Genomic DNA, 71,573 nt, shown 5'->3' with positions numbered 1-71,573 from the left:
CTCCCAAACTGGGGTTCACCACAAAAATTAGGACTAGAATTAGCTGGGTAACTCTATGACCCTACAGTAGCACACACAGATAATAACAACTAAAATGCACATCAAAGACAGTTTTAATCAGATTTCAAAGAATAAAGGAATAAAGGAAACATATTTGTTCCCAAGACAGGTTAGCTGAATATTGAGTTGTCTTCTTTTTCACTCCTGCTGCTGTCAAATCCACCTGCTATGGTCTCTCCCTTTTTTTGTAAACTGTACAACTATCAGTGGTTGCTGATAAGTTATCACACCTTGTACTATTTAAACACCATATAATCAAATTTTCGTTTCAGTTAACAGAAACTGTCTTCCTTTCTTTGTGAGTACCTGCTCCTGTGCTAATTGAATCAGTTCAAGCAGTTACAGAAAATTAATACATTAACTAAAATTTACTGGTGTGCCAAACTGACTTTATGCTGGCAGTCCTAACCTGTGACACCTTTAAATGCAGAAGATATGCAGGGGGGAGGGAAGAGCAGTTGCAGGTGAAGCCCAGCTGGGCAATGAGCACTGAACAGCTCTGTGTATGATGCAGTTGTTAGCAGAAGAGCTGAATGAACCAGGCAAGAGGGAGCCTGAGAAGGAACAGGAGGCACAGCATGAGCTGGGCCTGCCCTCTGCAGTGCTCCTCACTTTAGTGGCAGCGTGTGCCTCAGGGGAACAACTTTCTGCCCATTTATACACTGTTAAAGCTGAACAAGAGTTGGGAAAAAAGCCTAAAGAACCTCAAGATCCAAGGTAACAACTGGATGATAATTTTGGCTAAGTTCTTTAGGAGTCAATGTCTCCTAGGCTTTTTTGAAGGAAGGAATCTTTTTCTATCTTGAAGATTGAAATAAAATTAATAAAAGGTCCCAATATTTCTCTGGTAATTTCACTTGAAATCTAACTCCTACTGCTTATGCCTCGTAGGAGAAATTTCCCTATGGGAATTGCATGTAGAGAACCGGTCTTTGAACACAAAAAGAATCCATACCCTAAATCACTGGATCAATCCTGTAAATAAAACATGCTTGCCTTTCCCACTTCCCAACTTAATTTGTTGGTTTATTTTTGTTTAATTTTTTTACTTCTCTATCTGGGTGGGGGAGAGGGGGAGCAGAGCAAAGAATGTTATGACTACCTGAGAAAGTCTCCTGGAAATAATCTAACAGCAGGGAACAGCAAGTCCTTTTCAAAACCAATGAAGCAAGAAAATGCTGTTGACCAAGCTATTGTGAGAGATTTGAGGAAGGGGAGGGGGGAAAAATTACGGAGAAGAAGGAAGAGCTTAAATCTGTGCCTTGGACTCATACTTACTATTTCCTTTAAAAGAAGCCCACGTATTTCCAAGGCCATCACTTATATGGGATCTCTGTTGTAACTAGCCCTTGTTCCAAAAAGATACTGGTTTTAGCAGCAGTCAGATGTCACTTAGGTTTATGAGTGCAGGAGTTCTGCACACATTGTGCAGTGCTCCACAGCCTTGGATTTTCCTTGATCTGTCTCCCCTCACAATGCCCTGTGGTAGCTTGGGAAAACAAGACAGGATTTCTGTAGAGTAAATATCTGTCTATGTCCATCTTCAGGGGAGCTTCATGGTTTCTCACTGCCTGAGACATGAGAATTCTGAAATCTTCACATGTTTACTTAAATTTATTTTAATTTGGCATAGCTGACAGGAACAAGCAAGCAAGCAAACAAACCATATTCCGAGTCCTAATGAGATCAGCAGCATTGCCAGGACCATGTTCCCTGTGAAATTATGGCCTTGGACAGGCCCTGAGGGTGAGGAGGATCTTGCTCAGATGTAACAAAACATATTTTGTTACTTCAAGATGCTACTTCCAGTCCCAGCTGGATCAAGCACTGCAGCAAAGTTGGTCCTAGGAGCACAGGTAGTACAGATATTAACAATTTGCTTTCTACAGATGCTTTTTTTCTCTACAGAAACCCCTTTTGTTTTAGAACTACAGACAATACTGATATATTGCTGAATCTGCACCTAACATAACGAAGTACCTATATAAGCTCTCAAATAAAAAACATTCATAATCTTAAAGAACTTAAGATAGACTATAAATGATGGTTGTGTGAGAGAAACTTCCCACTCAGGATTGGGGTTTTGTTTGTGTTTGATGATCTCTGGTTTTTTTTGCTGATCCTTCAAATTCTTTTTGTGCATAGTTTTGTGAATAGTTTCTCACTCAAATACAAAACCCTTGATGTTAATTCATCTTTTGAGTTAATACATTTCCACTGAAAGCCAAGAGACTGAAATTATTATTGTTGGGGCTGACAGCTGGGACCTCCATCAGAAACCCGTAGCAGTGGGTTTGACTTTCCTGATTCCTCATCATTTTCCCCATATCAGGCCCACTAATCTAAACTGTACATAAAACAAAGGGAGGTTGTTGTTTGTGAGCATTAGAACATCCAACACTGAAGTTGTGTATGAAGTCTGGCTTTTATTTATGGTATTTGTTGGTGACACAGACCCTATTTTCCCACCACGTCACAAAGGAGAGTGGAGTCCTGCCCGAAACTGTCAGAAATCACTATTCTTTTTACTCAGATATGTGCAGCCACTATTCACACAGAGAAACTTTGTGAATAAGTTAGCACATATTTACATTTTTAACTGTGGTATCACACTTCAGGATTCTTTTTCTAAGGACAAATTCCATGCTTATTTCAAAAAGTAAAATCCAAAACAGAGGAGGTAGGTTTTAAGAACTTCATACAGTTATCTATAGAAGAAATTTCCTCTACTGTATCAGAGGCAGATGTTCTGCAGAAACACCAGCACCAATGTGTAGGGAAAAGAAACCTGAACTATTGAAGAAATAGTCAGGATATTTTTCCCTGTGTTTAAGTCTCAAATAAATAGCCAAGAAAATGTAATGAAAAAAAAAAAAAAAAAAAAAAAAAAAAAAAACAACAAACCATAAACCACCTTTTGGGATGAAAGCAAGCATGTGTAATGGAAGCCCAAAGGGTAATATATTCAGAAGCTGTAAGTGCTGAAAATGAAGGCTTAGAATGAAAGCAGCTCTTCAGCCATAACTCTACTGTCACTAACATAAAGCTATAATCTTTTTTTCCTATGTTCTTATTACTATCCAAGCACTAAGTGTCAGTTAAGAAGATGTAAGAGAGCAGGAATTTTCAGTGGGGTGGAAATCTTTGGTCGCCTGTTTTCTTATGTATAGGAATGTTACAATTTTGTCCTGGCTTTTAACTAGTCTTGGGTTTACTGCTGCTGTGACAACCTTTTAAGGAGGTAAAATGTGAAATGAAATGATACTGTTACACTCTAATAGACTGAAAGGGCTTTTTTTTTAAACCCAAAATAGCAGCTTCAATATTCACACTGGCAGGGTTGAAGCCCGTATCTGTGATGAAATTGTGAAAGAATCAGAAGCAAATTTGCTAGCAACCAGGAAGAGATGCCACATCAAGCTTCTGATACCTTTTTTTTTTTTTTTTTTTTTTTTCCTGGTGTTTTTGAGGGATGGTAGTTAAAATGCAACTGCCTGGAGTCAAAGAATTCCTTGTTTACAGATTTTCTCATTAGTACCAGAAAGATATATATTGTTTTACCTAACTACTTTACAGAAGATAAAATAGTAGCATTGCAAAGGGAAATGATTTATGAAAAAGGTTCTCCTCATCCACCATCTGTCATTCTTTCATTATGTAGCTCCTGTAACATAGTCTCAGAGGTGTTCAAAATACTGTTAAGGATATAAAATATAATCAGACAAGAAGGAAAACAAAATATATCCACGAGGCTAGCAGTCAGTTTCAACCTACTGTTAGTTTTACTTCATAACCAGATGTTTTACAATGGTCTTCAGTTAAAGCAGATCATGGATTTTAGTAGGATATCTGGATTTTTGAACTGACCAGAGAAGAAATCTGGATTCATGTATTAATTTACTTCCTCTTAGAGTGAAAAGACTGTTTGGCTGCACTCCTAGGATGTGTACAACACTTAGTCTTATTCAAAGGCTGCATGAAAGGATGCATGGAAAATTAATATGTACATTGAGGTATTTTATTTTAAATAGCATTTGTTACTCTTTCCATGAGAAAGGAATCCTGACATGGCACCTGATCAGAAAGGAAATAAAATAGCTCTCATGTCCTAGAAGGACACAAAGTGAGTTCACACAAAAATTTGTAGCTCAAAATAAACCATATGCTGCTTGTTCAACAGGCAAAAATAGCAATTGTCTTTGAGGGTAACTTCTTACCAAGTAGCTGTATTCAGGGTCTTATACCCTTGTTAGTTAGACCTAAAACAGAACAACTTTATATTTTACTGTACATACTAGATTTTTCCATCCATAATTTAGGGACCCTTAGAGCACAAGAACTAATACCTCATTGACAAGAACTCTGTTTACTGAGCAAACCTTATTTCGTGCTCTTTTATGTAGCTCTTAAAGGATAAGGGCTCTTCTTCCTCATCCTCTCCCTACAGCTGGAGAAATCATTTTAATACAGCAGAAAATCTTCAGCAAGAAGTTCTTCTGTGTGGGGAGAGCTCTTTGCATAGCATACCTGGAGGACAAAACAACCCAAGTACCTTATTAGCCACAAACATTTTCTTAAGAAATAGCCACAGATCGTCGTGTTCAAGTTTTCAATCCATGTACAGCACCACTCACACAAGAAAAGTTACATTACACCCTGGCTTTGAGAAAAAGTGATTTAAAAATATCAGCAGTAGAGTCTCAAACTATGTTAACAGCAAGACTTAACTGCTTATTATACATTAATCAGTCTTACACAGGGCTTTGCTTGGCTTTTTTTTCAGTGAACAGTAAAATGAAAAAGTAAAGTTTAGGATCCCAAAGTATTCTCATGGCCTAATAGTTTCTGTGCTCTCTACTGTGCAGGTGACCAAGCAATAAAATCCTTCGGTCACCCACAAGGAAAGCACTCAAAGCTGCAGTCATGCATCCATGCTTTGGGTATTGTCTTCCAGTTCCTCAATTTCACACTTTGCTAGAAGCACGCGGTGACAGCAAGTTTCAATTACTCGCATCTGAATCAATATTGATGAGCCTGAGCTGCAGCATTTGAATCTGCACTTCTGATATGGAGACAGTATCCTTTTGAATTTTCTAATGCTGTCTGGTTATCCTGATTTTGAACACAGCTTTCTGCATCCTAAAGAGACATATTAAAGCAGGAACACGGCAACAGACACATTACTTACTACAAATCCTGTAAGTGTGGTAAGCTTTTCTTAGCAAAGGAAAAGCATTTCTTTCCTGAACCTTAGGAGAAATGAAATACATCCCCTGCTGCCATAAGTAATGACAGAAAGCAGTGTTTGAAGATACTAAGTAGCAGCTCTATTTATTCATGCCCATGGAAATTACACATTAGCTTGCCATGTGCACAAATGGATTCACATCCATAAATCGCAAGTAATTCAGCAAAGTTTACTGCAGTACAGTAAACTCATTTGGGGGGCTTGTCAGCTCTGCTAGCATCACCCTCTTTGCCTCAGAAGAAGATGGGAATCAGTCCAAAGGATCATCCAAGGAAGCACAGTCGTGTGGGGTATTACTACAGCAGTTTTCAGTTGATATAGCAGCAGCTAACTAGCATAGACTTTCAGCCTGGAGCCATTTCTACATGAAGACGGGTCTGAGTTCATACAGCCTGAGCTAAGCTCACTCTTATTTCACCCAGAAATAGCTTAGTGGCCAGGAAGTCCTAGGTCCAGGACAAGCTTTTCTGTTAATTTATGACCAGGAAAAATAACAGCCATAGTCAATATCTAGTGGTCATCTATTCTCTCCTATATTCCCCTTGCTCCCAGAAAACAAAGAAACATTGAAACATGTCTGCTGCTGGAGTTCACTCAACATTTCTATAATATCCCTGCTAAGAAACTCATTTTAGAGAGGGTTGGATTTTTTTCCACAGAGAAGGGAAAACAGATTAATTCCTTGGCAACAAAATTCTAATTAATCAAAAATGTGGCTCTATTCATACTTAGCTTCTTCATTACAATATCAGATGTTTACTGCTGAAATTATAGTCTTGATTCAATGCAGAATCAGGTGGCTCTTAGGATTTAATTATAAAAATAAAAATTAGGTTTATTGACTCCGTAGGAGTGTTTATCTTGATCTGTGATTCACTGATTACTGGGAGAAATGATTCAACATGAGGCAGATCATGCAGATCATCTGCAAACAACTGGAGAAGCATGCTTATCTCCAACCCAACAGCCTGTCAGTCACCATGCCAAACCATCTCCATGAACTGGCTGTGGACCCGCTCAGCCTCATTCCAGCAATTAGGTGAAGGAAAACAAAATTTGCAAGAGCAATCTGGCCTGAGTGTAAAGGCCACTTAAGGCACCACTAGCACTGCCACCAAGGTCATTTGTTTTGGTACACAAAGCTTCCATCGTGCCTTTTCCAACAAAGAAGTAGCTTTCCATGGCCACACCTATCCACAGTCAGACTGCATTTCCTTTGGGAGCACATCTCTGCTCTCTGAAGCTCACAGCATAAGGAGCTTTTGTCTTTTCATAGCTGGATGAACCTGACCCTGCTTCCACCCAAATCTACTGCTGAAATCAGGACATCAATTCACGTATTTAATTGCTTGAAACTTGAAAACACGAATTTGTGCATTCTGTAAATTCTAAAGGAAAAATCTTGGGCTTTGCTTACCTGATAGTGTCTCCCTTTGATCATGTGTTCAGATGAAATCCAGCTGTTGAGATGTGAACTGAAAGCCAGCAGCGGTGCTAGCTTCCACAGATTTGTTGAATCTGTTGAATCTGTTTTTCCACAGATTTGTTGAATGTGGGGAAATGGAGGATAGATGTGTCTGAACCTTGCTTTTCTCCCCGCCCCACAAGATAAAAAACACTCCAGAATTTACCTTTTCTTAATGTAAAGATAGTAATTTAAACAGATTAAGAAAGCAATGGGTATCTAGGCTAAATGAATAAAGAGGATATATTCTTACTACTACAAGCTCAAGAGATGGTAAAAAGCTGAGCTCTTAAGGTACTCAGCAAGCTGAACCCTCACCCTCCCAGGCTGATGTAATTTTGATCAGCAGCACCTTCTGTCCTTCAGAATCTTCTAGTCTACACCATCTTCTAAAATAATGTACCTCTGCTCCATCCCACAAAATTCATCCAGGGAAATCCTCCCTAGTAAGACAAGTTTTCCTCTACACAAGAACATATGAACTTCTCTGTCCTGTTTCCTTATGATGGCCTTAAGCACAAGAGAACATTCTTCTGTTGAAGCTCTGTCACTTGTAGAGCATAACTGACTTTTTTGTTAGGACAGAGAAAGAAAGACATTCCAATGGAAAAGTGAGGGCATCCACCCGCCACCCTTGCTGTATGCTGAAGAGCACACAGGTATTTTGTGTGAAGTAATCACTGAAGGCACACAGGTATTTTGTGTGAAGTAATCACAGATGAAGGTGTTGTGACACATTCTAATTCTTTTTCACTCTTTGGCCCAATAAATGTTTGCTTATCTATAATGCAGAAAGTTTAAAATAATCCCAGGCATAGCCAGAGGCAGCTGTTTGAGTAGGCTGGAATGGGAAGCTGGAATGGACTTGGCTAGGGGGAAGGGACTCAGTATCTAAAGTCCATAATTAACTGAAGAGAGCAAGGAAATCTAAGGCCATCTTTCAAATAAGCACCTGACCGTTGGAGAATCCATCCTTGTATATTTTGGAGTGGTGAACACCATATGAAAACAGACTCTTTGTTTCAGCTGATGCCCCTGGATGCTGCTGTAAGTCAGACAAGAAACAGCAGGTGTAAAACCAGCTGGTTGATGTCCCAGCCTCAAACCACGTATTGGTGACTTTATCACTCTCTACAGCTCCCTGAAAGGTGGTTGTATCAGGTGGGGTTGGTCTCTTTCTCCAGGCAGCACTGACAGAACAAGATGACACAGTCTTAAGCTGCGCCTAGGGAAATACAGGTTGGAAATTAGGAAAATGTTTTTTACAGAAAGGGTGATGAAGTTCTGGAATGGTCTGCCCGGGGAGGTGGTGAAGTCACCACCCCTGGATGTGTTTAAGGAAAGACTGGATGTGGCACTCAGTGCCATGGTTTAGTTCAGGTGTTAGGGCTGGGTTGGACTCAATGAGGTCTCTTCCAGCCTGGTGATTCTGTGATTCTATGATTGCAGATCATCATTTCATGCCACAAAGTTCTCTGAAGAGGAGCTTCCCTTCCTTAAACCAGCACCAAGAAGGTATCCCTGGCTGGCAAGGATGAGATAGATGGTCCTTGAGAAAGGTGCCTGCCTGTTAACAGCTCATTATGCATCATCTCAGAGCTCAGTCTGCCGAGTGTCTTTCCAGGCCCCTGTCATTTTAATGGACAACCCTCCATTGTGGCTAAACACTGTATCAGTCCCTTCAGGGGGAAAAGGAGCCAACGCTGCACATTGCCCCTACCTGACTGACAGGCCGTGTTCTGGAGTACAGCCAGCAGGGAATTCGCAGTGAAAACCCCAGTTCATCATAATTGTCACTGGATGCAGAATTTCCCTGTGTCAGATTATTCAGAATGGGGGAAAGGGTCTTTGTTAGAGCACCACACATTTTCCTGCATTCTCCGAGGGGGAAGAAACAAAACAGAACAAGATAGCTAAGAAATGAATATTCAAATGCATTTAAGGTTCTTTTTTTTTTTCCTTTGTGTCTTCCCAAGAAAACATCCTCAGAGAATTATAATTTCTGTGAAGAACTGGCAAGGCTGCCAAGCAGAGCAAACGGGATTTTATTTTGATGGGCACACCACAATGTGTATTTGTCTTCCTCTGTGCCTTCCTGGAGAATGAGTGTTACTGCATTGTACTGCCTGTGCCAAAAACCTTATCTGGAATATTGTAATGCCCAGAGAGAACCCTAAATGTATTTGTCTAGTTATTAGCTTTAATTGGTAGCCTTTCAGCAGGAATATAGTGAAAAGGTAATAAACATAAGTTTCTTTTAATAACAGAGGACTGTAGTTCTTTTTTCATGCAGTTTTAGGTTAATGTATATTTGATGATGCACCTTTTTTCCAGTACAAGTATTTCAAAAGAGTGAAACATGGCTTTAATATTAAAAAAGCACCACCATTTACAACTTGATATTAACAAAATTCTTTATTTCTCTTGACTTCCGTGATATTTTTTTCAAAACCTTCATTTCAAGGCATTGGTAAATGATATTTTACAGTCCTTTTAAATAACTAAACTTGTTAATTAATCATGGCATGAAGTTAAACTGATGTTAAGAGCAAGAATTACTAATAGGTTTTGAAATACATAGCACTTGAAATATTTTGTCTATAAAATATTATTCAGTTATTTTATAAACTGAAACCCTCAGGAGCCCACTGCTTGGGGGTCATGTATCTTTATGAAACTATTATGTCTATGAAATTTAAAGATCAGTTTAGTAATTCTTCTTGCTTGCTTTTTTGTCCTCATTCACCTCTGCCTCTTCTTCTAGTTAAAAGTAAAGCTTGACTGCCATTAGAATTCGAAGCACTAAGTATTTCATATTAATAACACAAAGCTCTGCAAAAATTCTCAGTCCTCTCATAGGTTAGAATTGCTTTCCAGCAGCCTAACAGGTTTCCAAGCAAGAGTGTAAACTCCACTGGGATTTTAACTAGAATAACACAGACTAGAATTTATGAGTAAAACCCTCCTGACCATCTTCTGTTTGCAAAAATGGACACATGTGTCAGCACTTGCTACACCAGCAAGTGATACCTTGGTAGATTTATGCAGCAAGAGAATAAGTGAGAAAGTTAAAATGAACCTCTCAGCATATTTAAGGAAAAGCAACAGCCAGAGATTAAGGCAAAGATAATTACTGTTGACATGTTTAATCCCTTCGTGGCAGATGAAATAATTCAGCTTGGTTGAGATGCTACATACAGAATATAGAGGAGTGTTTCAATAGAGATGGCATTTGGAACAGAAGATGGCAGGTGCAAGGAAAGTTTATTTCGGGTATTATGGGCTTTGAGGTGGATTTATTGCACTCAAGCAGAATTCTCATAGGGGAAAAAAGACAAAGGTTATGTGTGCAGCGCTGAACAACTCTCTTTACATGCAAAAGACATGGAAAACTAGCTAATGGAGAGAAAAGTCTGTGTTCAACTCATAACAGAATTTTGCTTTTAATTGCACACGAAGGAAGCTCAGAATCCCCTATTCCCTTTATGCAATTATAATGCATGCCATTTCCAAGAAGCCTGGATTTTTTATTACTCATTCCACAATGTGGAATCCACAGCACAGACAAGCTAAGAGTCTGCCTTTCGTATCTACTTATTACAAGGAAGTCTGGATACAGGGCATATGGTGCTAAATACCTTTGGAAAAGCAGAAGGTCATTCCATAGGCAATCCTTTCAGCTGGGAAGATGGCAGAAGGAAGGAAAGAGGAATGCTGAGTCCTTGTCCAATGTGTTCAGCCATACATCACAAATTTAGAGATAATTACAATGCACGCTCGTGTCCCTGGGTGCCTGCCATGCAATTGTGGCAGGCAGCCTGCAAGAACACACCTCTTGCGGGTGGGAGTACCCAAGAGCAGGCTTAAACCAGGATCAGTGGTGAACAAATTGAGCCATCAGAAGTTAGAGCAAGAGAACCTACAGAGCAGAAGATGAAAAGGGTGCCCATGTTGAGAAAGGCAGAGCTGGACAGAAGTTTAAGTGCGACCAAGTGAAGAGCAAACTCAAAGAAACAGCTTTCAAATTAGATACGGTATAAAAACTCAGGAAAAGGAGAATTACAGTGACATGGAGAAAAAATCCTCAAATAGAAATACTATTAATGTTCTCAAACTAAATTCCTTCCTGATGTAAATCCTCTGAAACCAGTCATTTTGGCAGTAGAGAAAAATGTCCTTGATGTGAATGCAACATTATTCCGATTCAATGAGTTATGGCAAACAATTGGGCATGAGAATATGGAGGATCTATTCAGTTGAAGCAGAGGAGTGAAGTAGTCTGTGCAATGTCAGTGTAGTCTGTTTTGTTAATCCCACAATACAAAGTATTCTGCTGTTGACATGCCATTGAAAATCACGTGTCACTTCTCAGCTAAGGAACTGAGTGGAGGGAATTTGTGTAAGAATCTGCATTTTAAACAAACATTAAGTTTTTGGATGTGTCTGTGCGGTAGGAATCCTATTAAATAAGAACTTAGATGCTGCTTGTTGAACAAGAACAATTGAGATCAGCTCTTAAGAAAAATGCTTCATAGGCTGCTTTAGGAATCCATGTTGGATCCACTACAAATAGATGACAGAACAAATACAAAATAAATGAAGTATTTTCAGTACCGACATCACTTAGGATTTTCCAAAGGCTCCACAAATACAATATAGATCAATCTTTTTATTTTAACACATAAAAAACTTGGTATGTAAATTATTTTTAGAAAATGTAATCTTCTACTTCAAGGACATGAACCAAGCAGACTTCGCTCCAACTTACCCTTTCAGGGAATAACTCTTGTGAAAGACTTTCTGTGTATTTCCCTGTGGTAAAAAGAATTCCTCTTAATTTCTCAAAATATTTACTCATTTAAATGACCATGAGTCTCAACTTCTAGTAGAGATAACTCACCTCTGAAATGCTGAAACAACAAAATCTAAAGTACATAAAATAATTTAAATGTATGACCTGTGAAATGCTTGACTACAAAAAGTAAAACACATTCGAAGTACAAACATGCTCTTTACTGAGTACTCCAAACTGTTAGCTCTAGATGTTCCAGACGCTAAGAAGTGCCCTGTGTTTGATCTTAAATAAACACAGATTTCTGAGCTGTTATCTTCTTTTCCTAATAATTAATCTCAACAGTAAAAATATACCTACAGAAGTGAAGCACTGAAACACTGTATCTCTATTTTTCTTCGTACCATGCTATTAATATTCTTGCAGTGTAGTTTCTGGTGCATGCATTAAGTTTTAATTAGCATTCCCTGAAATTAGCATGCCTGAGAAAAGCATTTGTTTGTTTAGTGAATCCAGGTTTTCTTAATGTTTTGGGTTCGTTTCCTTCCCAGCCTTCACCTCAGAGCTTGATCAGCTGATTAATTTGCCTAATTTAAGAGATATGTAACAACTGAAAGCAAATAAACTCCAGTTAAATTGAATCAGCTTGTTCAATAATATGCCTTAATATGATTTAATTTTATGCAGACTAATGAATACAGAATTAGGCAGGGCTGGAGTAGAAGCACTCCATAGGGCCCTGTGGAGCAGGCACTGCCACCCATCCTGACCCAGTGCCATGCCCTGCACCGAGCACAGCTCCCACACCTGGATTTGGGGCCGCCAAATATTCCTCCCCACCACTTTTCCCTGCCACCACAGCAGTTCCCAGGCTGGCTCATGGCAAGTAGTGACTCCTTTGGGTGCCTGCATGCAGCTATAGCTGTGTCTGTCTGCTGTGAGGCTGATCTTACTGACCATCTGGGATACACAGCTGCCCAGAGAAGCTGTGGATGCCCCATCCATGGAAGTGCCCCAGGCCAAGCTGGATAGGGCATTGAGCAAATTGGAAGGCATCCCTGCCTGTGGCAGGAGGGTCGAACTGGATGAGCCTTAAGGTTCCTTCCAAACCAAACCATTTCAGGATTCTGTGACAACACGCTGCTGCCTGTGGAGATATCATCTGACCAAAAATCCATGAGATCGCTTTTAGACATTGTATTTTCAGTCGGCCACATGTCATTTATTTGCCACCATTTCCCTGTCTAATCTTTAAAAGGTTTGGGGCTTTTTTGTTGTTGTTGTTGTTTGTGTGTGTTTTTTTGGTTTTCTTTGGTTTTGTTGGTTTGGGGTTGTTTTTTTTTTTTTTTGGTAATCGTTTAAAAGCCACTTAGTGCTGCTGTACCCTGTACAGAATTACAGATGTCATTTTGTTGAGTAAATAACGTGACGGGAGCACAGCCTGCCAGCACATCTCGGTGAGCAGCAGCAGACAGGGAGGAGTAAAAGAAGTGTGACCTCTAGTGAACCCAAGTGCTTATAACCACTCCTGCAAGAGGCACAGCCTCAGGTTATCTTCACTCTCTGCATAACTTTATTCATAGCCCAGAAATGAAGATACATATTTTTGTTACATCACAACCAAGAATGAAGGCAAGGACAAGAAAAGGATAAATGTTACAATCCAGATTTGTCATAATTTAAAAGTGACTGAAGAGATAACATGACAGCAGCATGTGATTAAGGAAACACTCTGGTTTCTGACTACGACCTTGTACTCCTGAAACTACTCTGCCTTCTTTCATTTTTATTGAAGGCAATAATTTCATTATTAATAGTTAAAATATATGAAATATTTAACCCAATCTACTGAGAGATTTCTGAGGTATTTGGGGGTCTGATATAAAATGAACTCCTTGCCTCAAAGAACATACCTGCAGAAGGCTCAGTTTCTCCTTGAAACCCATCAGATATTAAAATTAGGGTATAATAAATGAAAGGTGTCAATTGCCTTTTAGAATTAACTTGGATAAAAGAAACATTGCCAGAAAACATGACACTTGAAAGAGACATATGCAATAAACAGCATCACTTGCCAGGATTCCCACAGGCTGTGTTTCAACAGTGGAACTGGATGCTGAACTCGAGGCACTTCCCTGCAAATCTCCTGCTGGCAGCTAGGTCCAAATTCACAATTCCAAATCTAGAAAAAGAAATAACAAAGTAGTTCCTTGAGGAAAGCACCCTGAAATAGTCTGAGCACTCTGACAGTAGGGCATAAAGCTACCGAAAGTTCAGCTTTCTGAAGGTTGTAGAGATCACAAAATCTTTTCAATTCACATACTATACTATCAGTGATTTTAATTTTTTTTTTTAAACTGGAACTTTACAACAGAGTATTCTTAGAAATGTCATCACTAAAGCCCCTTGTTCAGGACCACATTCAGAGAGCTTTTGAGTAATCCCAAGGATGAAAATTCCACCCTGGGCATTTTGTAAGTGGTCTTATACATGGAAGTACCCTAATAAAAATTACTCTAGTAAAATTCAATGTGTATTTTCTCTCTATGTGAGCCATTAATTACAGTTCCTCTTGAAAGAAGTGCAGCACCCACATCTAGGAAGCCCACCAGCACAAGATGCTGAACTTTGCTGCCTTGTGATAACACTGAAACAAATCCATTATTGACAACACGTGTTCATACAAGAAATACAACTCAAGCAGTGCATGCAGAGCAAACCAGATCAGTGCTTTCTTTAGCACAATGCATTGCTAAAGCTGTTTTCTGAAAGAGGATAATTTCTACAGGCAGATGAGGAGGGATGCTAAACTAGAATAGAGGCACTGGAGGCATTTAATTTCACAAATTCTTTGCTTATTTACCACTTCATCATTGATTTGATTTGACCAAACCACTAGGATATGTCACACATTCTCTTTAATCCACATGATGATGCTACAAGTAACTCTTTAGCTGAACCAGCTGAGATAAAAATCACCTATCACTCTCCAACTCTGATTTCTGGCATCAGGTGGTGTCTTGATTCAGCACAACACTTGAAAACACGCAAACAACCCCCACAAGGATCATGACACAAAGCCTTCAAGGTTATACATTAAAGGACCCGTTATTAACTTGCTACTGGTGCCTTCAGTTGCCATGTCAGGACATTAAAATTTTTAATCTTTGTCCTTTTTTCCTTTAGAGATACCTGGAAGAGAACATAATTGCAGTTTCCTATGAAAGTCAAGCAAGAGCAGAGGGAAATGCAAACAGTTTAAATTGATGGCTGTGAGTGAGGACGCTCTTTACTGCTCCACGTGATTCTAATCTCAGAAACGCAAAGGTCTAGAGCATGGTAAAAGATGCACACAAGTTATTAACAGAATAATTATTTCAGTAGATGTAATAAATTCTTTTAACCTTTACATTAAAATGTCTGATACTGTCCTAATGGGCATCTGTGAGGCTAACTTGGAGACCAGGAAAGAAGTCCCCTGAACAAAGGTCGCAAGAGGGAGCTGTTTGAACAGAGATAATGGCTTCTTGATTAGGTGATAAAGGTAATTTTCAAAGCTCAACATAAATTAAATAAATATTAAATGATAGCTTGACTGTAAAAGCTTGATTTTTTTTTTTTCCTGGTCTGATTTTGAAACATGTGAGTGCTCCTCGTAGTAGTAACACAAGAAGTAAATTCCTTGTGTTCATGCCTGGTGCTGTAGGGTAAAGAAAAAAACCACACGTTATTTTTGTAGTATTTATATTTGTACTTCTTGGGGAGTCACACACCAGCGTTGAGTTACAACAAGCACACTTTCTAGTGCACCTTTTATAGAAAGAAACCAATACACAGTATTGTATCACAGCACTAACAAGGAAAAGAGCAAATGTCCACCCAAATCCCACTCTTAAGGTGTGGGCACATAGGTATTGCAAGAGAATAACCCTTGGCTGTTACATAGCTGGTGGACACCAAGGAGTGAAGGTCACTTTGAGGTCAATTTTTTTCATTTGAGTTTACAAGCTTTCAGACTTCCCTTTCAGAAAGAAATTACAGAGTTACATTAAAAAGTTTGGAAATCCCGGCTCTGGTATGAAAACCAGCCGAGGCGAGGTGGGTTTAAAATCCCTGGACTCCGGCCTACGAGAACAAAAGTATTGTTAACCCTCTGCGATAAGGTCAGGGGCAACCCTTATCACTCTCTACAAAGCCCCTGACAGGAGGGAGCAGCCTGCTGGGGACGGGATCTGCTCCAGGGAACAAGCGGACGGGACAAGACGTCTGAAGATGCGACAGGATCTTTTTGGTTGGACATTAGGAGGAATTTTCTTCGCAGGAAGAGCGATCAGACGTTGGAACGGGCTGCCCAGGAGGGAGGTGGAGTCACTCACAGACCTGAAGGTGTTTAAGGAAAGATTGGACTTGGGACTCAGTGCCATAGTTGGTCATAAGTGGGGCTCGCTGATGCTCAAAGGTCTTCTCCAACTTAGCTGGTTCTGTGATTTTGCGATAAGCGGCACCAGACGTCTGGGACCCTTATCTAGGGGACACTAACACCCCTTGGCCAGGGGCGATCGAAGCGTTCCCCCCCCCAGCTGCGAGCCCCTCACCGGCTCAGCCACTCACCTTTAACCCTCTCTTATTGCTGACCAAGGGAGCAGCTCCAGCCGGTCTCCAGGCCTGGTCCCGGCTGCGGAGCTGAGCCCGGAGCTGCCGGCCCGGGGCAGGAGACCGGGCGCGGTGGTTTTGGACTCAAGGCGCGGGTGTGTTTTACAGGCGTGTGGGTCCGCAGGAGCGCGGGCGGCCGCGGGGCGGCGGGCGGGACCACCGTGAGGGGCGCGCGGGGCCCGCGTGGGGCGCGCGGCCGGCGGGGAAAGGCGCGAGGGGCGCGCGGAGCCCGCGCGGCCCCTGACGGACGGGACGAGGCCAGGCGGCGGCGGCGGTAAGTGGGCTCCGCTAAACCGCCTGGCGGCCCCCGCCCGCTCCGCCCCGCGACCCCCGCGGTCCGTTGGGGCGGGAGGGAGGCAGGGAGGGAGCGAGGGAGGGAACCCGCCAAAGCCCGGCCCGAGCGCCGCCGGCGCTCGCCCGGCAGCGGGAGGCGGGAGGAGAAGGGAAGAGGCCGCGCAGCGCCGCGCTCTCATTGGCCGCGCGGGGCGCAGCGCCGGGAGCTGATTGGCTGCCGCACCCGCCCCACCCGCCCGCGGCGGCTCCGCGCGTTGAAATTCAAATCGGCACCGGGAGCGGCCCCGCGCTTCGGCCGGGCCGGGTGGCGGCGGTGGCAGCGCCGCTCCCGGGGGCCGCCCGCGCTCCTGGACCGTGGGGTGCGCGGCGGGAGCGCCAGGGAACGGGAGGGCGCCGGGCGTAGCGTCTCCCCTGTGTTAAACACGCCGCCGGCGCGGCCGATGGGCGGTGCCGGGCCTCGGTGGGGCGGAGCGGGGCGGAGCCGGGGCCGTTGGGCGGCGGGCGCGCGCGGGCCGGGCCGGGAGGCGGAGAGCGGGCGGGACGAGCCCGGCGGCCGCCGGAGGCAGCGGGAACCGGCCCGTCACGGGGTCCCCCAGCCAGTGCCTCCCTCTCTCCTCCCGCCCTGCAGAGCCGGCAGGACCTGCGATGCGGAGCGGCGCGGCGGCAGCGGCGGGTGTCGCCTCCTGAGGCGGCGGGAGAATGCGGCCGGCGGGCGGGGAGATGGGGGCCGGCGACAAGGTAATTCCTCCGGTGGGCGAGAGCAGCCGAGCCCCGGAGCTGCCGCCTTCCGCGGGGCGGTGACAGCCCCGCTGCCCGCGGGGGTGAAACCGCTTCCATCGGAACGATCGCGGCGTAGAAACGCGGGATGGCAGAAAACCGAGCGCGTTTTGCCTTCGCTTTAATTTCTGTCCTCGACAAAAATTCCTGAAACTTCATCTCTCGCATCTTTATCCACCGAGTCCGTAAAGAAACAATTCTTCTTCGTTGCTCTCCTTTCTCTTTTTCCCCCCCTTTAAACAGAGGGTGTGCGAGGAGCAGGTATAATGATGTTTAAAGCGTGTTTGTCTTAGGATGTTCTGGTGGTGCCGTGACAGGGAAGTTGCTATGGAAGAGGGTCCCCCGGAGGTGGGGCGGCCCTGTGCCGAGCCCCTTTCCCGCACAATTTGCAGGCTCGCCGGCCCGCCTGGAGCCCCGGGCCCCTCACCGAGAGGGGCTCCGCGACCACCACAGAACCCAGACCCATTTCTCGGAGCGCTCCGCGGAGCCGAGCGCGCATGCGCCAAGACACGGGCGCCAAAAGCGAAGGGTGGAATACGAGGGGAAACTACGAGGAAGTGGATCGGTCCCTGATCCAGCCCTCTTATCCTCTCATGTTCTATCTCGGCAAGCCCCGCGATCACATTCCACCCCTTACTCCGCTCCCAAGTTTGTTGAGAGAGTTGGGAGCTTGTTAAAGTTCACCGTGAAAGTTAAGAGTTTGTTAGCCAACACTTCTATGACTACTAAATGCCGGAGTTAAGGCGATGATATATGATAAAGGATCAGAGTTGCTTGGCATGTAGGCTGGTGTCTATTTATGCCCAACAGGGTTTATAAGCAACATCACACCTACTCCCGGGTCATGACATGTTTCAGCCATTATTAATAGCTCTCTGCTCTGCATTAACATACGTTCTGATTGTATTTGCCTCAGAGGAAGGAAAAAGGAAAATTACCCGAGGAATAAATGCCACAGGATCCGAGCCTTAAGCTACAGGCGCAGGAATGGTTTCAGGGAAGGGACTTATTGGTTCAGAGTAGGACTGGAACCCAACTTGAAGCTACCCAAAAAATGCAATGGATCGCTATCCCCCTTTGACTGTTATTGATAAATAGATCATGGTTTTAATATCACCGTTGTTCTTTTTCTTGATATGTAGGAAAATGAGCATTCTGAGCCATGCAAAAATGTACTGAAAACTCCTTTGAAACAAGCGGCTACCTCACAGTTGGTACTGACAGAGAGACAGCCTGACTGTCCACCTCTAACCACACCCCCAAAACCGAAGGAAACCCCTCCAGCAGATCCATGGACACCTACTTCCAACCTGAAAATGCTGATTAGTGCAGCCAGTCCTGAGATTAGGAGCAGAGAACAGAGAAGACAACTGTCAGACAGTTCAAGTGAGGTCCTACAGACAAAACACCGTTTGCAGGTATGTTGTAAAGTTGTCTGTACTTATTTTTTCTTGTTTTTAAGTTAGCTAAAGGCTGTTTATTCAGTAAAAAAACTATACATTGACATAGCATATCTTATTTTTTAAGTTCTGATTTTTGAGCATTTACTAGATATAAGTAAGGATATTGACTAGCTACATGCAGCAGGTAATGTTCTGGTTTTATTTCACAGCTGCTGAGGACAAAGGAAGAACACTGGCCCTTTGCTACAAAGCTTTTAAATATCTGTGCTTATATATTGTCAAAATCCTCACAATCTCTTTTCCTTATTCCCATGTAGGAACACTTGTTGGGGGATGAATATGAAAAATCTCAGCCAAGTCGCAAAGAGAAAAGTCTCGGATTACTGTGTCATAAATTCTTAGCTCGATATCCTGATTACCCCAGCCCTTCACAGAAAAGTTCATTTGCCTTGATGAAGTCACTGAAGAGCTACGTAAGTTGGTGGTTCGATCCTGTTAAATATTCTTCACACAAATTTGCCAATACCTGCTGTTTTTGTTAGTACAATTTTGCTCCATACAATTTTGGATGTCTTACTCTGTTCCTCAAATTTATTTAAACCCAGTTTTGAGTCTTAATTCCTAGAGCACTTCTTTAAAATGCTGATATTTCCTCAGTGAACTGAGCTGAGAAGCACTGAATCCTGTTTCATCTTGAACATCTAAATTATTGCTGATACCACAAATAACCAGTTGCAGTTTTTTTGATTCAGAGATGATATCTAAGATAGTGTTAGATTTTTGCAGCAGGACTAGCATTTCTCAAACTGAGCCACAGCTTCCTGTCCGATCTTGAAATCAAAGCAAGAAACTGCTTTCTGTTCTTGATGATAACTTTCTCATTTTATATCACTGTTCTTTATTGTTGCACCAATGATTTGCTGCCGAGTTCGGGTTTCTAACATCAAAATGAGGCCTTTTTTAAATCAAAAGGTCATGGAGTTACAGTATGCTACAGCTTGTATATGATAATGGTTATAAAAACTTGAAAGCTGTAATGATTTACATTTTTTTATACTTTTTACAGAAGGACATATTTTTTTAGGAAATGTCTGTGCACAGAGTTTTTTAGACAAATGAGAAGTTGTGCTAATAAAATAACACATAAGAAAGAAAGTTGTAAAAGAGTTTCCTACCATGAATTTCCAAGGTTATTTAAGGACACAATCTAAAATCAATGCAGTGAATAATTAAAAACTGCTCCTTTTTTCTAAAGCTGGATTGAAACCCATGATGTTGCAGTATCGGATGCACAAAGGACGAGGCAGGCTGCAGAAAGTTAGGCAGGAAAGCTCTAGTTTAATATTTTTGACTCCATTTATATACACTTTCTACAGAAGGCAAAGATTGGCTGCACAGGTTGCCACTTCTTCATTTTGTAGGTGAACGTCACATTATATAAGGCTCCTCCTAGAGGAGAAATATGTGAACAAAGTAGATAATTCTAAATATGGTATATATAGTTTACACGAGTTGCGTGAGAATCTCCAGTACAAAAATACAAACACTCAGAAGGCAAGAAAACTTAGGCGACATAATGGCTCTTCCGGCAACAGTACATTTTATTTCTTGAGGAATGCTGAATGCTAAGTATAACTCTGGAACAGCAAGGTCTTTCCATACATGAAGCAAAGATCTGTTTTACCTGCCAGCATTGACCTGTGAGGGCTCTTCTCAGTTTATGATGTGGAACTGGGACAAATGGTTTAGAAGTATATTAAGAATAGGGCAGGGAGTGTGCTGCAGGTAACATGTGCCTGCACCTTTCCCTCTGCAGACGTGGAGCGCAGCGCATCTATGACATTGTGAATGTGCTGGAGAGCCTGCACATGGTGAGCCGCCTGGCCAGGAACAGATACGTCTGGCACGGGGCGCCACAACCTCCCCCAGACCCTGCAGGCCCTGAAAAAGGTGGGGGAAGAGAACAAATACATACAGCAAATCCAGATGATCAAGAAAAGAGAGTATGAGCATGAATTCGATGCTGATGGTAAAAGAAATGAAGAAATGGCAAGTTCTTTTGGCTCAAGTGAGCAGTCAGAAATGTCTTTTGTCGAGCTCCCAGGAGTGGAATTTCGTGCTGGTAATAATTCTCTATTATGCCAAGAGTAATAGTGTACTTAAAATGATAAATTTCTATTAACTTTGAAAAGTCTTTTTAGTCTTTTATTAGTCTTCTTCCTTTTTTTTTTTCTGAGGTGGTGTTGTCCCAAAGGCACCACAACTTTGTGGTGAGAAATAGTGCTCTGCACTCTTTCACTTGTCTTATTTGTTCAGTTTCTTGTAATTTGTTTGTATATTCAGGTGAAACTATCAAAAGCACCAACATATGATCCAATTGCCATTACCACTGAATTGTCATAGAAACCAGAAGTTACTAGAAAATGTTTATAGAAACTTGAAGCATAACTTACTCAATTTTTTTTATTAATTTAGTTTTGATTCCTGGAAGAAATTTTAATTAAGGTTTAAGATTCTTTAAGAGTACAAGTTGTCAGACAATGGGAAATGTATATGTGGGATACATCACCCTCTCTTCTTTGTAGTTAGACTTGGTATCCACCCAGTCATCTGTTTTCTTGTCATGTAGAAACATGATTCTGGAGTCAGCGTTGGCCCTGCCTAGTCTCTGTGTTATTCTTACAACTATTATTACTAACAAATTTCTTCAGTGTTCTATGTTGTAGCTGGTGTGTCACTGAATACTTTAATCCTTTCTCCTATCTGCTGCAGCATCAGTGAATGGCAGGAAATACAAGTCCTTACGAGTGATGAGTCAGAAATTTGTGATGCTGTTCTTGTATCAAACACCTCAAATAGTGAGCCTTGAAGTTGCTGCTAAAATTCTGATTGGAGAAGATCAATTAGAAGACTTAGATAAAAGCAGTTTAAAAGTAAGTACAACATCAAGTGTAAACTAAACGAATTATCCCAGTACTACTAAATATAACGAAAAATACTGTCTCATTTTTCCTGCCACAAATATATATTTGAGCCTCCAAAAACTCACTAAACACCTTCTGCAGTTTATAATTTTCGTGTGGTCATTGATACATAATACCCACCTGAGAGGAAAGTCCATTAAATCCTCCCTCTCCTGAAGTTAATGTCCACAAGGCTCCGTATTGGTAACAATTTGTCTTTCCTCAAGCAGCCTGTCAAAGTTTTCAGCATCATTTCACCAAAGATGCCCCAGAATCATGCAAAATCGTACTCTGCCCACATAACTAACTTGGTAGAAATCTAAAGAAATTCCTGTAAATATCCTGTGACCAAATTGCATTCCAGAGAAGTGAAACCCTGTGCTCTAACTGCCAATTATTTCTTCATTCTTTTACCCTTCTCTCAGTTCCCTGCACACTTCTTCCTCTTCCTCTCCGTTCTAATGAAATGGTATTTCTAGGTCTAGGTCAGTAGACATACAATAATTAAAAATGTGCTGCTTTTGAGGGATAGTTGTGGGTTTCATTGAAAAATAGACTCTTCCTTGATTCTCATATTCCTTTGTTTGCTTGGGTATTTTCTTGATTTTGGCTTTTGGTGGTTTGTTTTTGGTTTTGTTTTTTTGTTTTCTGGTGGTTGGTTTTTTTTTTTTTTGTTTTGTTTTTTGGGTTTTTTTGGGGGTTTTTGTGTGTGTGTGTGTGTGTGTGTGAAATTGTGTTTATGCAAATACTGATCCTTGCTGGTTTCAGTTCATGATTTCCTTTCCACTACTGCCTCACAGCAACATAGAGAGGGTGGGTGGATACTCAGCAGGGTTTTTTGCTTGCTTTTATTTCCATAAGAAGAGCTTGTCTCACAATAAAAGCATTTTCAGGAAGTTCCATCTGTCTACCTGTATTTCAAGTATCAATTCCACATTTTACCACCTTCTTGGTTATAAAGCCAAAAAATTCCACAACCTAAGCACGTTACTCTAGAACTCACTTGTAGTTTGACTTCTACCTCTGAAACTTTTCCCTCATAGCTCAACCCTAGAGATAGGGAAGACATGCAGGATGATTATCCTGTTGGATTTTAGTGTCTCTCTTCCCTCCAGTTCCTACGTTTGCCATCGCATGTGTGTACCTGCCTTTATCTACTTATATTTACTAGGGGATTGTGTGTAGGCTTTGATCATTGCACAGAAATTAACTTGTTTTGAAAATGTTTTTTTTTTTTTCATATTTAACATAATAAACTTAGCAGTGTTGTTCTAGATCTGTATCTTGTTATTCTATTTTAAATGTAAACTTTGTATCACAATGTTATTTCCTTGTATAGATACCTGTTCCACAAAATTGTTCTTATAATTTTTGTTAAGCTTTTTCCTTTTAGCTACTTAAGAGTGTTACAACATTTCTTTATCTGATACATGCTAACTTGTTAATTTGAACTGCTATACTTCACATTTATTTCTTTTATTTCAGCCCAAAATTAGAAGACTTTATGACATAGCAAATGTTCTTAGCAGCCTTAAGCTTATCAAAAAAGTTCATGTTACAGAGGAGAGAGGTAGAAAACCAGCATTCAAGTGGACAGGACCTGAGGTCTTGCCAATACTCAGGGTAGGTGTATGTGTCATTTCCTTTTGTTCTGCTGAGTGATATTGATTGTTCCTTGTTTTCTCTACTAGAATTTTTTGACCAAAAGACACAATAACTAAGCAGAAAATCTTTTACTAGTCACGTCACTGTCCATAACAGCACACCAACCAGTATTTATTGACACACAGTGGATGTTCACCTGTTGAGATTCTTCAATTTCCATGTTTGCTGCTGCTAGTTCCAGAATTATAAGCCAGGCTCAAATAATTGCTTTTAATTACTGAATCTGGCATACGATACGTATTTTCTTCTTTTTTTCTGTTTTCAGATACAAAACTTGAAGCAACTTCTACAAACCTGTGCCCCACCTATTTCAGAATCCATCCCTTCCAAAGAGCAGTGCTCAAAAGCCCTTTTTTTCCTTCAAAAGGAAGCAAAACTTCACACGGCATTCATCTCTAATAAAATTAGTTACGAGCAATAGAGAACGACAGAAGGAAGATCCAGTCTGCTCCAACTAGCCCAGTTAAAAATTAGTTCCAGTATGTATCTTTTCCTAACTTTTCTTTGGAGACTTCTTTTTCTTTGTTTTTAAGTCAGATGTAGTCTCCCATAAAATATTTGGCCTTGCCCACTTCTCACAGGACATGCAGATGACTGTGGGTGGTGCCTCCTTTCAAAAAATACATCTTAAGAACTCTCAAAAATATAGAAATGGCTACAAACCTTCTATTTGTCTAGAATCACTGAATCTCTGAATATTGGATCTTCTCTGAACCTGCTTTGTTGGCAGACACTCTGCTTTGGATCATACTATCTAAGAAGTTCTGTATTCCACAAAATGGCCAGAAAATTACCTGTCAGTGTCCATGTTCTTGCTGGGTTCCTCTCTGGGGCCTTTAAACTTTGTTTGATGTAAGCTGACATCCAGCTGATCAAATCAAATCTGGCTGTTTGAGGATAAGTTGTCTCATTAAATGTGTATGTTACATTACATAACGTGGTCTCCTCAAGTTAAAGTTAAATTTTAACTTCTGAATTTGATGTACTCACAGTTTTGATTTGTTCTTTTCCTCCACCAGGATACTTATCAAAGTTTACCAGTTTTCCCAAATACATAGCTCAGTTTCCAGCAATCACTAAACATCAGCTGGAAGGACAATCCAAGTAAGTTTGCACAAATTTAAAGGTGAGAACAAGTTAAAGTTATGCTCAGTTTGAGTGGGGCAATAGCCTGCAAAAACCAGTAACTCTGAGTACTGCAGGCTAGTTTTTAATTTATTTTCTCATTAGTGGATTGAGAAGTACAAGTTCACGTTAAGTCTTTGTGTTACAGAAGATAATTTGTCAGGACATTTATTTCTGCATGAAGTAATTAAAACACATTTGGGATTTTTTGTTGTTGTTGTTTGTTTTTTTTTGCTGAAGGACAGCAGAAGAGATGCAAATGAACGTGCCCTGTCCTCACCTGAGGCTGTCCCCAAGCCTGAACCCTCTCAGCAGCCAGCTCTGAGCCAGCCCCTCGGGGTGTGCCCTGCGAGCCACAGCTCTGTGTCACCAGTCATCCTACCTCACCCTCAGTCTGGGGTTTCATATGCAATCTGTCTGCACCTTCCCAAGCCCACACGGTGACAACCTACAGCCCAGGCTTCATGTTGCAGGCTGTGCCGTGTGCTAACATACTGGAATGAAGAGTAATAATTCAAAAGTATTAAATAAAATAAGCACTGAAGAAGGGGACACTCAGAGAGGTCCTGATGAGCCTACAAAATCCCTGGCAGCTGAAGAAAGACCTGAAACGAAATCAGAAACTTTATCTCGGTGCCTTAAAAGATCACAAGCATTACCAGAGAATAATTAATTAAAAGGCGTAAAAGTGATGAGGAAAGCCTTGATACGTCTTTGGTAAGTTAAATTAAGTTTTAAAATGCCATTTTATGGTTTAGTGATGCCACCTACTCATTTTCAAAGTGATGTAGGAGCCTGCCAGTGAGAGTAGGCGTTTTAAATAACATCAGGCTTGAAGAGATGGTGTCATTTGCTGTGCCTGCTGAAGTTTGAGGGGCTGGGGTTTGTATCTAAAAAGACAAAGTGTACAGGTGTAGTGAAAATAAAACAACTCACAAAATGCTATATCAAAACTTACCTATTTATACACATGATTCTGGACTAGTCAGGTTGAGAGCAAGTTTGGAAGCAGGTGATCTTCAAGGTCCCTTGAATTCTAGAATTCTGTAAATTTGCTGGCATCCATTCTTGGCTTTAGAGGTGTTAGGAGGGAAGTGGATGTATAAAAATCATTGGACAGGGATCATCCCAAAATGCTGATACCTTCTAAGTATTTCCACCCAGTGTTGGGTTGTTGTAGGCATAATAGAACAGCATATGAAGAGAATAAGAGGTTTAGATAAACTTGGTGTATATGGAGAGATTTGGGCTGAATTGCTTTCTACTCCTGAGTTGTTGATTATTTTAGCATCTCTGTAAATTATAATCTGCTGTAACTTTGGCTTGCCAAACAGTCATCATATGTTATGGGTGTGTTATGACAGCACATGCTATCAAACATCCACTAGCTGGGAAGAAACAAGAGGTGACAACATGGGCTGGCTGTCCTAGTGACCAGAATTTTTATAGCACAAACTTGGGAATGAGGAGGAAGTAAAAAGCTTGCTTTCCAATTTTTAAGAATGTATAAATATCATTGTAGGGCTCTAACTGAGACTGTTAAGCCTTACAACACCTGCCTTTCTTTTTGCATGTACTTTTTTCAAAGGGAGAATCCACTAAGAATGAAAAACCACCTTCCAATAGCTCACAAACTAATCATGAAATGGACAATGTCCAGGAAGAGAGACAGAATGAAACCAAAACAGTAGATCAAAACGTGGCAAGTTGCTGTGACCAATGTACGAAAGAAAATATTCCAGAAGATGAAGATAAAATCAAAAGAAAACAAGACATACCTGTGGCATTTGCCATTCCCGCTCCTGAGGTAAGATATATCTTGCCATTCCCTGGGAAAACACTACCTGGAGTCTTTGCAAAAGCAACAAAACTATAATGAACTACACCTACAAAGATTGTCTTTGGTTGAATTGATTTTAGCTTTTGAAAGCTTAGTTTATAGGATTTCTGTTTCAGCATTGAGTACACAAATAAGAGGACATAAAGAGGCTTTCAGGCTTCCATTGGAAGGAAGGTCACACTAAGGAGCTGAGGGCAATGTTGAGATCCCTTACCTCCCCAATCCCTTGTACTTACTGTCAAATACTTTGAAACAGAATCACATGAAACTCTCTTCCTCAGATCCTGTATTCTGTATTCTGAATTAAAATTCAGTATTCTGCAGTTAAGACTGAAATTGCTGTGGAGAACCTGAATAAAGAACAGTTCTGTTGACAAAAACAATGTGTTAATGCAGAAGTTTTATGAAAAACACAATCCAAGAATGAGGTTATGTGCTGATTTACTGGGTCCAGGATGTTTCTTCTGGAAAAATAGTATTCAGTATCAGGGTTTCTTTTCCAGCTGGTCAAATTGCACTCTGTTAATCCCAGGTGGATTTCCAGTTCCCCACCAAGAGTATCAACTGGAAATGGAACCAGCTGACTTCTGTGTGGTTTTAATTGAAAGAGCATCTCCTTGAATCTGTTGTGTTTCAGACACAAAGCAGTAGAGATATGGCATCCTGGGGACATGGAGAATAAAAAATAAGACCAAGGCAAGGGAGGGTTGCAGTTTTGGAGAAAGCAATTTGGGGTTTATTACATGTTTGGGCTAAAGGTGTGCTGTCTTTCTTTTTCAGACTTTTTTTCCATCTGGTTATCTGATTCCTCTGACTCACTGCACCCATGGCAACAAGGCAGAGTGCTCCAATAAAGAGAAGGCTGGGGTGTGTTCTCTGCAGCACACAGCCTACAGCTCTCCCATCACTGGTGAGTGGCCAGGCAAACAAGCACGGGGGGCTGGCTCAAGGGCCTGGGGCCAGTTTGTCCTAATTCCTTTCAACACTTGATGTTTCTGCTCCAGGTGTCATTCCAATGCCAGCCTCAGAACTGAAAACAGTCAATATTCCTGCTTTTCATATAACCCCCTTGAACATAATGCTGTCACCAAATTCCATAGCTGCTGCACCTGTCCTGAGCAACTCCTGCCTCAATTCAAGCAGCACCGGTTCTGCCTCAAATCCAAGCTCTTCAGCTCTGAACTTCATGCTGCAACACATAGGACTAATACCTGCTGGTGTGCAAGTTACAGCAAATCCTGTTCTTCAGCACATGCCAGGCTCTTCCCAATCAGAAAATACCAACCATAGCTCAGGGAGCACAAACATGCAAGAAGGGAAGGTGAGTTAAATATATGTTGTAACTCCACCATGGTGGGTTGAGTGGGAAGTGAGGTGCAGTAATTCCCTTACAGCAGGTAACATTTATAAATAAAACATTTCTTTTTGATCTTTAGAAATCAGCACTGCCCAAAAACAGCTAGCAGTGAAGGCCCAGCCTAAATACAGTAGAAATGAGAGGTTAGCAAGGAAGATAAGTGACTTATTTGTGGTGGAAGTGGAGCCAGCTGGACGATGACAAGATGTGAAGAGACTGCTGTTTTAGAGGGAGGATTTTACATAGATCTGAGATTGTGCTTATTAACAAATTGCCCCTTTGTTACTTTTGTCTGTCTTTCTTGTAACTTCCCTAATCTACCCTCGAGTTCTTGTGTTTAGTTATAGCTTTTCTTTTAATAGGGTAAGACTGTACAGGATTTAAAATACCTTTTTCCCCACAGGAAGTTTCTCTGTATATTTTATGTAATGCTGTATTGCCTGCTATCTATTTGTGTTAAAAAAGAAGGGGGTTAGAGAAACCGTATGTTTATGTATTTATATATATATATAGCAAGGAATGCAGGTATATCATTCTCAGTAAAAAGTTAAGTTTTCAAATTTCAGGCAAAAAAAAAAAAAGTTTGCTAACATCCTGCAGAAACTTAGAAATAGAATTTACTTTTTATTCCCCCATAAATGAAAGTACTTTTCTCTTTTCTCTTCAGCCTTCTGCTCCAAAGGAACCTCAGGAGCCTCAGGCAGTTACAGAAAACTTTTTCCGCACACCAGGAGGGCCAAACACAGAACCTTCACTATCTGCAAACTCAGATAGTACCCAGAGAACCTCTCAAGGAACTCTATATATTCCTCAACGAAAACTTGAAGTTTCAGAAGACTAATTTTGGGATAGGAATTGCTGACTGTGTTAGCAGGCAAAATTACTGGTAACACACTGCACACATCTGGCATTGTATGATGGACAATGGTTTGGACATGTATTGCCAAGACCTCAATGCTGGAATAGCCTTAATTGATGCTTTAGAAAATAAAACTGACTCTTAAGGAGAAAGTTAATGCCTAATGAATTTTTCCAAAAGGCTTACCTGAAGTATTTTAGCAACAAAGTTATGTATCTAGTGGGGTTTTTTGTGAGTGTGTGTTGATTTCTTCTATGCAAAGTAAGCTGAAATTGTCTTTGTACAGAAAGGTACAGTCTATCAGTCAGTACATATTTTGCACCAAAAAAAAAAAAAAAGTACTGTGAGTGTGTAAATATTTTATCTCTTAGAAAAAGGCCATAGTTAAAATGTTTTGCTTCTGTGTTTAATAATGCTCTTTTGTAAAGTTAGTAAGAAGCACCAAAAAAACCCCCAAATTTTCTTAATCAATTTTTATATAAGTTAAGAATTATTTATACTGTATTTTTAAATCGATTTGTTCAGATTAAACTTACATAAAACTCTACACTGACTTTTTCTGTTTGATCAGATTAGATTATCTAAGTTATACATTGCATTTCCACTGGCATCTCTTCATTCTTTTTTTGTAGGCAGGGGTTGTTGCTGTATTCTGAAGAAAGGGGGGAAAATAGTATTTTGTGAAAAAGTGAAACAAGTAACTCATTGTAACTTTTGAACTCTTAGCTGTAGATATTACAACGGCTAAAAACAAGTTAGAACAAAACAGGAAGTAAGATATCACCCTGGAGCATTCAGGAATGTGTGTTCAAATGTCAGAGAAATTTCCAACAGCTTCAACCAAACCACTTGAATTTAAATACAGGCAGCAGTGTCTCATATACACTGAAGGAAGAAAGGCAAAGACTCATATACAGTTCAGACTCAGATAACAAGTAATAGCTAACAAGTTAAATAAAACTACAGTGTATCTGCTTTCCCAGGTGCAATGTGTCTGGCAGACCAATCTGGGATAGGAGAAAGAATAGCAAAGTCCATGATTCAGGCTTGGACTGCATTAAAAAATATAATTAAAACAGCTACCACAGTGAAACAAACTCCTCTGCTCTTTAATAGGGCAAAGTTCTAATACAAAATACACCTGACAGAATAGGATCACTATTGAAATATTCCTTAATGAGGGGAAAGAAGAATGAAAGCTGGAAGAGGGAAGAATTCTCACAAGAGCACTGAGTAGATTTTTCTTTTCCAAAGAAACAATTGATCCTCCTTACACCTGCTATCAATTTCATTCTGGAATATAAAGACAAAGGTTTTAGAAACTTGCATTGCTTGGTGGAAACAAACTACTTTCATTCTTGAGCACCACAGCCGACAGACTAAGAAACTACAATAATGAGACTTGGTGACATAGTCTTCTCACACCTGGTGTTGAGAAAGCTGAGCATATATTCTGACTTGCTGTCCAGTGTTCCTTGGCTCCTGACACACTGCAGTTGCTTTTTCATGAGCACTTTTCCTCTTGTGTGCTGTTTTTGCAGGCTGAAAAGCTGCTCCTTTCTCAGCTCCAAGGGTCTAATGCCCCAGCAGACCTGCACTTGTCTCTGACAGCCCAGCTCCCTGCTCTTCCCACCTGCCTCACCTCCCCTGGAACATGCCCTGACTACCTGATGTGCTCTGGGGAAGACTCTCTGACCCCCAGGCTGGCTTTGCTTTTGAATCACTGCAAAGGTACAGCTCTCGGGGCAGAGTTTTTTAATCCCTTCCATTGATTTATAGAAAACTTCACATTCTCACTCCAGTTTGTTTATATGCAGCTCCAGTTGCATATCTTGAGTCTTTTCTCCCAATCCCAGGTCCTGCTCACCACAATTGACCCAGAATTATAGGTAATCCCAACTAACCTGTATAGATTCAGCTGTTCCTTGGAGCTGTAAAGAGCCTTTCAACAATCCTTACAGGGGCACACAGCATCAGAGAAATTAGGCAGCAGCCAACACCAGAAAGATTAAAAGTTCTTCATCTGCATTTTTTTCCTAAATTCTCTGCCAAAAGCAAAGGGAAAATACTTACGTTTTGGGACCAAAACTTTCTATGCATTTCCCTGCAGTTGTTTATGGCGGAAATCCACCCAAGTACATGATCTATAAAACATGAGTGAACATCAGAGAAGGTTCTTCCCTCTCCAATGTCAGGGGTCCTAATATAAGTCACCAAGGGTGCAAACACAAAGATTTTAGAAGCTTCTCACTGTTTCCCACATACTCCAAGAGGGAGCTCAGGCCTGCCCCAACCCCTCCTAGCTGCCTGCTTACAATGAGCCCTCATACCAAAGACTGCACTGTCCCCTCTGCCTTTGGCTTTATCTGATATAGAATAGTTCATTAACTATCTGGGGAGAGAGCAATCAAGAAGAGATGGAGTCCAGCTCCTCTGCTCAGGAAAGAAACAGTCCTTCAATTTTACACCAAGGCCCTGTCTTGGCATTATAAAATCCATGCCAGACTCAACAGCAAACAAATTTAGAGGTTCCTAAGGGTTTTCTTAGCAGCCTCAGCTAACAGACCCCTAAATCCTGAAGTCTGACGTGGATTTGGCATCTAATTTTCTTAGGCTTCCATGAAAGTCCCCAAGCTGAGACTTTCAGCTTGAGAGTTCTGGTGTTGGGCCCTTCCATACACAGCGAAGTCCATGATCCTGAACAAAGTTGCTAAATTCAGGCAGCTGTTCAGAAAAATGAGAATTAGCTTCTAAACCTTCAAAGACCTTAAAATGAAGCCCTGTATAAAAGTGCTTCATACTTTACTGCCCGCATCTCTAACACATCTGCAACCTCATCTATCTCCAAAGAGGCTCAGTCAGGTATGGCAAATATAATTGCAATCATTACACAGGCTAAATATTATACATATTAGCTACCAACCTTAATGCCTAAAAACCAGTAAAAAAAGGAAGATGTGAGTTAAAAGCATAATTCTCGTGTATCCTAGAAGACAAATCAGTTGTATATCTCAAACTACAACTGCAGAATGAAATGCTATTCACGTGTTAAAACTGTTGTTTTTCCTGGGGTGCTTCAAAGAAGTTTTAATTTATTATTATTTTTATCAATTATTCTGGTAAATTACTTTTGGCAGCGTGACCATTAATAACCAGATGTCATTCAGGGACTGTTATTTTATGATTCACATTAAGCAATGTAGTAGAGCAACTATAAAACTTTAATCTTTATTTCTGATCTGTTAGGCTGCAGCCAGGAATGTCCTTTAGGTGTAATCCGAGGGGCTTGCATTGTTGTCCACTACTCACAAGCGGACATTAGGGAACAAAATGCCAGGCTTTTGTCAGAGGCTATTTTCAGCTTGGTGATAGCAATGGCATTGCTCAGATCCCTGAAACTCTCACTCCCCTCCCCTCCCAGCTTATAGGGCTGACAGAGGTGGTCACTGCATTTAAAGGGAGCAGGAACCCCTCCCATTCAAACCCTTTTGAGACCCAAGAAAAGAAGGAGAAACTTCAAGTGACTCTGGTAAGTAGAGTCTCACGGGTTTTGCCAAAACAAGGGTTTGTGTATTTTTTTATTCCTAACAGATGATAGAAGCAATTTGTTGCCTGACAAAGAAAACCATGTAGGTATAGTATAGCAACATGAGTCCTACAAAGCAGTGTTTTAGGTTTGGAGTAGCCAGTAGACAGAGAGATTCTTCTGGCTCAGCCAGGCAAGCAGCTACTGGTGTTGCAAGAGCAGGGCTGGGGGGATCCTCACTACAGACACTCATTTGGACTAGGCAAGGCTGGATAACAGAAGTTTCAGAATGTTTAAAAATTTTGTTACAAAGCTACAGAATTATTTTTTTCTGCAAAAAGTCAGTCTTTAGAAAGCATGTGTACACAGCATACAGATTTGTGTGCTTTCATACTAGTATCCTAGAAATGAAAAAACCGAAACAACCCCCCCAAATCGTCAAATATTTAATACTGGTGACCATTGTTTCATATCAAATAAGAAAACGTGACAGAAAATGGCTACTAAGAATGCAGATGAAAGGAATTATTGCCAAAATCCAGCATCAAGCATTCCAAAAGAGCATGATTGGTCAAGTCTCAGAAAAAAACCCCCAAAATCCAAAATGAAGAAATAAATACATAAATACATACATGTTTTTACTAGGGAAAAACTTTTTTCCTAAAGGTAAAATTATTTCAGAGAATAAGCCATGTATGTAAATAAAATAAATTCTGTGTCTTATCTCGTTATCACCAGTGCTGTTTCAACAGTCTGTAATAGTCTTGCCTGGCACTTAAAAGACTTAGTGCAGGGAAAAGGGATTGAGAGGAGGATCGTGTGGAAGGAATAGTTAAAGCTGATAGCCCAGGATTAGGCCTGGAAAAAGAACAGGTCATTTGTACAGCAGGATGCAGCTTTCCACAGCCACATGGATCAGGCTGAACCATGAGCGTGAATGTACAAGCAAGTCAGTGCGGGGTGTGGTTGTTTCTAAGTCTGAATGAAGTACCTTGTTCTGGTGTCAGGATACTGTATTTTTTGGAGATGCAATCTTAAATTTCTGCAAAAGTGTGCATCAAGAAAGTTTCAAAGGAAATGTGGCATCATTAGGCTAGAAAATAATAGAAAAAAAATGGAAGAACAGAGATGAAAGCAAGGGAATGGACACCATCAGCTCTCAGCACTGCCATCATGTGCATCACATCAATTCAGTTAAAATCTTCAGTTCAAATTGCCATGTGTGTGTGACTTAGCGTGTCCAGTGTCAATGAAAAATCAGTATTACCTTCCAATGTTGGAATTCCCATCCCTTGACCTCTCTGTGTTGCTTTCTGTAGAAGTAAGGAGAAAATGCTGGTTATTATGAGATCATGGTGGAAGCTCAATGTATGACACTAACCAATAGAATTTACCTGTAGCCACAGTCTGCTGAATGCATTGGAATATCAGAAATATGATTATAAACACATAACCAAGATCACATCTCATCAAATGAGCTCAGTCTTCAAACGCAAACATTCCCTCTGTTGTGAATATTTCCTGCTGAGGGAGAAGCACATTTCACAAGGGGATGGATTTGATAGAAACACCTCCAGGCTGTTTGAGATGCAGTGGCCATCTCAAATGCAGACACATCAAATAAAACCTCACCGTGAATGTCAGGTTGCAGAGAAAAACCACAGCAGCATTTTACTGCTATTATATAAAGGAAGACATATCTTGTTACCCCTGCAGTGCTGCTGGGTGAGTACCACTAAGGACAGTCAAATGATCATGGTGGTCACAGGACAGGTCACAGCAGAGCTGTGATTAGATACCAGAGTGAAGGTTCTGGCTGCATTGGCATCTCCCACAGACTTCAGCTGGGAAAAAAAATTTCAATACGCCTTGATACTTTGGCAATTTCATGGTAGACGCCATGTCTAGGTGTTATATTATTATTGCTTGTTCACTAGGTAAGGGAATCAAGGAAATCAGCATTCTTTTCCTCTGAGTTTAGACCAAGCAATCTAGCTGGTACTAAAATGCAGAAAGATGCAAGGCACACCCTGCCCACCCACTCCCCACTCAGCATTTCTGCTACCAGTGTCACAAAGACCATATTCCCAGATTCTGTTTAGCCCCTTCAAAAGCTTTCCTGCAGCACACATGGCACCAAAATAACCCGTGCCAGCCACACAAGTACACAGACTCTGCAGTCCAGTCAGATAAGACCTGATCTCTAGACTGCCAATGCTGAGCATGTAGAAGGGAAAACCGTGTGGTTAGCAAGGAAGCACCACATTAATTCCTATAAATCAATTAATTAATTATGTTTTTCACCCGCAGCACAGTCAGGCATTAGCACTTGCCTTTTACTCCTCCATATTCATCAGCCTGTACTGCATCCACCACTCACGTTAGATCAATGGATTAAAATAACCTTGTTGGATTATAGCCTTATCAATAGCACTCTGGTTAGAGAGAGACACTCTGTGGCAGTGATGTGACACACAGATTTGGACAGTATGACTACAGCCCAAAAGAAGATAGCTCACAATGTTTTCATGCCTGTGCAGAGCACACCACACTTCAAAGGCTTCCTTGCTCTGAGCCCAGCCTACAAGCAGTGATATGGAACTCTAAATAATGGGAGGCACGAATCCTTGGCCCTCCCATCTCATGTATAAATTCTGCTCCATATAGAAGCTGCATTCTGAAGGATGACACCAGCTGCTGAGTAGCAACTGAGCAAGCCAAGAACACTCCTCCAGCTTAACAGCACCCTGAGTGCCCACATATCAGAACACTAACACTCAGAAGTTTCTGTGTCACACATTTCTTACCTTTAGGATGAGTCTGCTCCACTGTCCCACCAGATCACCAGGATATAACAAGTACCATGTGATGAGCAGACCGAAAAAGTTAAATAGATTAAACACAAAATTCAGGGATTTCAGGGGATTTAGACAGCTGACACCCCCAATGAAATTATGGGAAGTGGGGACTTTTGGATCTAGTGTTTTTGCTGATGACAAATGGCAGACCTCTATTTGCACAGAGAAAGGATGAAGCGTTTATCCACCATTATAATTTAGATGAGCACAAAACATGAGTGCCACACCCCCTGTGAGGTTAGCCTTCTCACGGTAATCCGGCTGCACAGGCAGCATCCACAGGGATGGCGCACTCATCCCAGAGGGATGAGCAAAGCGCAGACAGCAGAGGCACAGATGTGCCTGTACCTCACCCAGCTGTTCCCTCCAGCCAGCACAGACATCATGGCAATGCACTGCTCCGTCTTACACCAGTACCCTCATGGTGAATATTTCTGCCATTGCCCTTTCTTCTTTCTCCTAGACCTTCCCATCAGGTGATACCAAAAAAACATGGAAATGTGTCTGCATTGCCCAGTCACGTTACTATAATTAGCCTCAGGAACAATGGTCCTTCTAAGAGCTTAACCACAGCCCTTGACAGCACAAAGGTTCACTATCACACTTTATCAGACTTTTTCAGAGATTATTTTTTCCCTTTCAGCTGATGAGGTAATTGGGCTACTTTCCAACAACTATCCTTACTGCCACAGACTTGGGGCTTGGTGTGGCTTTGAGAGCTAACAGAGAAGCAGCAGCTTACGAGACCAGGGGCAGAAACCCCTGGCAGAAACCTCTCCTCCTGGGCAGCTGTCAGTGGCTGCCTCAGCTGGGAAGGGATTCCACTGGCAACCTGATTTGAAAGGGACACTGCAGACACAAACAATCTCATTTTGATTTTCAATGAAGTGTCCAAAAACTGATGTTTTATCCACAGTTGCCTCTTCCTTCTTTTCAAATGTTTTGAAGCATCGCTTGAACTGTTTTCACAAGAGAAAGAAAAAATGGGCACCAATACAAAAGTACTTTAGAAAATAGGAGAAATATAGATAGGCAGAGTGAGAATAAGGTTTTACCTACATGAAAGATTCTTCTGTTCCTTTATCTCACATTTAAAAGTAATGGAAAAACCAATTTAACAGTGCTGTTCAGTAAGGCTGCATGGAGTGAGAGGATATCAAATTCATCATGTGTTCCTCTGTGCACAGTTAGTTTTGTTTCTTATTTCAGCTACATCAGGCGTTTGCGTTCTCATTGTTACATTACAGATAAACAGAGAGTTCGAAGAAAGCTGAGTTTTCATTTCCTTTTTGCACCATTTCTGTTTTGGAACTGCCAGAGCAGTTCTGCTCCTGAGCAGCCTCCCAAGAGAGCTGGGAGGGTCTGGAAGAGATTAACGATGCTGCTGCTGTATGACAGCAGAGGGCTGAGCTGACTTAGCCGGGGATGGTGGTCAGCTGAGCATAAATCAGCCTCACAAAGAGGAGGAGAGACTAGATCTTGCATGAGGATGACAGGTACACTGTCTAGTGAAGGTAGCAGTCACTACAGTGACTGCTAATTACACAGGGTTAAGGATAACTGCTGTGGTAAAGTAGGGATGTTTGGATATGCTGGTATCTGCACTTTTATCAAACACAGATTGCAAAACCTGCCCCCATTGCCATGTCTTCAGTGCTGTTGCTTCAGTGTGTGCACCTTCCTTCTGCTGGACAGACAAGTCTTTTATACCACTGCAGGATTTTTGGTCTTGGTTGTCAGAAAGGATTCCCCTGAGGGTGCAGAGCTGGCATGTAGACATTGTTCATTTCATTCTGAAATTCAGAAGAGTAAAGTGCAGAAGTCACTGAGATGATAATAAAGCACAGGACACTAGTCCAATATAAATATATAGTAAAATGTTACTCTAAAATACATCTAATTGAAAATACCAGCTCTGTAACATCACTGTTTCGATAAATTCCCCTCTCTCTATCACCAGACCGCAGAAGAAAATTCTCAGGTAGTAGGCCTGATTCAGCCTTCAAAATCCTCCTCTTCGTTAAAAGTACCTTTTGGTGAATTTTATCAAACACAAATAGCACAAGCAGGGTTCAAAGTAACTAAAATAAGAAGGTGACTGGTTTCCAAGAAGGAGGAGAAAGGCCCGTGCCAGGGGCTTGGAACAAGCCGATAATGCGGTGTGCAGATGACAAGATGACGTCCCAGTCTTTCCAGAAATCATGACTCAAACAAGAAAACAGAAGGGCAGGCTGAGGGCTGGGCTTGTTCCAGGTGTGTGACAGCACCATCACAGGGAAGGGCACTGAGCCTGACATCAGGAGACCTAGGCTGGGCTCCTGCCCTCCTGTGTGACCTTGGGCAAGCACTTCAGTGCTAACTGGAATAGCAAGAACTGGAACTGTAACCACAGCTCTTTTTTTCTCTGATGTTTAGATTTTAAATGCAAGTGACAAATAAAAAGCCCACACCTTTAAGCACCTCAGGAACCTATCCATTATTACTTAACAATGGCTGTGCAGCACAGTGATCTTGTGGCTATTTCATGAGAACTCAGAAAAGGCTATGCTGGGGTACAGGAGAGGGCAGTGTTGAAAGCAAATGACTGTTTGATGGAAAACAAATCCTACATCCTCTTTTCCAGAAGAGGGTTGAGTGATCCTAGCACCTTTTCACTGAAACACCTCGCAGTCATTTCACATTATTTACCATCACAATATACCAAGCAAAGGAATATCCTTTTTTACAAGAGAGAATCACAGGGATTGAGACTGTCCCTGCCCCCAAAGCACCAGGGTAGCTTCTCACTTCTCTACCACACAGGTATGAAGTATATTGCAAGTATGCAGTAGCAGTTGACTGGAGAGGGAGGAAAAAAATTTGGGTGTCTTTTTTTTTTTTTTTTTTTTTTTTAAATCAAGCTGTTCCGTTTAAAAGAATTCACATTTGCTGTTGTATTTATTTATGTAATTTGACTTTGTAGGTTAACCCTTCAGGTAAAGATGCCAAACTGGGGAGGAGGAGCCAAGTGTGGAGCCTGTGAAAAGACAGTGTACCACGCTGAGGAAATCCAGTGCAATGGAAGGAGTTTCCACAAGTCATGCTTCCTCTGCAGTAAGCTGGGCTGAAGGGTTTAACATCACAGCGCCCCCAGTTCTGTGTAACTCTTCAATCAAAGCCAGAACGTTTATTTTTGTATTACTTGGCAGGCAGTTTAGCTGCCTTTTACCTGGAGCAATCTGCCTCTTGGGCTCCTGGTTTTCTTTGTCCAAACATGAGATGATTTTGTCAGGGACACAAAGGTGCTGCAGAACCACAGTATCTAGATCCATCCTCACAATATGGCACATCAAAGGTTTGCTTCAGGTTAAAAAGTCCAGCAAAACTAAACAAACAGCATTCATTAGACAGAAGGATGATTACTCTTTACTGTTAGGAGGTGATAATATTCACAGTGAATCCTGACATTCATTTTTTCACACTGAAAAGCTCAAAGACCCTAGTGCCATTAAAACCTCCCACCAACATTCTGCACATACCTCAGTCTCCTCCTTCCCATATTTCATGTAGTTCCATTTCATTTACTCTTTCTCTCCACACTCCTCTGTGATGTTTGGCTTCCAGGAGTTTGCTTTCTCTGCAGAAGAGGCAGAAAGTTGGAAAGAAAAAAAAAAAAAAAAAAAAAAACAAAAAAAAAAAAAAAAAAAAAAACACCACCCCAGAGAAAAAGCATCAATTCAGCTCTTGTCCTTGGTGGAGAGGGAGAGAGCAAGCAATTTGCTAAAAACTAAAGATAGTTGAAGAATTTTTTTTGCAAACAATACTTGAGGTTAGTACCTTTGCAGTATGACTTACAGTGTGACAGTTTAGGAGCCATTGAATCCAATTTTCTCCCTACTTTCCTGAAGAGAAAGAGACTTGTAATTTGGAGAGAATAAGAGAGACTAAGCATTATGTGCTTAGCTGCTACAGTGCAGAACTTTGCAGAATGAGTCCAAAGGACACACCTGAGCTGTCTCTACCTTTCTCCAGGTGCCCTAAAACTGATGCCTAAAAGGCCAAGTAAGAAAGGATTCCCTCAAAACACTTTCAGTTAACTGACAACCTTCAGCCAGTTCTTACAGAATGGTAAAAGGAACATCTCAGTCTCAACTAGAACCTTCTTAAATGCTTTCATGTTCTGCCTATAACAATTAACAGTAAATAAAAATAAAAAGCTGTCCTAATAGAGCGTAGTTACGATTTCTCAAGTGTAAGCTTTGTTCTTAGTACAACTGAATTATTTTCTTGTAATGATTCATGGTAAACAATTTAAATCTGTTGGCTCTATCAAATATTTGGTTTGTTACTGGGGCTTGTTTTGGTTGGTGGTGTATTTTGTTGCGGTTTTTTTTGGTGGTTTTTTTTGGTTGCCTTTTTTTTTTTTTTTTTTTTTTTAAATTTTCCTTTATTTGCCCCTTGTTTTAAGTCTGAATTAAATTATTAATAGGTTAGATACCAAAAATAGTATTAACATGTTTAAGGTCAAAACCTAAAGATTGATCTAAATTGCCCAGCTGGCATATGAAAGGTATGTTAATTGGCTTTACTTTCCCCATGACTCACATACACTGTTCAGCAGCTCTGGGTTCCTCAGTATCATGTATCACATTCAGAGGCTTTTCTATGAACCATTTATAGGATTTCATTTCTCAACAGAAGGAAACCAATCCTCCCCAACCTAAACTCTGGCATGGAAAGTTAGTTTAGCTGCACTTTCGTGTACTTCTATATATAACTATTTCAATATGTCTTCTATTTCACATTATATTTGACCAGGCACACAAAGCACATCAGTATTTTTTGCCCAAAGAGTTCAATTTCAGCAGCATTATAAACATTCAAAGCACCTGTTAATGCAGGAAGAATCAGACAAGCTAAACTGTATATAACACTCTTTCCCCGCTCCACAGTTTTTCCCTACAAGTATTGCAAGAGAGAAACTTGTTTCCAGCAATCCCTCCTTCCCCTGCAGACTCCTGTTTACCTGGAGCCTGTTGTTTCACTGACAGCTTTTACCCCAAGTGCAGCAGTGATGGACTTTTGGCAGGATGTCACGCCATCACCTGCATCTCCTCAGTGCCAGCAGGAGAACAGGATCTGTTGGCAGATGACATGTCTCAAAGTTATTGCAACAATAGCACTTCAAGAGCTTTGCTCCATCTGTCCTGGTGAATTGATACCCTATCCCTAAGGTACCAGAAATAGAAACACTTATCTGCTGCTAGAGTTTCCATCATCCCTTAACTCCCTTAGCAAATATCATTACCATCTCAAAGCAAGACTGAAGTATGAGGAGATCAGGTTCACTCATTTACAGAAGTGCCTCGTTTTATTTCTGTTAAGTATAAAGGTCTTCGCAAATTATTTCCTCTCCATGGAATACAGGGAGGAGGAAAGCCACAAACATAATCAGAGAGCTGGGGATGTATAACTAGTATTATATACTGCCTTTTAACAGCAAACCTGGTCTGGCAGTTGGAACTACATGGTCTTTAAAATCTCTTTCAACCAAACCAGTCTAGGAGTCTGTAAATAAAGGTGCAGAGGTTCAAAGGTACAAATTCCCTGCAGTGGATAAATAGGAAAGTGGCTAATCAAACCCTCAGGGTATCTCCTCCAGAGCTTCCACTTTTGGCCACTTGCAAAACTTCTGTATTTCATAGCTTTCTGTTGCATATATGAAGTCAGTAACTTTGTTTTCCAAGCTATCAATAGCCCGTGACTGGAATGCCCTCTGCAGGGCACACATTTGTTCTAAGGAATCCAGAGAGAAAGTTTTTTGCCTACTTTTTCCCCACTTCTAATCAACCACTGTTGAACAGTGAACATTTCTTAAGAAGTAATGAAGTAGTAATTTTATGGCATACTAGAAAATCCTGGTTTTCAGAGAGACTCTGAATATAAAGATCTTTCTCTCTTTGTGGGGTGGAGGCTGTCTCACACTGAGTTCCCAAAGTGGTGCAGCAAGCACAGGCATACCCTCCCCACCAAGCAGTGAGGAGTGCAGCTACTATTTTTTCCCCCATTCATTATTAATAGTGCTGTAGAGGACATAATTTGTATTCTCTGATGAAAGCTGGGCATTCCTATGGCACCTTCTGTCCAAAAGTCTGCCAGACCTTTCTTAGTGAGCTAAGCTAAGCTGTCATTCTCGGGACCAAACATGATTTCTAAGAGCTCTGTTTGGGAATGACTAAAAACCCCAGCAGTTCCTGCCTGACTCCAGAAGTGATGTCCATGTTAAAGCCTCTTCAAAAACACATCACATCAAAACAGCCTGGGCTGAGCTGAGGAAAGCCACTACAGACTCAGAGCAAATAGTTTGAAAAGTGTGGATGCACAGCGGCATGAATGCCCCTGCAACCTTCTTTACCCTCTTTTTTAAGGTTTAGGAACTGAGGATGGTTATCTAAGTCCACTTTAAGCTCACAAAAATCTAGATTTCCCTGGGATGACAGGATAACTTCAGGGTGGCAAAAGAAGAACAGGTTTAGTGCACACACACACACCTCTCCCTTACTTCAGCAACAGTCCAGTAAAATTTATACTGGCAAGTTTTATACTGACTGGCTCTTTTCCCTATATTTTTAAAGCTAAACAAAATAATATTAACATCCAATTCTTTTAAACCACAAAAAGGCAAATCCTAATACATGCCTCTCTCCCTGTTTTCAGTGGCTTGCAGGAAGGCTCTGGACAGCACCACAGTAGCAGCTCACGAATCTGAAATCTACTGCAAAACCTGTTATGGGAGAAAATATGGCCCCAAAGGTGTTGGCTTTGGACAAGGGGCCGGATGCCTCAGCACTGACACCGGAGACCACCTGGGCTTGAATCTGCAGCAGTGAGTTAAATCCCAGTGACAGCTCCTTTTTCTGGTCCTACTTGTCTCTTACCACGGTGTTTATGTATTTTATTCTGTTGCCATAACAACATCCAGCTAAGGAGCAGAGCAGACTTGCCTACACCCTTTCCTTGATGGACACAGTAATTACAGGTGTTAATGATGTTCAGTCTCTTTAAGTCTGCTTTACAAATCATCCCCTCCTTCAATAGGCAATTATTCTGCAGAAACAGCCTTTATATGCCACCACACATGTAAACATTCACTGCAATTGTAATCTGCCATTTGTAGCACAGTGGTAAAGTCACATTCACCACAGAAAAGATAGTGGGGTTTTTTTCCCCCCGTTAGAGGCTAAAATACAGTTAAGGATTTACTCTTAGAGAAATAATCAATTACCCCATACTGTTAGCTCTCCCTCTCAATGTGGGAAATAACATTTCTAAATCCTCCCTGTGGTTCGATAACACAAACACACTGAGAATGTGTTTGAACAAAGAAATTCCAATGGGATACCATCTCCAAAAGCCCATAATTAGCTCTGACAGTTCATTTTACAGGATTTTCCTGCAATTCTCAAAGCGCTGCACGGTCTCTAAATCAACGATGTTTCTTCCTTCTGGTGGTCTAACTACAAAGAAACCAATTAACCAATATGCTGTGTAGGAATAAAAGCTTAAACAATGTGTTTAACTGCAGTGCCTTGTACCATAGAAATCCATTATGGGCAGAGTTCTGCACCAGAAACTGTTGCATCCTGTGGATATAACGATCTGTTGCAGTCCAACTACCTGATAGTCGGACATCAGTCTGTGAAAGGCACTATGCACAAAGATATAAGGCACAAAGTCCAGAACAAAGACAAACAAAGCTACTTTTCTGATGTCTTTTTGACCCTAGGCCAGTAAGAACCCCAATTCTTGTCCAAACATTTCACTGCCTAATGAAACTACAGCATGAAAAATTTGAATTTTATTTGCATTTTGATGAGTACCAGCAGATAATCAGTTATGAAGACTAGAGACATCTTTTCCTTGATTTTCCCTCTTGCCTCTCAATGAGAGAAAATGGGTTTTTACTTCCATTTTCATTAAACATAATCTTTTCTGCATGCGGCTGCTGCCAGCTCCACGTACTTAGCCCAGAATAGGTAATATCAGAGCTCACAGTACCAGCTTCTTAATCACACAACACAGAATTCAATAGAATACTTTGATTTTCTTTTTTCCTATCCCCTTTTGCATGCCAGAGACCAGCAATTCAGTATTTTTTAATGCTTACTAAAAAATCATGAAATCCTCTTTCTAAAGACAACATTTTTAAGCAGCCTAAAAAACTTCTGTTATAGGGGCTCACCAAAGCCTGCTCGCCCTTCAACACCAACTAATACTTCAAAGTTTGCCAAAAAGATGGTAGATGTGGATAAATGTCCCCGTTGTGGCAAATCAGTGTATGCTGCAGAGAAGATCATGGGAGGAGGAAAAGTAAGTAGTGACTTCAGCACTAGGAGAAAAACCCCACCATTTTCTAATGGTAAGAAACTACAGCGGAGAGGTCCTTGATCATTTAAATTTTCTTCCATAAGAAACATAAGGATGAATCTGCAAACTGCCACAACAGGTTTAAAATCTTGTGCTTTTTGTAAATCTTTTTCAACTTTTGCTCCTTATTGATGTCTGAGGATCAAGCATCTTGATTACTTGATTACAGTACAAACTGGCTCTTCCTCCATCTCTGGGTGTATTTATAAACATTTACTTGTAGTGGCAATTGAAGATATATTAGACAACTGAAAACTGAACTAACTGAAAAATGACTAACCCAGAATGACTAAAAATGGAAGCCACAAGACCACCAATGAATTTTAACTTTGTCCACACCACACAAAGCAGTACTTCTTTGCGTTTTTCACCTGCTGGCTGTGCAGTTTCTGTGCACACAATGAATTGTCTTCCTTTGCTCAGCCCTGGCACAAAGACCTGCTTCCGCTGCGCTATCTGCGGGAAGAGTTTAGAATCCACGAACGTCACAGATAAGGATGGAGAGCTCTACTGCAAAGGTGAGAGTTGCAAGGAGCTGAACTGGGCTACAGAGTCCATCTAAAGTTAGTCTCTTTAGACCTAGGACTGCCATTGAGATTTACCTTGCTGTACACTTAACATCCTCAGGAAATTTAATTTGTCTTTTTTTACAACTTCGCTGAAAGCAAATAGCTATGGTAACATTGCAGTTGCAGCTTCTACTATTAACATTTAAATTTTAAAGCTGTAATTTTTCTACAACATGTGACAACCTCTCAAATCGTCAGACCTTCTAAGAGAGCACTGGCCATATCTGCTGGGCAGGCTCTTGTACCTGCACAGTCTCACTCACTAAAAGAAAAAATCCACAAAGATACAGCTCTTTGGCCCTCCAAGTTGGAATTCTTGCCAGTAAATTTTAAAGATACTTCCACTGCATTGGTAGCACGGAAGATAAGCCAAAAATGGTGAATTATACATCTAGATGTTCTTCTCAGATTCAGAAAGTTCACAGGCTTCACTTGACCCCCAGAAATAGCTTAAGGGGGAAAAATATGTGAATCTTTCATATCCAAGCTAAACTTGTCAGAGAACCTAAAGAAGAATACTGAGTACTGGTGGCTTTGGGTACAGTCTGTCAACCACAAGTGCATCAAACTGGCATATTTGGAGAAATATGCTCACCATTACCACTTAGCAGAGTTATGATAAATAACTATGTACATATAAACCAATATAGAGTTCAAATGGAATTACTTAAATGCTCATCAATAGGTTATGGATTATGCTCGTTTTCTCCTTAAAATCTCTGGCTTACTCTGTATTATTTACCAGACCATGTTTTACTGGCATTTTCAGACAGGAAAGTAGCTTTATGAAAATACTACTTAGATCTAAAAAAATGTATCTTAACTTTTTTTGAGATCACCAGATGCCAACTTTTGTGTAATTCAAAGATGTGAGACCAGTTTCACTATTAGGACCTGGATAAAACTTATGGGAAATACACTATTCAGATTTCCTTCCTTTTTATCAACTTCAACTTGAACAGTAACTTAAAAATTAAAATCAAAAAGACATTTACCTCTGAGAGCCTTCAGAATACCATTTACCTTCCCTTCCTTCTTTTGCAGTTTGCTATGCAAAAAATTTTGGTCCCAAAGGAATTGGATTTGGTGGCCTCACTCAAGTGGAAAAGAAAGAGTGTGAATGAGAAGAAATGATGAAACATACTCAAACTGCTGTTGATGCCACCAGTGACAGCTGTCAAGTAAAACATCAAATAACACATATAAGAACTTAGGGCATTTGATTAAGATATTCGATCTTGCAGGAAAAATTCATGAGTTGTATCTTAAGAAATCCTTAGAGAAGATTAAAAAGGTACAGTGATAAAACTAGACTCATGTTTGTGTTTAGTATATAAAGACAAGGAACCTCATGGAATATTATTGCTTCTTAAACTGTACTTGTCACGTTTTAGACTGGAATTTGAGACTCATAGTGCCCCATTGTGATAGGGATCCCTTCTGGAGTGAAGGGTCCATGTGCTTCCAGTTAGATTGTATTTTCTTTTGTTCACAATGTTAACCTGTCTGTTTCCATGAGTCTCCTCCTAGCTGAGTTTTGAACATGCTGGCATTTGTGTTATAACAGGGAGATGTTATTTGCTTTGAGACAATAAAAAAGGATTTGAAATTCTCTCTTTGAGGGAGGTATTTCTAACCAAAACCCATTGTTTTCTCAAAATACCGTAAGTTTTGTCTGTTTTCAAGTTACAATAAAGTACTTACTGCTTCACATTATTTGTGTTGCTTGTGCTACACAGTCTACAATGTTTCAGATAAATGGATTTCACCAAGAAGAATTAAACCCCCCATTTCTTAACTACAATGTTGCATTTCACTACATTACTTACCATGTCAGTTCTAGATAGTATCTGACTTTCATTTCCTGATCTTGAACTCTTTCCCTGCTGGTTTCCATTGTTGTCTACTTTGACTTATATTCATAACACACTGTCCAGCTGGCCCCTCCTTTTCTTGGAACATGGCTGACATTAGCTATTTCAGATGCACTGGGGAGCAATTCCCGTTTATGTACATTGCTATCTTCCATCATAAACTTACCCATTTTGATACCCTAACCGGGCATAAATATGTGAAAAACGTAAGGCAAAGAGTCAGGCTCCTTCTCATGGTTTTGTGCCCACCCACTCTTAAATACCTCACTGGTCACATGTCCCCTGAATCTATTTCAGTCTGCAAAAATACACTTACAAGTATGAAAGTTCTATTTTATTACATGTAAACTCTTCAAATACAAAGACTTAATAGAGGTTTTCACAGCATAAGCAATAAAATTACAACATAATTGTAATATTAAGCTTTTAAACATGAACATTCACCTTAATTTTCAAATGTAATTATCTTTTGTTACCAGAAAAGTAAAGCAAAGGGTACCAACATGATTTTGAAATTCTGCCCCCAAAACTTACCTTTAAAAATATATATATTTGTGTCATCTCCTCACATAAAATATTAAATAGTTTCAGCTCAAACTATACATACACAGACACACGGTGACTTCCATATACAAATCTGCTGTATCTTATGCAAGGTAAGTTTAATATTTGAAACAAAAATAAAAAATAAAAACAAGCAGCTTCAGAAGAATTTGTAAAAATTAACAAAATATCCAGTCTTATTTAGCTTTCAGTTCAGTTTCAGTCTTAGAAATCAAGCAAAACTTTACACAGAATGACACTCTTCTCCTTTGTCAGATGAAAAAGTTTGTATTGCTTGGCCCAGTCAATTATATTGGGTTTTAACATACCAAAGCAACTGCACTGAAAAAAGTCTGCAAGATTCTGGAAGCATCCAAGGCTGAAAAAGAGAAAAAATATGCATTAATAAACCTAAAAAAAGAAGACAGCAAGCATGAAAAATACCACTTCACCATGAGACAATACTTAAGATATTAAGCTGTCAAGGGAGACAGCTCAGGGAGAAGAAACAGAAGAGCTCTCAATTGAGCATTATTTCTTTGCTGAACTTTTACAACATGTTTTACATTAACAAATGAGAGTAGATTAAGCTGAACTCAAATATTTAAGAGTTAGTAAGATCTCATCTGTTAGTATACCAGAGGAAACAGGGAAACCTGGTACTGATTTCTCTATTAACAGAGCTAATACTGCAAGAGAAGTCAGAAAGGGGCCAGTTCATATCTTAATTCTCTTTCTGATCCTACACAACAGACACAGAGACTGATGAACAAATGAAAGGACAGCATTCCTTCATTCCCACAACAGTGTTTTGCATTTATGAAGCAGTGGAGAAAATCAGTACTGAAGAGATAACATGCTTAAAACACTCTATTCATTAATACCCACTTGTATGGAGTCCTCCTGAGTGAAACAGGATGCTTAGAGGATTTTCTCTGCACCAGGAGATTCATTCTTTCATGTGAGGTTAACCCCAGGAATACAATCTGATTAGAAGAAAACATAAGTAATTGTTACAACAGGAACATCATGAATTAAAATTCTGGTGAGACCAAAAGATACTAATGAGAAGGGAGCAGCAGAGGGGGAAGAGGCTGGACAAATCTAACAAATAAGTAACCACTGCTGTAACTGATGACTGAAAAGTATGTTTTTAAATGTCACTTGGGCTAAAACCTGGCAAGCTCTAACAAGAGCTTCCAGAGAAGCCAAGCTTAATTGGAATGTCTGTGAAGAGTGTACTTTCCCAGATGTCTGCAGAAGTATAAGATCTATCACAGCTAAGCACCAATCTCCTCAGATTTTGTCTACATTATACCACACGAAACGGCAGAAAAAGATCCCTTGATCCACATGACACTAAATGCCATAAAGCATCGTGTTTTCACATCACTGTGTATGAAACACAGTAGTTGAACTGTGAATATCCTCCCTATCTTTCTCCAGCATGATATCCCAGTGTCTTGGACACTGGGAAAAAATCTATCAGTACACATTTAAAATTGTGGAGCTTTTGGTTTTGTTTTTTGTTTTTGTTTTTTTTTTTACTAAATAAGATGTAAAACAAGCCCTTAGCTCAGTGTGTTTAACACATATTTCAAAGGCATCTCCTTCCTAAGACCTTTTAAACAAGCTGTTTTACAGATGTTTTAGGACAGCTCATCTCCATTTTGTCTGCATAGCTAAGCTTTTCTCTGAGAAAAAAATAAACAAGAAATTTGGCAGTCCTCAACAAGATAAAACCCAGGTCATGTGTTTTTACAGTAGCAGTGGGATTTAATACAGTCTAATGAAACATGGCTTTGTTCTGCCACAGAATTTTCAACTCAGGAATAATTGTGTTACTGAGCTTTTGTGCAGTTCTAGGGGCATTAATACCAGTTCTATTAGTCAAATAAATTTCTTGTCTTTAAATACAACTTTTTATAGGCTTGGAATTTTTGATGAGTAGTAAACCCAGAACTCAGTTATAGGAATGATTTACAGAGTATGATTTTACTTCCAACAGGGAAATGCTGAGTGTACAAGAACCTGTGAAACTTCAAGGTCTGCCCTGAGATTTAAGAGAAGCACCTTGCTGTGACAGTAATCAGGCAGAGGACACAGAGAGTTTTTATGGGAGCAAATCATCCAGGGAAAAGCTTTAATGTGACAAGAAGCATAAAATGAAGGAAAATATCACCTGATAAAGCTGAACAGTGAGCCACAGAGAGGACCAGAGGGTGTGAAAAGAGGCTACTGAGGAGATGTAGGAAACCCAGGGAGAGCAGGACACTGTCTGGGTGAAGTACGTCCACGCTCCATCTTGATGGAAACTTGCTGCACAGTGGTTGGACCAATCTGACAAGACACATAATCAGTTAATTGTGCTTTTAAGCCCTTAAGAGCTGAGCAAAGATTATTTGCATGAAATGAATATTACATAGCAACACCCTCTAGAAACAACACATTTCATCTACCCCGTTGCCATCTAAAAGCACCCACACAGATGCATGACTGCCTGCTATTCTGGCTGCATCATCTTACAATCTGTGTTCATCATCCACAGAAAAACATCCTTGTTTTTAAAGCTTGGTGCTATGGTAATTCATCCTCAGCAACTAAATTATAAGGGCTTTCCTCTCCTCTCCAATCAATTTTTAAATTTTTCAAAGTAACAGCTCAGATTTATTAATGAGATAATACACTTTTTACTCTTCAGAATTAAACTACTTTAAAACCAAAAAGAAATGTTTGTGTTTAGTACAGATATTTCCAAATTAGAAAAAGAAAAATCAATCAAGCTTTTGCAATAATGTATTTACAAACTCATTTTCTGTTACAGCAAAGGCCATGCAGATTAGAACCTGTCACTTGACCTTCCTTCACATAGCTTCTCTATTTCCTCTTTAACAAAAATGCTTCCTGCTATTTCGTTTTCCAATGGATATCCCACTACAGCATCTTTATTCTTGCTCAACACAAATGCAATCGGGTATTTGACCAGAGACTCAGATAGGATGCATTTTCACTTAAGCTACACAGTAACATCACCTGCTGAATAATATCACTTGTGCAGGTTACAGTTGCTGGAAATGAAATGCTGAAAAATAAAGAACACACAGAGACAGACTTGAAAGCTAAATAAAACTAAATTCATCGATACATACATTGAAGAGTTCCATAAATCAGCCAGACACCAGTAATCATCAGGAAAAACAGGAACAACAGGTAGTAATAATGATTCCCAATGCCTGAAATCCAAGAAAAAAAAGGGGAATTTTTTTTTTTAATTTGGACATTTTGAAATTCAGCAGTACTTGCATTTCCACTGAAGTCAGCAGGACTAAAAAGAGAGTCAAAACCATTCCTTATTTTAACCTCTGCCATCCACAAGGGAGCTTGGTAAGGCTGATCCTACTCTCAACTTTCTCCTGTAAGCCACTCCAATTTATATAATAGAATTAGTTCTAATAGTCAACTAGGATTTTTCTCTCCTTCAGAACATGCCTTTAGTTCTCATCAGACTCAAAGAGGTGATTAGGCAACCACAACTTGTCCCATGCACAATAAAATTCTCTCATACGGCTGAGAAGTCAAAGCTATTCAATTTGTCTGACCTTGCTTCAGAATTGGAAACACACACAAAACTCTTAGACTTCTGTCAGAAAAACTGTTACATGAAGCTATTATTTTTAATTACAATAATATTGCTCAAAGCTTTCAGACAACACATCAGAAGGATGTCTCAGCACCTTGTAAATAGCAAAACACTGTAAAAATAGCATTTAACACTAGAGAAAAAAAAGCTATTGGCAAAACAGTAAGTGAAAAATTTATTGTTACAAACATGAAGCTGTCACCTTCCTATCTTGAGCACCATCAGTAACGAGCCAGAAAGGAAGAGAGGGTGAGAGGGAAGAACACAAGAAGGTGGGAACGCCCTGCAGAGTTATCTCAGTGGTACAGCTGCTCCATCCAGAACTGTCCCTAACAGTGACAAGAGGCAATGGAAGCTCACAAGTCCAGCCACTTTCATTCTTGTCATCCACAGCTACTGCATTAAAATGTCAAACTGTGCACACTTGTCTGGTTCTTTTACCATCTACTTCTGGACACATTGTCCAAAAAAGTTTGTCTAATCCCTTTCTGAACCTGCTGATACTGCCTGTGTCTGCAAACCCTAACAGCAGCAAGTTCCAAAATTTCACTGCCTGTGGTGAAAAAAAATGTGGACACACTTTTGCCTTTATCAATTTTAGATCCCTAGCTCTACTACAACGTGCTTGGCTAATAATTCTGTATTCACTTTAGCCACCATCTTAATAATTTTTTTGTTTCCATTTTTAAAGTATCAGTCATATGCCATGTCCTTTCTCTCTCCAAGGAAAGAGTTACAGATTGTGTGGTCTGTGTTTTTAGGGTGACCACTCTAACAACCCCTGAATAATCTTATTTGCTTTTCTCTCTTCCATCTAATTTCCCCTCTTGCACCTATCAGAGCCCCTCAGTATTAACAGGATATTCTTGCACCATGTGCGCTCTCTCTTTAAGGGGATAAATGTTATCGCTGCAACTTTTAAAATACATTTTCAAATTTGATAAAATACACATCTCACCTATGCACTGTCCAGTCCACAGAGAATGCTGATCATATCTGGCAACACATGCCTGGCAAGCAAGGCAATGCACAGATCTCAAAGGCTTCCGTACCTAGGTGAGGGTGAAGGAAAGAACACACTCATAGCAGAAGCATCTACTTTGCTCAAAGTTTAAGGCATCATCTTACAGTTACCACATTTTGCATAATTATTGTGTCACAGACCTCACAACACAGAACATAGATGAGAACCATACACCTTAATTAAAAAAAGGTGATTTTTTTTAAAGTTAAGTTTAGAGTCCAAGGATCTCAAAGCATCTCTTGTCACCATAAAAGAAATCAAGAAATCTAAAAAATATATAACAAACTACTTGTGTAAGACTTTAATGACAAGCAGTGAGGAAAAAGGTCTTTTATGGCAGTATTGGGTAAAATAGAGGTTCAGAAAGAAAGTAAGTACAAAAGCCCCACTTACAAGACATGATGTGCAAAACGTTCTGAAGTCCAAGCAACCAGCTTCTGCAAGAGCTATAATGTTCTGAAAGACAAAGCATTGTGTACTTACATTTGGATCAGGTTTCCATAGGTGCTACGGAGATTTCTACATTAGGACTTTTGCAGTTTTTAAGTATTTTAAGTGCCCAGCACAAACAGGAATAAGAACCTGCTATTTAAAGAGGTGCAGAAGGAAAAAAACACAAACCAGTAAAGACTAATGCAGCTTCACCCATGCAAGATTACTCAAAAAAGTATCTCTGTGTTGCCAAAATCAATAAATGATGTGAATTAAATATTCCTTAAAGGGAGATGGCACCTCTCATAGCCAGTCAGACTGCAGGGACATGTAGCCTCTCAATGTTTATGAGTCCTTTGGTGATACATTAAAACTACAGTTTATTCTCCCTAGCAATCTGAAGAAATACAACCTCAGTGAGAACCATGAGATCACAAACAAAATGCTTTCTTTAACCCATAGGCTAGGGAGACCAGACACTGAATTCTTTACTGATTGACTGCCCATGATTTCTTTTGGCCACTATAAAACAGGAAATAGCATGTGAGTTGCATGATGTTCAAGCACAAAAATCAAACCTTTACACACATCCTCAAAGCACATGATAAAATTAAAAATACTTACTAGCATATGATATATAAGAAAGCACTGTGACTATTTCTTTTTAACCAGAGACAACTGAAGCAGAAACCATATAAAATGTCTTTTTTTAAAGTGAAGTTCTGTGTGAATTCATATCACAGATAACACCAGAGGGTCTGTACAACCTTTGGCCAAAACTCACATTTCAATGAGAAGACAGAGGCAAGGAAATTATAGCAGGATGAGGAAGATAAGGAAACAAGCACTAGAAGGAGAAATTCTCCAAGATCTGTGTTGTTAAACTACATTGCTAAAAACCGTTTAAGGAGGAATATTTCACTGCTTTCCAATTTAACAAAGCTGCACATGATGACATACAAATCAACCAGAAGTATATATCTGCTGCACCACGTCAGCCCTCCCATTTATTTTTAGAAAAATCACCTACCTCTTTTCTTTCTTCTTCTGAAGTCTTTATATATCCAGGATCAGTACTCCAGGTTTTATAGAAATAATAGAGAAGACCCATCACGCTGAACATGACAGTGACTTTAAGAATTACATTTGTGGTATGTGATAGTCAGGTCAAGGACTATATTCTTATGACTCATAACACCATTATTTGTCAAACAAACAAAATATTACAAAAATTAGATTATACTACTTCACAAGCAAGACACAAGAAGGAAAAAATTACTTCCACTTTTACAGCGGCATCCTCTCTGTCCTTCCAAGGCCAACTTATCAGAGAAATTGAATACTCTGTCCAGTTTGAGTGCTGGAGAAGACTTTTACAACTGTATAAACCTGCATCACAATATTGCTCCATGTCATCCTCCTTAAAAGTCCTCCAGACTTCTGCCTTTGAATATTTCACAGATATGAAACAAATTTGATTTCTTTTTTCCCTCTGAAGCTTCTGCACTTTATTTAAACACTATCAGTCAGACATGCAGAGCTATAAAGCTTCTGGCAGCTATGAGATTTGATGGGCTGCTGCACCCACCCCAACTCAAACTCAGTCTTACCTTGTCCCATTCATTTCAGCCAAAAGCAACTAAATACACTCATTCAGAAAAATGTAACTGAAAGTCACCCTAAAACTACTTTTGTCACACATAAAAAAAACCTCAAGCACACACTACTAAACAGTTCTGAAGGTAATGGGACACTAGGAACAAAGTTTTCACACTATGAACTAAAAGCATTTGTGTATTGGATGAGTGGGGAAGAAAAGCATGTTAAGATGAACTGTCACTATATAGCAACAGAAGAATATGGAGTGGCACAAGTTTCATACTAATTAAAATCATGCATCAAACTTAAGAGCTCAGGCTGCTAAAGAACAGTTCCTGCTGTCACCAAGGAGCAGGCAGAGAGCTCAAGCCTGGATTGCATCTCCAGTGACCCCTCAGTCACTCCATGAACTCCAGTGCAAGCAATTTTTAAAAATCCAGGATGGCAACCTCAAAGTTCTTTTGTCTTATGAACTAACAACACTGCTAACAGTCCTAATTAAAATCAAAATGATAACTTATGAAATACTGGCACAAACACCAGCTGTGTTTGTTACAAGGTGCAATTATAGAAGTCAAAATGATGGTGTGTTTCTTGTGGGTACTGCAGGTCTATTTGCACTCCTATTGGTTTTTGAAGCTCAGAGAAATCCTTAATTAGAATGGCTGGATATTCATTCAGTCCAGAGGAAATCTGACAGACAAATACAGCTAACTAAAATCCTGAAAACTTTTAAAACTCAGATCTGTGACCAGCTCCAGAAGGAAAACACATTTATGACAAAAATGGTTGGACAGTGAAATGGAAACCTATCCATTGGCCCATCTAAGCAAGCTATGGTTAGGACTTCAAGAATATTGCTATGCTCACCACCTTCAGCAAAGTGTCTGACTCAAATCCTTACAAGTGGAGGGTTTTTTTTTCCTTTTAACTTAGATTACACCAATTAAAAAAACCTTAAAGCTGCACGACAATTGAATAACACCATTTCCATTTATACAAGCATACGTATGAATCCCCAGCAGGAATACACTTGATCAGCTCATCAAAGTTAATCCTGATAATTCTATTAAGGACCTCTTAATTTGGAACAGTATAAGAGAAAATGTCATTTAAAGGCCAAATTAAAAATTAATTAAAACTGTGTAGCAACATATTATAGCTAATTTAGTACAAAATTATTTGCAGTTCTAAGTATCTTCCTAAATGCTTTTTCACACAACTTTATCAATAAACAGATGCCCACTGTGTAACAAAAGAGCAGGGCACTGGAAAGAGAGCACAAACTACTAAAATGTTTTTGTACCCATCAGTGAGAAGACTTCTCAAAGAAAGTAGAAGTCAGATAAAAATTAATCCACTGTATACTAAAAATTCAGGGTAATCTGTGAATAAAGACAGGAGACTCGACAGTCTTCTTTGCAGGAATACAAAGAAATTTCTTTTTTTTTTTTTAGGGAGGTGGAGCTGGAGGATGTTGTTTTTAAGTGTAGGAGCATGAATACCACTAACTGCCAAATACTTATAATTTTAGAAAGAAGGGATGCTCTTAAGATTATTATTAAGATATGTGTTACCCAGTCCACATGCCAAAATACATATAAATACAAAATACATGACAAAATACCACATGCCAAAATACATCCCTGTACAACAGTCTCAGTGAGGAAGATTAAAGAGTGATGTGGCGATTCTAACAGAAACCACTGGTTTTATAACACATATCTTCATCCTGATATTCCAGTAACATATGAAATATTCCAGTAACATATGAAATATAAAGAAGACAAAAACCTACAGACAAAAGAAGGTACAGATTTCTAGCCTGTGTATAACTTTAAAGTCACTTTGCCCCTCCCCAAAGGGATTAAACCAATCTTACCACACATTAACAGTTACATGGAATTATCTGGAACTGCTCATCACTGTTAGCACAATCAGGTTTAGATTTACAAGAACTCCAAGGAGAGCTGCACTTCTTGAGTATAAAGGATATCAGGCAGGAACCAGAAGAACCAGGTCATGGATATCCAAAAAACTGAACTTAGCAGAAATGCTGTGGGAAGATACCTTAGATTCTTGAGCCCTATGAGTTGCCTGAAAGAACATTAAAAGAAAAAAAATATTTTTCAAATTATATTTGAAACATAAATTCACAGAATATAAATCATCTGGTTTGCAACTGTAAAAACTTCAGGCACACGGTTTACTTCAAGTCTCTCAAAGCAATCAAGAACTGTCAGTCATAAGCATTCTTTATCCAGATATATATAGGGGGTTAACAATGCAAAAATAAAACTGAAGAGTGCTCTGTTCCAGCACAATATTGTATAAAAGTGCTGTAAGATTGGAAGAAAAGTCCAATCTCTGTCTATTTGCACACAGATAGCATTGCCATATCAGTGACTACTGACTGTGGCAGGAAAAGTGAGAAACAACTCAGGATAACACTGGGAGGTCTGGGGAGCAGAAGGAGAGGGGATGGCTGATTAAAACTCATTTTATGACAGAATATAGCAGGGAAAAGTTGTGATAAAGGACATTTCTGAGCAGAGTCTGAGCAATGTTTACCAGATGCAAACCATCAATACCACTCTGACAATAAAATTAGCTAACAGATTGAGTATGGGTTTTTTTTTCCAAATCTTCCAGTAACGAGAAACTATTAATAGTGTACACTTAAATACATTCAATTTCTATGGTCATTCATTCTAAAAAGGACATGTACTTAAATTCTTCACACACCATGCAACCATTACTCAGGAGACATCTTTTATATTAAATGAAACTAAACTCTGAAAAGATTTATGCATCAATACTTTTTAAAAAGTGTCTGACAAGTAAGTACAAAAACAGAGAGAAAAAGCTGCAAACCTCACAAACAGAGCCATCCCAAATAGCAGGCTGAAAAGCAAACCTCCTTTTAAAAGCCAAGAATCAGAACTTAAATCCATGACGTATCCAATGGCCCACATGAATGTCAAGGAAGATGCCAACATCAGGAAGAGCTGTTAAAATTATTATTGTTAAAATATGACAAAGTACTCAAGCAGGTCTTATTTAAAAGTATTTGGTTCACATAATAAATGCTGAAAGACCCAAGATAAGATAGGACAAGGTGACACAGAAATACATCAAAAGCAGGGGTGAGGTATGACATAAAACCCCCCACGCAAACCATTCCTACGTGCTTTTAAAGAATTCTGTTTTGTGCGCCCAGTTTCAGAAATTACTCTGGTCAGAATTAATTTGCATGCCACTCTAAACACAGCATGCTCTACTTTTATTTCCATTAGTTATTACTCAGGAAATTACCTCATATTTCTCTACTATTTTCAGTAACCTGTTATTTCTTCTGTTTCTCATTCTTTCTTCCTCTTGTATCATATAAACCATGAAGTGATTCTGACTTTGATAAGCAATGTCAAGTGGTGTCTCTCCCTTTAACAACAGAGAGGGTTAGTCATTTATTTATGTACTTAACACATAAATACTCTCATTTTTAACAGAAGCAAGAATATAGTTAAAACAAGACTAACTGGGCAATTACTTCCCACCCACCTTTCCCCCACTATTTTTTTAAGGCAAAGGTAAGCTAAATTCAGAGTGTTAACATGCTTAAATCAGAGCTTTGTAGTTCTGAAAACTGATTACCTGTAAATAGATTGCATCTATTTATCTGCTGGACTGCCTCCAATAACATTCCTATATAGTCCTGGGAATCTATACTTTCAACATTTATACTATCAATTTCTACAAGTATTAAGTTGAAGCCTTTCTTATGTGATAATCTTTTGATGGTACAAAGAGGTGTTGCCAAACACCAGCTTTCACATGAGAACATTTACTCAATTTAAAGTCTTCATGAGTCTGACTGGACACTAAGAAATGTATTTTTTAAAATCTGCCCAAGTCCTCATGATAACATTTTTTAAGTAGAAAACACCCAAATGAAGAAATGAAACAAGGCCCCAAGAAACTGAAACAAAAAAGGGTGAGGCAGCAGAATCTGCAAAGGACACAATTACTGCTGAGTGAACACAAGGCTTGGCTGTTCATTTCACAAAGAACCCCTGCATTTGTACTTTAAGCCACACCTTAAGAAAGGTGCTACTTCCTTTTGCGAAAGACTATGAACACCTGCTCTTAGGCAAGCCCTGCTGCAATTTACATGCAACATGGAGAGGACTGAGATTTTTCTTTATGTTCATTTTACACATTCATGCTGCATGGGATGAAATATCACAAAGGTAATCATACCTTGACATTTTTTATGTCCAGGCTGGCACCAGCTTCCAGCAACAGATCCACTGCATTAGTATTTCCTGAGGCTATTGCCCAATGCAGTGCAGTATTCTTTTGAACATTGTCTACAGCATTGAGAGAGGGGTTAAACTTTAAGAGAAACCTCATGGGTTCTGGTCTAGATGAAAATAAAGTATAAGAGTTAACAAACAGAAGATAATCTAGACTGGAAATGAAACTTTCGAACACTTTAAAAAACAACAGTTCCCACCTGTGAAAAAACAGTAGATATATAAGCCCTTCTAACAACCAGCTCATCAATGACAGATCCATGTTCAGAATTCCAGACCTGCCCTGGAAGCTTTTCTCCAGACTATGTTACCTTACCATTTTAACTAACATGAGGTACACAGCACAGATTATACCTCCTACAACACTGTGTGTAGCTTGTATCTCCCCATTTTATTCTAAATACATTTCACTGCATCCACACCTATTTGTTTTCATTTTGCAGAAAATACAGTAAGGCTGCAGATGATTCAGCCACAAACCTAAACTTCCTTTAGAAATCCTTTTCACTTTCTTTGCTATATCCCATGAGCTACTGCAAACTCCTGATCTCTGAAAGACCTCATATTTTAGTACAAATGGAAGGGAAAGGAATGTCAGTTAAAAAAAACCAAAACAGTAAGGAAAAATTCACCTCACTGCTTCTTGAGTACAACTCAATAGACTCTTCTTCAGTTATTCTCTACTTACCCAATGGCTTTTTGTGCTGTTAACATTAAAGGTGTTTGCCCATTGAAGTCTGTTGTGTCTATGTTCTAAGAATAAGGAAAAGATAACAAGCAAGTGATTATCAGTGATTTCAGGAAACAGTGGAATTTGGGGCTATACAACTGGCTTAGCTTCACTAATTAACAGAAAATGAAAAATGGACAGAAATCAACTTATATCAGCCAAGAAGGCAACACTTATTTAAACTTTTTTCCTCCTTCTACAAGTCTTACACGTCATTCCTTTCAGAATATTCTGAGCTTCCATTTAAGGAAGTTTTTAAGGGAGAGACACCACTAAGGACATTTTTAAGTGAATCATGTCAACTGTATTTCTCAACCTCTTTGCAAAGAAATACTATAAATAAGAAGGACCTTGTAAAGCAATGCTAACCATGTTCCTTGTGTAAATAGATGTACATAAAAGATGTACAGAAAATACATAAAACAGGTTTATTAAAACAACAAGGAAGGATTATACATCTCAAGACATAAAGATCTAACCACCTAAATTTTTTCTTCCTCTTTCTTTCCTAACTTTCTTCCTTCCTCACAACAAAGGTTTCCTTGCTCCCTGCCTCCATCTATCATTACATTAGTGCAGATTTACTTAAAAGAATTATTCATTTGGATATTTTTAGTAGAAAATAGGTAGGCCAAAAGCTTTATTAAGCCGGCGATATATACCACTATACCTACATTCCAGAAGTCAGTTCCTCTCCCTAAAGAGAGCTTCGAAGAAAATAAACTTAGCAAACTTTTAAATCTTAACACTAGATTGTTTCTCAGAATCAGTCTAGATCATATAAGAACTCTCCTGCCATTTTTATCAGCAAGTTGTAACACTTGCCATTAATTCTGCTCATTTCAGATCTAAGCTGAGACATCAACTACCATATATATAATATAGAAATTTCTAATGAAAATTCAGACCTAGTCTGATAATTTATTCTGCATTCTTCAATCGATGGACAACGGCACAGATTTTTACTAACAAAACTGTAATCAAATCATAAACACTTCATGATGTCTATGCATCATATACTCCTTTTTGTTCCCAGGTTTAAAAGCCATTGGTTATTTCACAGCACCACAAATTCACACAGCCTTAGCAACACTCCTAAACATGCTGAAATGTAGGTGAATCTGAATGTGGGGGATGACAGGAATAGGGAAGAGCATTAAAAATATATATACACAAATATAAAAAAAATCTAAGTTTGTCTGCACTTATAGCACAGAAAAATAGGAGTAAAATCACTGCTTTTCATCTAGGGAAAAAATGATTAATTCTAAAATGTCTTCTATACACAGGCAGCTACTTGTAAGCAGAAAACAACATTTGGGACATCAGCAACATACCTGGCCTTTTGCTATGAGGTAGGCTATGATGGGCATGTGTTGGAACAGCACTGCTAAATGAATGCTACTGAATCCCTCCCCATCAATAAGACTGGGATCCGCTCCACATTTCAACAATAACATGACTATGGGAAGATGTCCTTGTCTGCAAAAATATATAAAATGAAACTATAGAGGTGATTTTAAAAATTGATATTACTATGAAAGCATTGCCTTGATAATTCTCACAGGCATTCCACAAAAAAGATTTCAGACCCCCATGGCTTTTTTCAGGAAATTATATTAAATTTATACATCCTAATAAATGAGCCTAAGGCAAAGCATTAATTTAGAATACAGTGGTTATGCTACAGTAACTTCTCTTGTGAGCAGCCATCCAAGCTTCAGATTCTGGCAAAAGACTCGTAATCCAGAAGAAAGGACTTATCTTCCAATGGGAGACTTTGCAAGTGAAGACGTTTTCTCAGAATAATTATTTCAGGTGATGCTTTCTCTAGACAAGCTGTGCTTTGCTCTCTGGATCTCAGAAAATGCTAGCACAGCTGTAAATACTGACACATTTGCAGCTAATGGTCACAAGCAGCATTACCTGATGGCCCAGTGGAGGGGTGTGGAATTCAAATCTCCACCAAGCTGATCCACTATCGCACCTTTGGAAATGTAATATCTGTGTAATAACAACACAATAAGGTCAGGAACAGATAGAACAGAACAGCAAAACATTATACTAAAGATAACATAGCTAAAGGAGTAAATCACTCCTAATAAAAAATTCACTAGAGAAGCAAATGGACAAAAGCGGGTTTGCAGTAAATGACACTGTTTCTAGAAGATGTTGAAGAAAAAAAAATAGTCATTAGCAAGGTACTTCTAAAATCAGCTTTCATTTTTGTTACAGAAACAAACCCAGGAAAATCTAAGGATTTCATGTACTACATGATTTCACATATAAAGAAATGGACTACCTTTACAATTCAGTGACATCTTCACAAAGATAAGTGCACTAGTATTTGAATTCTACCCTTTTCTTCTAAATCAGTGTGTCCCTTTGCTTTCATGTACAAAAGCAACAAAGTGATTATAAATAAAAGTTGCAGAATACACTGTGTTACTGTCACAGGGACTCCCAGCTTACTTTACCAGCTCCTGTCTGTTGTTTATTGCTGCCCAGTGAAGAAGAGTCACATTTTCTTTATCTGGTTGTCGAACATCATATCCTGCTTCTACCAGTTCTTTGCATCGCTCTAGCATTCCATACCTGAAATAAGAAAAAAAAAAATCAAAACAATTTACTTACTATTTTTTTCCAGACCAGAGACAGTTGCATCCTAAAGAAAAAAATTCATTTCAGTAAGCATTGCCCAGCAGTTCCTACTGGAGCAAATTCCACACTGCATTACATGCAAGCCTTTTAAAAAGAGTGGGCTGTGCCTTGATGAGTAGAATTTTCCTCTTAATCAAATTTGCTTCAAATGCTTTTATTTGCAATAGCAACTGTAAGTGATTTTTTTTTTCTTCCATTACAAGGAGAAAATGAAACTGAAAACATTTCCTTTGTAAAAATATCTACCTTGGCTCACATTTGAGGACATGCCCATCTATTTCAACGCTCTGCACACTCAGAACATGTACTTACTGTGTAGCCTTGACAATATCACAGGTGCTGGGGTCTTCAGCAACGGGATATGGGCCTGGGAGACCTTTATCTCCATGGACACTGTGGCTGCTGTGCATAGGAGGTCGATGAGGCCCATGGCAATGACTTTTACACTGGCAGTTAACAAAATAATTATTAAACATTGTTATTTATCAGCTGCACACCACACACACACACACCCCTTTACCAGAAGCACTCACTGTGCATATCAGGTTCTGTAAATACAAACAAAAATGTTAATTCAAAGAAACTCCTGGCAAGAGACCAATCCTTTTCTTTGCAGGGGACAGCGAAAGGACGTGGTCAAGGGGCATAAGGACAAATTACAGAGGCGTTCATCCGGTTCCCGACACAGCAGCCTCACCCACTACAGGGCTGCCCCACCAGAAACCACAACCTACGGCCTTGGGGAGGGTTTGAAACGCACTTGGCAGCCACAGTGCCACCGGTGGAACCAGAAACCCGAAGCGAGGGAACAGACAAGGCACACGCAGAGCAGTACACGGACGGCTCTTGCCCGGGAGCCCCCGCCAGAGCCCGGCAACACCGCGGCCGCCCCGGTCCCGCCCTCGCCGCCTGCCAAGAGCCCCCAGCGCCCCCGGCCCCGCTCCGGCCCCGCTCCGGCCCACGAGCTCCCCTCTCACCGCCGGGCCGCTGCCCGCCATGCCCACGGCCCCGCAGCTTCCTGCTCCCGCTCCCTGGGCACGCCTCCGGGGCGGGGTCGGGCACACACCATCCGGACGGGGCGGCGCCGGGGCGGTGCCGGGAGAGCCCGGGGAAGCAGTCCCTGAGCTGCTCTGGCCGCTGAGGAGCCGCTTAGGCGGGGTAGATCGGTGGCTCCCGGATTTGTTGGCTTGTGCCAGAAATGGCTGCTTCCTTTTTACCCAGACAACCGCTCCGAAAAACTCTTTCGTTTTCGCAAAAGGGTTCCCCCGGATCGCAGACAAGGGGCCTTTTCTGCTGGCGAATTTTTCGGGAGATTATGCCTCAGCAGCTGGAAGCGATCCTTTGGTGAAGGCTCTGGAGCACAAGTCGCATGAGGAGAGACAGAGGGATCTGGGGGGAGCTCAGCCTTAAGAAAAGGAAGCTCAGAAGGGACCTGTTGGCTCTCCACAATCCTCTGAAAGGAGTAGTGCTGTTAAAAATGGGCCAGGAGACCTGCTCCTTTGAAAGGCCTTTATTAGTCAGCTCTTTCAAGGGGGAACTCGAGGGATCGCCTACGCCATCGCCGCTCCTATCACAGTTCTCGCCATTCTCGCCGCTGAGGAGGAGATGAGGTGTCAGACGAATCTGCTCCTCTCGTCACAGAGTGGGGAGCTCCGGCCCCGCTGGAATCCTCAGGAACGCCACAGGGCTCGTGTGGTCTAGGGGCGTCACTGTTTCCCAATCTCTGTGGTCATGGCGAGGCGGCAGAAGCAGAATTCAGTCCTTAGGTAGCTGAGGGTCTTCTTCTTGTTGTAGTCTCTCTCTTTTATCTGGATTTTGTGCTGGGTCGCGGCTTTTGGGTCCGTTTGCCGGCAGCTGCACTTCGGTTTGGAGCGGTGCACCATGGAAGTCCTTGGATTTTCCTATTAGGCGGGGCCAGCAGTTCGAGGAGCCGGCGGGAATGGCGACAGCCTAGTGCGACAGGAGGGGAAGGGAACCCGGGGTTTTAGAGGGGGTATACAACTTGGAATAAGGTTTTGAGGGTACAAATTTTGGTACAAACAGCATAACTTTCTTAACAGGCGGGGTACAAATGGCATAACATTTTAAACAGCATAACTTTCTTAACCAATGACAGACTGTGTCAAAAATAGAAACCTCTTACATTTTATTCATTTCGGTGCCACCTCTTTGCTGCTATGGTTCCCGTAGCCGTTCCAGGCCACTTGGGACCATTTCCGCTCCCAGCCGAGCCCCAGTGTCCCCTCAGGATGGACCGGCAGGGGGAGGGAGGAGCCTCCATTTTAGGGCAAGCCGTGAGGGGCAAGTGATCACTTGCAAATGACAAGTGTTTATCCCCGAAGAAATGGGGATAACCTGGAAAAACCCTCACACGTGTCAAACACCCAGCAGCTTCTGAGGTGAGGTGGGACACTGGCAGCCCCCAGAATTAAACATCTCCTCTGGCCTGAGGAGAAACCATGGAGTGACCAGAGACCTCCAGTTCTCAGTGGCTCTGGGCCAGGGCAGAGCGGGACAGGACCTGTGGTCACCGGCATCCCGGGGGTCTGAGGATACAGGGTCCTCCTGCTCCTGGAGGAAATGTGTCATGGCCCTTGGAGAATTGGCAGTCACGGCTCACAGGTCAGAAAAGAGATAATTGTCACTCTCAGCTCAGCCTCCAGACTAGGGCTGAAATACAGAGCTCTCACCATCCCCTCACAATGGGGTCCTCAAGTTAGGTCTTCAGATAGAGGCTTGGAGAGCCATTCAGGGCACAGGTGAGTTGGCAGCCCTCCTAAAATGAAAGAAAAATGAAAGAGCAGGCAAATTTGTAGAAAAAACATGCATTTTTTCCCCCAAACACTGTTTGGGTAGGTCAGGGCAGTAGACAGAAGGTGGCACAGGTTTAGTAGATGGCACCTGCCCCACAGTGCCAGGGCAGGCAACTTGGCGATTTTGGGTGACTACACTAGTTACTGCATTTCCCATCCGTATCAGTTGTTTTCAAGGCAGAGGAAGATACTTGGGGGGAGGAGAGGGTATAATGAGCCCAGCACAGTGGGAGTGACTCCATCATCTCAACATTTCCCATGGGCTCAATGCCCATGACTTATGAGGCTGTGGAGCCACCTGGTGAAAGGCCCAGCCATGCCTCCCATTTCAGGGGAAGGAAGAGGACAAGTTTTGTCAGAGCTCAACCTGAAATGAACTTTTGCCACATCTGACTGTTCTCACAGCTTTGGAGAGGAGCAATATCTCTGTTCCTGCCACCCGCTGGCACTTGGAATGCAAACACAGACCTTGTTTCAAATCAGAAGGCACCAGAAGGCCGTGTCAGGTAGAAAGAGCGGCTGAAGTTTAACTGTTGCATTTCATGACTTCTTAAAGTAACCTACTGTTACAGCAGCCGGTGCATGAACACACAAAAAAAAAAATCCTGGAGAAAAGCCATCAAAAGCCTGATAAAAGCTGAAAAGAACACTGATTACCTCTTTTACCAAAAGATTTCTTTAGCTGAACTTGCTTACATAGAACAGAATTGACAGCCCAGAATAGGAGGTGATGTTTCAAAAGTGACCAGCACCCCGCGGACAGGCCGCAGCTGGAGGAGATCTCGCTCCACCCTTGGGTGCGCCGCAGCCGGTTCTGAGGCCTCGCCGGGGCCTCTGCAGCGCCCAGCTACCCAGTTCCACACAGGACTCAAAAAGGGAAACCACCAGAAACCAAAACAATAAAACCACCACCGACCAACCCATTCCGGGCTGTCAGGTCTGCTCCTTGTCAGCAAGCTCAGCTAAAGAAACCTCATGGCAAACGGGGTAGTCAGAGCGCTCCCTTCCGTGTTCTTCGGGGAGCAACCACCTGCCCCTCACGGCTTGCCCTAAAATGGAGGCTCCTCCCTCACCCTGCCGGTCCATCCTGAGGGGACACTGGGGCTCGGCTGGGAGCGGAAATGGTCCCAAGTGGCCTGGAACTCCTGAGGGAGCCATGGCAGCGCTGGGGAGGGAGAGAGGGAGGGAGGAAGGGAGGGAGGGAGGGAGGGAGGGACGGGCTGTTGCTGGTGACCTGAGACTCATCTCCTGCTCTGTGCCAGGGGCTTTCTGCCTGCTGGCCTGGGGGATCACCCTCTCTGAGTTCAGCCCCACACCCACTCCTTCCCACAGCTCCTTCCGGACAGCATCCGCCGTGGACACGTCCCCCGCTGCCATCCCTCGGCCAGGGGCCTCGTGGCTCGTGCCAGACCCTTTCTTCCTCCCCAGGGAGCCTCCTCCCAGGCAAGAGGGCTGCTCCCCACAGCCCAGCACTCTCCAGCTCAGCCCCTCTCGAGTCAGGCCGCCCTCTGAGCCTCACGTGCCCTGAGCCAAGCAGGCATCGGTGGCCGCCTTGGCCGCGGCCACTGCAAATAACTGAGCTTCTCTGGCAAGAGGAAAAGGACCGGCAAAACCTGCACTCGGGGCATAAGGAGAGTAGACTTCCGGTTCTCGGGGAACTGGGAAGCAAGCTCCACAGGGAAAATGCTTTTGAAAGTGCTGGCCTCCATCAGTGCTAGTCACTTTTGAAACATCACCTCCTGAGGGCACCGGAGCAGGTGATTCCCAAATGGCGGAAGCCAAACAGGCAAGGCAGAAGGACTGCCTGGCCTGAACGGGCATCTTCTCTGGGAACGAGGACGGAAAAGGAAGCCCTGGGCCCAGTGGAATCCAGGTCAGGAGAAAGATTAACGCCGATGCTTCTTGCCACTGAAGGGAGAAATTTGGTGTGGTGAAAGCTCAGCTGGAGATGAAGGTGGCCAAAAATGTGGGGCACAATGAACCCCGTGTTTTAAAATACATGAAAGGAAAACAAAGCTGTAAAAATAACGTTGTCCCCTACCCGGATGTGGATGGTCACCTCACAAACAGGGACAGAGACACGGTACAGGCGTTTCACGCATCCTTTGCCTCTGTCTTCAACACTCAGCCCTCCCTTCCCAGTGGAAAACATTGCACTGCACCAAGGGACACAGCAAAGCTTCTGAAGAGGGCGAGCCCTGCTCAGCAGCGACCAAACCACGCCAGTCTGACTGACGGTGTTCCCATCCAACCCCAACACGTGCCAGCTTTTGGGAAGCAAGGGGCCCTATCCCAGTCAAAACCAGAGCGGTGGGAGCACCGTGAGCGGTGCTTGGCAACCCCCGATTTATTGAGAACAGAGGCAGCGCAGAAGTCAGGGAACTGCTACACAAATACTCTTCCAGCCCTGGACAGGCGTTCCAGGGGAGCTCCCCAGAGACAGAGGAACTTCAAGTCCCTTTGACTCTGGTGGATCTTCTCAGGCACAGAGCAGTGGGCGTTTGCAGTCGGTAACGCCGCGGCGTCCTGGCAGCTGCGTGCTTGACACCGCTGGCAGCGGCGCTGCTCCTGACGGGTCACCACTCGCTCCTTGAAAGGAAGGATTCATTGCAACAGGCCAAGCTCCGGTTCCACTTCCAGCCTTTTCCTGGCCACGGCCATCTTCAGGGATGAGCCAGCTCTGCCGATCCCTGAGGCGGGCGGGGCAGTGACGGCACAAAGGGGCCGCGCGCTGAGCGCCAGGCAGGGCTGTGATGTCCCACGGCCGTGCTGGCCACAGCACTGTGACATCACCGCACCGGCCCTACGAAAGCCGGGCCGGCACCCTCAGCTGCCAGTGCAGTCGCGATGGCAATGCGTGCCAGAGCCATGAGCGACGGCAGTGTCCTGCTGGCTGCACTTGTCCTGCTGCTGGCCGCTGTGGCTGTCGGGTGGGCCCTTGGCCGCCGGCAAGCATGGAGGCGGTGGCAGGCACGGACTCCGAAGAGGAGCCCGCGCCCACGGGTCCGGCCCAGAGGCTCACGGAGGAAGCCGGGAGCCCCTGCGGCTCCCAGGTCCTGCAGGCCTCGGGCGGCCCCTGGCAAGCAGCCACGCACTCCCGCGAGCCCCCTGCACAGCCCCTGCGGCTGCCGCCCCTGCGTAGCGGTGGCCCAGGAGGTGCACAAACTGCTGCTGCTGCTCTGGGCTCGCGACGGGACGTGTGCGCTGCTCTACTCCGGGATGTGGCAGGCATTGTGCAAAGAGCTGGAGGAGCTGCTGAAGCAAGGCCACCTGCCTTGCTGCGGCTCCTCCAGCTCCTCAGCAGGCCTCCATCCCTCCAAGAGGCTGCTCCCAGCAAGATTCTCCAACCCTGGGAGAGCCTCGACCCCTGCAAGGATGGCACGGCAGGGCACACCCGCCATCCATGCAGGGAGCTCAGGCTGTCAGAGACCCTCCATCCTACCACGAGCCTCTGCTATCTCTGACAGCCTCCATCCCTCGCAGAGGCTCAGGGAGACCTGTCGGCCTGCAGAAGGTGCAGAGCCCACGGACAGGTCTCCCAGCTCCCTTGGACTCACGGACTCCAACGGCGCAGGCACAACCATGACCCTCGACGTGGCCAGGGAAGGCCCCGGAGTCCAAACTGGAGCCCAGCCCGAGCCGGGGGAGGCTTCTCAGGAGCAGCTGGTGGAGCAGCAAGCATCCTGGGGCCAGCAGTGGTCATCCCACAGCTCCCAGGATGCTGTGCCAGCTGTGCCAGCTGGCAACAGCCCGAGCCTGGTGGTGGAGACCATCCTTGAGACACCGAGGAGGTGCCTCCATCTCCAGGAAGCTGCTCCACCACGGCCCTCGACTACCTCGACGCCGTCCCTAAGAGCAGGTGAGATCTCCTCAGGAGCTGTCTGAGGCTTCTGAGGGCCATCCCCAGGCCAGGCCAGGGCCCCTGAGAGTGGCCTAGTCCCTGGCCGTTTCCAGTGCCTCCGGTGCCACGGCTTCAAAGTACCCTCTCTGGTTTGCAGCTGCTCCTGGGAAAACCCCCGTACCAAGCCTCGGGCTGTAGCTCCGGCCGTCCTCAAGAGCTGAGTGCAGCCCAGGACGCCAGGGACAGCGACGGTGCCACCCTGCCCCGCGGCGCCGCGGCTCCTGCAGCCGCCTGTACACGCTGCCCTGGCCCAGCACCGGCGCCGCCTGCCGCACAGCAGGAAGCAGGTCGGACCAAGGCGGCCAACGCCGGCCCAGCCCGGTGGGCCAGGGGGTTCTTTCCCTCGAGGGGGGCTCCTGGACGCGAGGCGGATGCCTCGTTCTTGGCCGCAGGGCAAAAGGAGCAGCTGCAGGAGCTATACCAGCTGGGCCCGCAACTGGGGAGCAGCGGCTTCGGAACCATTTTCTCGGGCGTCCGCCAGGGTTGGCTGTGCTCAGAAGGGGTTTCTATGGCTTAGCTCGAAACAGGATCTCTGCGTATGATTTTTGCTCTCTAGCAGCCGAGAAAGCTGTGGAGTGTAGTTCGTGCCTCTAGCGTCCCGGGAAGAGGGAGAATGCTGCAAGCCGGTTTCGATGTGCTCAGAACGGGTTTCTATGGCTTAGCTCGAAACAGGATCTCTGCGTGTGCTTTTTCCTCACTAGTAGCCCAAAAAGCTGTGCAGTGTAGTTCGTGCCTCTATCGTCCCGGGAAGGGGGAAAATGCTACAAGCCGGTTTGGCTGTGCTCAGAAGGGGTTTCTATGGCTTAGATCGAAACAGGATCTCTGCCTGTGTTTTTTGCTCTCTAGCAGCCGAGAAAGCTGTGGAGTGTAGGTCGTGCCTCTAGCGTCCCGGGAAGAGGGAGAATGCTGCAAGCCGGTTTGGCTATGCTCCGTAGGGGTTTCTATGGTTAGCTCGAAACAGGATCTCTCCGTGTGTTTTTTGCTCTCTAGCAGCCGAGAAAGCTGTGTAGTGTAGTTCGTGCCTCTAGTGTCCGGGGAAGAGGGAGAATGCTGCAAGCCAGTTTGCCTGTGCTCAGAAATGGTTTCTATGGTTAGCTCGAAACAGGATCTCTCCGTGTGTTTTTTGCTCTCTAGCAGCCGAGAAAGCTGTGTAGTGTAGTTCGTGCCTCTAGTGTCCGGGGAAGAGGGAGAATGCTGCAAGCCAGTTTGCCTGTGCTCAGAAATGGTTTCTATGGTTAGCTCGAAACAGGATCTCTCCGTGTGTTTTTTGCTCTCTAGCAGCCGAGAAAGCTGTGTAGTGTAGTTCGTGCCTCTAGTGTCCGGGGAAGAGGGAGAATGCTGCAAGCCAGTTTGCCTGTGCTCAGAAATGGTTTCTATGGTTAGCTCGAAACAGGATCTCTCCGTGTGTTTTTTGCTCTCTAGCAGCCGAGAAAGCTGTGTAGTGTAGTTCGTGCCTCTAGTGTCCGGGGAAGAGGGAGAATGCTGCAAGCCAGTTTGCCTGTGCTCAGAAATGGTTTCTATGGTTAGCTCGAAACAGGATCTCTCCGTGTGTTTTTTGCTCTCTAGCAGCCGAGAAAGCTGTGTAGTGTAGTTCGTGCCTCTAGTGTCCGGGAAGAGGGAGAATGCTGCAAGCCAGTTTGCCTGTGCTCAGAAATGGTTTCTATGGTTAGCTCGAAACAGGATCTCTCCGTGTGTTTTTTGCTCTCTAGCAGCCGAGAAAGCTGTGTAGTGTAGTTCGTGCCTCTAGTGTCCGGGGAAGAGGGAGAATGCTGCAAGCCAGTTTGCCTGTGCTCAGAAATGGTTTCTATGGTTAGCTCGAAACAGGATCTCTCCGTGTGTTTTTTGCTCTCTAGCAGCCGAGAAAGCTGTGTAGTGTAGTTCGTGCCTCTAGTGTCCGGGGAAGAGGGAGAATGCTGCAAGCCAGTTTGCCTGTGCTCAGAAATGGTTTCTATGGTTAGCTCGAAACAGGATCTCTCCGTGTGTTTTTTGCTCTCTAGCAGCCGAGAAAGCTGTGTAGTGTAGTTCGTGCCTCTAGTGTCCGGGGAAGAGGGAGAATGCTGCAAGCCAGTTTGCCTGTGCTCAGAAATGGTTTCTATGGTTAGCTCGAAACAGGATCTCTCCGTGTGTTTTTTGCTCTCTAGCAGCCGAGAAAGCTGTGTAGTGTAGTTCGTGCCTCTAGTGTCCGGGGAAGAGGGAGAATGCTGCAAGCCAGTTTGCCTGTGCTCAGAAATGGTTTCTATGGTTAGCTCGAAACAGGATCTCTCCGTGTGTTTTTTGCTCTCTAGCAGCCGAGAAAGCTGTGTAGTGTAGTTCGTGCCTCTAGTGTCCGGGGAAGAGGGAGAATGCTGCAAGCCAGTTTGCCTGTGCTCAGAAATGGTTTCTATGGTTAGCTCGAAACAGGATCTCTCCGTGTGTTTTTTGCTCTCTAGCAGCCGAGAAAGCTGTGTAGTGTAGTTCGTGCCTCTAGTGTCCGGGGAAGAGGGAGAATGCTGCAAGCCAGTTTGCCTGTGCTCAGAAATGGTTTCTATGGTTAGCTCGAAACAGGATCTCTCCGTGTGTTTTTTGCTCTCTAGCAGCCGAGAAAGCTGTGTAGTGTAGTTCGTGCCTCTAGTGTCCGGGGAAGAGGGAGAATGCTGCAAGCCAGTTTGCCTGTGCTCAGAAATGGTTTCTATGGTTAGCTCGAAACAGGATCTCTCCGTGTGTTTTTTGCTCTCTAGCAGCCGAGAAAGCTGTGTAGTGTAGTTCGTGCCTCTAGTGTCCGGGGAAGAGGGAGAATGCTGCAAGCCAGTTTGCCTGTGCTCAGAAATGGTTTCTATGGTTAGCTCGAAACAGGATCTCTCCGTGTGTTTTTTGCTCTCTAGCAGCCGAGAAAGCTGTGTAGTGTAGTTCGTGCCTCTAGTGTCCGGGGAAGAGGGAGAATGCTGCAAGCCAGTTTGCCTGTGCTCAGAAATGGTTTCTATGGTTAGCTCGAAACAGGATCTCTCCGTGTGTTTTTTGCTCTCTAGCAGCCGAGAAAGCTGTGTAGTGTAGTTCGTGCCTCTAGTGTCCGGGGAAGAGGGAGAATGCTGCAAGCCAGTTTGCCTGTGCTCAGAAATGGTTTCTATGGTTAGCTCGAAACAGGATCTCTCCGTGTGTTTTTTGCTCTCTAGCAGCCGAGAAAGCTGTGTAGTGTAGTTCGTGCCTCTAGTGTCCGGGGAAGAGGGAGAATGCTGCAAGCCAGTTTGCCTGTGCTCAGAAATGGTTTCTATGGTTAGCTCGAAACAGGATCTCTCCGTGTGTTTTTTGCTCTCTAGCAGCCGAGAAAGCTGTGTAGTGTAGTTCGTGCCTCTAGTGTCCGGGGAAGAGGGAGAATGCTGCAAGCCAGTTTGCCTGTGCTCAGAAATGGTTTCTATGGTTAGCTCGAAACAGGATCTCTCCGTGTGTTTTTTGCTCTCTAGCAGCCGAGAAAGCTGTGTAGTGTAGTTCGTGCCTCTAGTGTCCGGGGAAGAGGGAGAATGCTGCAAGCCAGTTTGCCTGTGCTCAGAAATGGTTTCTATGGTTAGCTCGAAACAGGATCTCTCCGTGTGTTTTTTGCTCTCTAGCAGCCGAGAAAGCTGTGTAGTGTAGTTCGTGCCTCTAGTGTCCGGGGAAGAGGGAGAATGCTGCAAGCCAGTTTGCCTGTGCTCAGAAATGGTTTCTATGGTTAGCTCGAAACAGGATCTCTCCGTGTGTTTTTTGCTCTCTAGCAGCCGAGAAAGCTGTGTAGTGTAGTTCGTGCCTCTAGTGTCCGGGGAAGAGGGAGAATGCTGCAAGCCAGTTTGCCTGTGCTCAGAAATGGTTTCTATGGTTAGCTCGAAACAGGATCTCTCCGTGTGTTTTTTGCTCTCTAGCAGCCGAGAAAGCTGTGTAGTGTAGTTCGTGCCTCTAGTGTCCGGGAAAGAGGGAGAATGCTGCAAGCCAGTTTGCCTGTGCTCAGAAATGGTTTCTATGGTTAGCTCGAAACAGGATCTCTCCGTGTGTTTTTTGCTCTCTAGCAGCCGAGAAAGCTGTGTAGTGTAGTTCGTGCCTCTAGTGTCCGGGGAAGAGGGAGAATGCTGCAAGCCAGTTTGCCTGTGCTCAGAAATGGTTTCTATGGTTAGCTCGAAACAGGATCTCTCCGTGTGTTTTTTGCTCTCTAGCAGCCGAGAAAGCTGTGTAGTGT

General features: G+C 42.2%; 3 protein-coding genes across 3 annotated transcripts; 2 read left to right on the top strand and 1 right to left on the bottom strand.

The window, feature by feature from the left end:
- Positions 1-17,182: 17,182 nt before the first annotated feature.
- E2F8 (E2F transcription factor 8) lies at positions 17,183-29,048 on the top strand. The gene is given in 24 exon segments (XM_066320535.1): positions 17,183-17,250; positions 18,432-18,707; positions 19,010-19,130; positions 19,133-19,165; positions 20,509-20,517; positions 20,520-20,599; positions 20,601-20,814; positions 21,465-21,625; positions 23,141-23,282; positions 23,586-23,611; positions 23,613-23,672; positions 23,674-23,730; positions 23,732-23,803; positions 24,340-24,373; positions 24,376-24,424; positions 24,686-24,708; positions 24,711-24,866; positions 24,869-24,934; positions 24,937-25,113; positions 25,116-25,162; positions 26,034-26,252; positions 27,066-27,195; positions 27,290-27,606; positions 28,310-29,048. Coding segments are annotated over 24 exon segments (2,682 nt in total). The 5' UTR covers positions 17,183-17,211; the 3' UTR covers positions 28,484-29,048.
- A 2,877-nt stretch (positions 29,049-31,925) lies between these two features.
- On the top strand, positions 31,926-45,574 carry CSRP3 (cysteine and glycine rich protein 3). The gene is given in 7 exon segments (XM_066320536.1): positions 31,926-32,030; positions 37,848-37,978; positions 41,582-41,750; positions 43,099-43,234; positions 43,715-43,723; positions 43,725-43,809; positions 44,905-45,574. Coding segments are annotated over 6 exon segments (591 nt in total). The 5' UTR covers positions 31,926-32,030; positions 37,848-37,866; the 3' UTR covers positions 44,985-45,574.
- A 472-nt stretch (positions 45,575-46,046) lies between these two features.
- Positions 46,047-61,710, bottom strand: ZDHHC13 (zinc finger DHHC-type palmitoyltransferase 13). The gene is made up of 17 exons (XM_066320534.1): positions 61,657-61,710; positions 60,992-61,125; positions 60,491-60,613; positions 59,945-60,022; positions 59,356-59,500; positions 57,977-58,041; positions 57,233-57,395; positions 56,288-56,413; positions 55,847-55,980; positions 54,969-55,069; positions 52,404-52,528; positions 51,335-51,397; positions 50,876-50,969; positions 49,427-49,510; positions 48,460-48,617; positions 47,166-47,263; positions 46,047-46,656 (listed from the first exon to the last, which is right to left on the bottom strand). Exons 1-17 carry the CDS (start codon positions 61,675-61,677, stop codon positions 46,503-46,505), a joined length of 1,866 nt encoding a protein of 621 aa, XP_066176631.1. The 5' UTR covers positions 61,678-61,710; the 3' UTR covers positions 46,047-46,502.
- Between the last annotated feature and the right edge of the window lie 9,863 nt (positions 61,711-71,573).

This window comes from Sylvia atricapilla, chromosome 6 (genome assembly GCF_009819655.1).
Source record: "Sylvia atricapilla isolate bSylAtr1 chromosome 6, bSylAtr1.pri, whole genome shotgun sequence".
Taxonomy (NCBI): Eukaryota; Metazoa; Chordata; class Aves; order Passeriformes; family Sylviidae; genus Sylvia; species Sylvia atricapilla.
The sequence above is the reverse complement of the archived record's forward strand: the minus strand, read 5'-3'. Positions and strand labels throughout refer to the sequence as shown.

Coding starts and splice junctions, on each gene's coding strand:
- ZDHHC13 (XM_066320534.1), bottom strand. CDS start 61,677: ATGGCGGGCAGCGGCCCGGCG. Junction 58,042..59,355: donor ACCTCATAGCAAAAGGCCAG/GTATGTTGCTGA, acceptor CCTTATTCTTAG/AACATAGACACAACAGACTT. Junction 57,396..57,976: donor ACAGCACAAAAAGCCATTGG/GTAAGTAGAGAA, acceptor ATTTTCATCTAG/ACCAGAACCCATGAGGTTTC.